Here is a 69,729-nt window from a genome sequence, read left to right as displayed (position 1 = left end):
GAAGGAGAGACAGAGAGAAAGAGAGGTCTATCCACTGGTTCATTTCCCAAATGTCTACAACAGCTGGGGCTGGGCCAGATTGATGCCAGGAGCCAGGAACTCCATCTTGGACTCCCACGTAGGTGTCAGGAGCCCAGGTACTTGGGACATCATCTACTGGGTACATTAATGGGCAGCTGGATTGGAAACAGGGAAATTGGGACTGGGTCCAGCACCTTGATATATGTGGGATGTGGGTGTCACAAGCAACGGCTTAACCTGCTGAGACACAGTGTTGGCTCCTGACCATACTTTCTTAACTCCAGGAGAAGATAGAGATTCAGAGACAAAATATCGAACATGTTTTTGAGACTCTCCAGAGCATTCTACAAAAAGAGGAGAATTCTTACCTCTGGAGGCTGGAGAAAGAGGAGAAGCAGGTTTTGAAGAGGCTGCAGGATGGTCAGGCCAGTCTGGAGAAGCAGAGCCGGGAACTCAGGAGCCAAATCCAGGGGCTGGAGGAAAAGTGTCAAAGCCAGGCCCAGAAAGTGCTGCAGGTGAGGCTGGGGGAGGTGCAGGTGGGGGGCTGGCGTGGGTGCCTGCCTTCGCTCAGCAGTGGCACACTAACGCGGGGGTGTGCATCCGTCTCAGCAGGACGGACTCTTTCATTCACAGGACCTCTTTAAGTTAATTAGAAAAGCCTCCTTCCTCTGAGTGCACGGAGTGGCCAGGCGGACCTTGGGATAATTTTACCACCATTTGCCACTGGTCCTGTGTGCACAGAACCCTGATTGTCAGCTTCTCTCCCAAAGACTCCTCCAGGGGCCAGTGAGTGATAGATAACCTTTCCTTACTCTCTGGTAGAGCTCTTGCTCCAGCGCTGTGCTGGGGCCTTCTGACACCTGCAAGGATCCTCCCGGTTAAGGTAAACAGCTGGAGCTGTTAGTTCTGTCCCCACTAATGGGATGGTTGTTCCACTGTAAGGTTGAGAGTGTAGCACGGCTGCTCCACCACCACGGGACACCTGCAGCTGCCACCTTGGTGCACGTCTTGCCAGGGGGAGCCAGGGCAAAGCTTGTGGCCCTTTCCCCAGGTGGCCCGCATGCTGATGCTGTTGTCGACACAGCTGCTTCCCATGGGTTTCATCTGGGACAGTGGGAGATGCTGAGGGCGATAAGCACCCTGTCACACTGCATGTCCTGGAGGCCAGGGCAGGAACCGTTCCCTGGAGCATCCGTCCACATCTAAGGCTGGGGTCACCCTGCTTCTTTGGAGTGAGCATGAATGGAGGACAGCACCGCGTGCCAAACCCTGACACCTGAAGATGGTGACACACTCACCGTTTGCTTTTGTGTCTTTACAGGATGTGAAGGGCACGCTGGACAGGTAAGTCCTCCTGGTTTGCAGGAGGGGTGCGGGGAGGACGTGTGCAGCTAAAGGGAACGCACTACTCCAGGTATCTCTGGCCCTGCTTCCTCTAGGAGCTGGGCTGTGAAGCTGGAAGTGCCAGAGGTCTTCTCCTTGGAGGTTCTTACGGCGTGCAATGTTTCTGAGCTTTACTTTGATGTGAAGAAGATGTTAAGGAGCTATCGAGGTGCGTGCACTCAAACGTCCCTACGTGCTGGGGGTGGAAGGGACCTAAACAGTAAACGCGCTCAGCCCTTGTCCCGAGCAGGCGCACTGCCCTAGGCCAGGTACAGCTGTGATGCTGTCCCTCGTCAGTGTGCTTGATGCTTCCATGGGTGCTGCACGCTGGTTATCTGGTAAAAAACGAGTAGCTAAGCATCCACTTTAGGTTAGAAAAGCGACTTTTGGGGTTTCTCTGGTTGTGGTTGTCTTTCTGCAGTCGATGTGACTCTGGATCCAGTTATAGCCCATCCTGAACTAACCCTGTCTGAAGATCGGAGGCAGGTGACCCAGGGGTGGCCCCAGGAGAATCTCGCCGTGTCTTCCAGGAGATTCAATGCCTTACCCTGTGTCCTGGGCTGTGAGAGCTTCGATTCAGGAAAGCATTTCTTTGAAGTGGATGTGGGAGAAGGGACGGGGTGGGATTTGGGAGTTTGTATGGAAAGTGTGCAGAGGGGAACACAGGGAGTATCTGGCAGAGACGCCTCCTCCCACCTCGTCAAGCTTCTCACGTGTCCAGTCTGGAAAGCCTTGTCCTCGGCAGATCACGTCTGTTACATAACTAGCCAGACAGTAAAAGAAGAGAGATAGTTCCTGGTGCCCCCTCCCTCAGATAAAGAAATAAATACTTAATCATTTATTTAACATGTACTTTTTTGAAATTCTGGGAAATACAGCAAATTATACTCCAAGTACTAGGGAAAACGCGTCCTGTGGCACTAAATCACCTTCCTCATGTAATCGAGTATGTCTGGTCTTGTGGTTTTTTTTGTTTTTGTTTTGTTTTGTTTTGTTTTTCTGTGTGAGTTTTCCCCACAGCATTGCAGAGTATTTTAATATGTGGTCTTATTTACCTATTTGTTTTTTGTTTAAAATTTTGTTATTTCTCTATTTGTAAGGCAGAGAAAGAGAGAGGAGAGAGAGACGAGAGAGCGAGCAGAGAGATCTTTCATCCTGCAACAACTAGAGCTGGACCAGGCCAAGTTCGGGAGCCTGGAACTACTCCGGGTCTAACACAGAGGGTGGCAGGGACCTGAGTACTTGTGCTATCAGCTGCCGCCTTCCGGGGTGAGCATTAGCAGGAAGCTGGATAGGAAGAAACCCAGGGCCCCCAATATGAGAAGCTGCGCCCATGCCCACCCCTAATACGTGGTTTTAAATCACTGTGGCAATCTCATAATTATTCCCACAAACATTCAGTTCGTTTCTTGCGATGATAACTAAGGCGCCAATGGATGTCCCTGTGTAAGTAGGTCTTTACTCCTGTTTTCTTCAGTGTGCGTTTTTGAAAGAAACTTCCTGAGTCACGGAATGGGTGCAGCCATTTAAGACTGACAATCCAGTGCTGTCCCGTCTTCCTTGTTCCCTGCTTCCTCCAGCGCCTGTCCTGCTCCCACAGCTCTGGCTGCCATCAGAGGGGAAGGGGGCGGGAGGGCCGTGTCTGAGGAGGTGAGAGTGGAGGATGCTGCGGCTGGGTGTGGGAACAGCACTGGGGACCGCGTCAGGGGACCTAAGGCAGTGACCCCGGGGCGACTCCTGGTCCATGACTCCACACTTCGCTTCCTGATGGAAGAAATGCAGGGATGATGCAAGGATGACAAAGGCAGGGAGGGCCACGAGCTGGAGGCACCAGGGATGGTGCTGCACAAACAAAGGTTGCACGTGAAGGTGGGAGGCAGCGAGGCTGGGCCTGCAGAGGTTCCAGAAGGTCTGAAAATTACTTGAAAGGCTGAGTTACAGAGAGCTGGGGGGGGGGGGGGGGAGGTGTCTTCCATCCTCTGGTTCACTCCCCAAATGACCGCAATGGCCAGAGCTGAGCTGATATGAAGCCAGGAGCTTCTTCCAGGTCTCCCACACAGGTGCAGGGACCCAAGCACTTGGGCCATCTTTTACTGCTTTCCCAGGCCATAGCAGAGAGCTGGATCGGAAGTGGAGCAGCCAGGACTTGAATCTGGAGCCCATATGGGATGTCGGCATTGCAGGAGGTGACTTTACCCGCTACGCCACAGCACTGGCCCCATAATATTGTTTTTTATTTATTATTTGTGGGGTTTGACTTAAATACAAAGGCACTTCAAACAGTGCGTGGGGAAATGGAACTAAACTATCATTACATTTTCCGTGAACTTTTTGGCCCCTTGTAGGGTCCCTGTTGTTTTAATTTACAGACGCTGCTGATGTGCAGTGTTGAGCATTGTGGTGTGCTGACTTGCCATCTGGGTGCCTTCTTTGGTGAAGAGTTTGTTCAGGTTGTTGGCCTATTTGTGAATCAGGTTGTGCGTTTTCTGCTTGTTTAATGTCAAGTGTTATTTGTCTGTCTTTGGGGAAGTCTTTCATTAGAGGTGTCTTTTGCAAATATTTTCACCCAGTGGTTTGACTTAAACACTTCTTTGTAAATTTGCAAGTCTTTTGAGATCTAAAAAAAGTACCCAAAATATGAATTGGGTATGCTTATAAATTACTCAAAAACTAAGGAACAGTAGCTACACTTTTTCAAATTTTGATTCCACGGATCTTTGCTGTGACCTTCTGGCCTTCACACCCAGGGACCACTGCAGTTAGCTGGGCGCTAGCAAGGGTCTTAAAAAGAACTGTGAAACTGTCTGTGCTTTGTTGGCTTTGGTCGTGATTCTAATGATTTTTGAATCCTGTCCGTAAAGGAATTTCTGGCTCCTGGCTCAATCCTGGCTGTTGCAGGCATTTTGAGAGTGATCCAGCAGATGGGAGCGCTCTCTCTCTCTCTCTCTCTCTCTCTCTCTCTTCCTCTCTCTTTCATTCTCACGAATAAATAATAAAAGCAAAATCAAAAAGTAGTGGAGTGATTGCCTCTCTTTTTCCTTATTGGGGTGATTTGAGAATCCTCAGAATCATCTAAGGATCATTTTACCGGCTGGTTCTGTGCTCAGAATGCCACGTTGGCTCATCATTCTCTCGACATCCCAAACAGCCCAGTGCAGGGACGAGTGCTGGCCCCTGGGCCGCGGCAGCTAGAGCAGGCGGCAGGCAGAGCAGTGACAGCTGGCTAAGTGCCCGTGGCAGAGGCACGCCCTTCCTCTTCCTGGTGACTCACACAGTCACACTCCTGCCCCGCCCTCCCTGTTGCTGTGTGACCGAGTTCTGATTGGTAGAGGGTGGGCAAAACTAACATGTACCTTTCCAGACCTTGTGTGGACCACCTGCCGCTCACGCCTGCTTCGAGACCCCGAAGGCAATCTTAGAAGCCAGCTGCAGATGTGCAAGCCAAGGATGGAAGAAGCTGCGTCCCCAAGGCACCCGTGGAGGAGCCGCTCCCCCAGGGGATCTGGAGAGAAATCTAACATCCGCTGCTTTTCTTCTGTCAGCATTCCACGTGGCGTGGAGGAAAGCCAAGAATCCTCATCTCGGTCTGAAGTAAATAGGGAAAGGCCTGTTCCATCTGAGCGCCAGAATCAGGCTGAACAGAACCAGCTGAGAGCCGCAGGGCTGCGTAGGGCGTGGTGCAGAGGCTGGCGCCGGAGACAGGGGCAGGGCCGTCGGGATGGATCCTCAGGGTGTGCCAGCTGTACCAGGGTCACAGATAAACAGATAACTCTCTGCCAACTGCAGTCACACAGGAGGGGCTCAGAAGGATGGGGAAATCATGTTCACTGTATTGACAAGGAGATAGAGAGCAGAATGTTTGCCCTGCGCCTAGCACAGTACTGAGTTCATAGCAGATGGAGAATAAATAGTTGTTGAATGAATAAGTGAGTGTTTAATCTAAGAACTTTAACATGGTTAGGCTTGCTACCAGGGGCTGGGAATTTACCCATCTGATGGTCAGCAGAAGGCAGTGGCTCAGGACAGACACAGTATGGTTGTGAGAAGTGTGTTAAGAAGTTTGAAGGTTAGTGTGCTCTGTGGTGCACGCCAGGCCCCACTGCTCCCCGATGCCTCATAACTTCCCCTCTTCACAGCTTTGCCCTCCACCCATCTTCTGCAGGCATCAGTTGTAAGATTTCCCTTTCTGTACTTTGCTATTCACAAGTCACCTTTTATTTATTTTTAATTGTTTTAAAGATTTACTTATTTATTTGAGAGGCAGAGGCAGAGAGAGGTCTTCCATCTGTTGGTTCATTCCCCAGAAGGCCGAAACAGACAGTGCTGTGCCTATCCGAAGCCAGGAGGCAGGAGCTTCCTCTGGGTCCCCTATGTGGGTGCAGGGGCCCAAGGACTTGCGCCATCTTTCAGTTTTCCCAGGCGCAGAGAGCTGGATCAGAAGTGAAGCCGGGACTCGAACAAGCTTCCATATAGGATGCCAGCATTGCAGGCAGCCGCTTTACCTGTTACACCACAGTGCCGGCCCCCACAAGTCACCTTGTAAACAGAACTTGTCCCCAGCCCTGTTGTTTTGCTTTACTCTGCCCCCCCCCCCCCCCCCCGCCAGCACGTTCCCATGCCTCCCTCGCTAACATAGTCACCTATTTTCTCTGCATTTTCTCAGGTTTTCATGTCACAAGTGTACATTCTCAGGCAGCTACACCACATGCACAATGAACTAGAAACCTGAGCAACAAGGCAGAGCTGGTCTCAGACATAACTGCCTCACATTTGTGTCACACATATTTAAAGAAATATTCTGGGGCCGGCGCTGTGGCGCAGTGGGTAAATCTGCCGCCTGCAGTGCCAGCATCCCATAGGGGCAAGTGGTTCAAGTCCTGGCTGCTCCTCTTCCAATCCAGCTCCTGCTATGGTCTGACAAAGTAATAGAAGATGACCCAAGTCCTTGGGCCCCTGCACCCGCATGGGAGACCTGGAAGAAGCTCCTGGCTCTTGGCTTCAGATCAGTGCAGCTCTGGCCATGGCAGCCAATTGGGGGGTGAACCAGCGGATGGAAGACCTCTCTCTCTCTTCCTCTCTCTGTCTCTGCCTCTCTGTACCTCTGACTTTCAAATAAATAAATAAATCTTTAAAAAAGAGAGAGAGAAAATATAAATATTGTGCTGTGTCATTATTAGGCAAACCCAGTAAGCAGTGTTTGTATAAGTCATACTTCAAGTAACCTGGATAAAAATATCGTGTTCTATTTTTACTCAGTGCTGTTAGCTCTCTCAACACCTGCGGTTATTCTATCGTAATGTTTTCCTATCTGCTGAGTGAGGGTTTGGAAAGTATGGAGCAGGTACATGTCCAAGGTTCAAGAATTCTGATTATTGCCTGGAAAGAGAAAAGTTCAGACCAGTGAAGGGTGGGGGGAGGATAAAGTAGGGAGTAGGGGGAGGATCAGTTGCCCAAACACGAGCTGGGCCAAAGTTCTCCCGGAAAGCATCTTCTGTAAAAGAAGCCTAAGATGCTGCATCCCCAGGAGACCACTGGGACCAGTGTCTCTGGGAATCCTGAGAGCAGATGGTCTGCTAAAGCCTTCCATTGCAGTCTGCTCCAGGCAGGATCTCTCCACACTTTGTGGTGCTGAGGATCAGCGCCTGTCCCTACACGGCTGGGCCGGCCAGTGCCTGCGGGACACAGGGAGGTGTGGAGGAGAAGCTCCCACTGCCAGCTGCAGGCCTTGGTGGAATCCTGGTTCTTTCCAGAGGGGGCTGCTTTTAGAGGTCTCTCTGGGAATTCCTGCTGGGTTTTCATGGGCAGTCCCCTTCCCCGTGCCCACTCTGGCTCTTGCCATCTCCCCACCACCAATTTCTGTCTTAGGGCCCTGCAGATGGGACTCGCCCCAGCACTGGGCCTGTTGTAGAGAAGTCCAAAGCCATGGGTAGCAGCTCCAGCAAAGTGGGACCAGGCCGACTGCTGTTTCTGCTTGGACGCAACATGGGTGACAAGGTGGTAACCGTTCTGTAACAGAAACAGTGTCACAGACCTCAACTCAGTTTCAGACTAAATGTGTCCTATTTAAAAATGTGAGCAAAAAACTTGTTATCTGTTTTAATGGGGGGCTTCTTATGCTTAATCTGCAGAATAGTATAGTATAAGAGAAAAATACAGTTTCTTTGGCACTTCTTAATATTTACCCTAACAGGGCCGGCGCTGTGGCACAGTGGGTTAATGCTCTGGCCTGAAGTGCCGGCATGCCATATGGGTGCCGGTTCTAGTCCCATCTGCTCCTCTTCTGATCTAGCTCTCTGCTGTGGCCTGGGGAAGCAGAAGAAGATGGCCCAAGCCCTTGGGCCCCCTGCACCCCATGGGAGACCTGGAGGAAGTTCCTGGCTTCGGATCGGCGCAGCTCCGGCCAATTGCGGGAGTGAACCAGTGGATGGAAGACCTCTGTCTCTACTTCTCTCTGTAACTCCGTCTTTCAATTAAATAAAATAAATCTTTAAAAAAAAAAATCTACCCTAACAAATACAATCAACATAGAACTCTGCTAATTTTCTATTAAAATAGAAATTTTCAATATCTTGGTGGGAAAAGATGTTTTTTTTTACACTTGTATATAACATAAAAATTTCAACCAGCTTGGGGGACCATTTTATTTCTACTCATAACTACTTAGTGGTTAATCTAAATCATATTAGTTTGGGGCTTTTAAAAGTAGGATGTCCTGATAAAAATCAACAAAATAATATCATGAATACTTCATAAATGCCCATAACCTTGGAACATATTGTAGAAAACCAATTCAAAAGGAATCAGTGTCTAATTTCAGAAATACATTAATTGTAAAATGTATTGGGACAGCCCAAATATTCTGGAATTCCAAACAGATGAGAGAATTCTGCAAAAATGGCCGTATCAACAGGTTTCATGAATTATGCTGCATGAATAAAGGATTATTATGAATGCAGCAGTCTAGTGAACATGGGTGAACGGGAAAGGCAAAATACAAAACTGAGTGTGTACTACGGCAAAATATGGAAAACGTACTTGCAGAGTCATAACAATTAGAATGTAGGAAAACATAGTTAGCGTTTGTTCTGAAGTTAAAAATCCATTCGAGTAGGTAACCATTTTTTCTAACTGAGCCGGAATCCGGGGACACAATCACTAGCAGAGGCCCCAGCTGTTGCCTTCAGCTCTGCTGTTAGCCTGCGCCAGTTAGAGGCCTCCCTCTGGTGGGCAAATCTGGGAATACACCAAAAAAAAAAATCCTCCCAATTCCTTCTCCTTGTTCCAGGTGAATTATGCGAACTCAGCTCTTGTCCTCAAGCCCTGCACCCTGGCAGTACGGTGTCGCCTCTGTTTCACTTGCAGCCCGGAAGTATCAGCTATTGTCTGTCCCTTTGGCTGTCAATCTCATTCGTGGTTTTTTTTTTTTTAAGATTTGTTTTTATCGTTATTTTTAAGGTAGTTACAGAGAGGCAGAGGCAGAGAGAGAGAGGTCTTCCAACCAATGGTTCACTCCCCAGATGGCTGCAATGGCTAGAGCTGCACTGATCCAAAGCCAGGAGCCAGGAGCTTCCTCTGGGTCTCCCACATGGATGCGGGGGCACAAGGACTTGGGCCATCTTCTACTGCTTTCCCAGGCCACAGCAGAGAGTTGGATCACAAGTGGAGCAGCCGGGACTGGAACAGGTGTCCCTATGGGATCTGGCACCACAGGAGGCAGCTTTACCCACTACACCACAGCACCAGCCCCTCATTTTTAGCTTTACCTTTTAGAAACATTCTGCATCTTGGAGTAGACTGAGTACAATGGCGCAGTGGGAAGGTCCTGGGTGGTTGGTGCAGATAGAGGAGGAAGGCAGTGGGGGAGCCGAAGGAATGTGTACAGGAGAGAAGCTGGCCCTCAGAGGATGAGGGGGAACACAATCAGCACAGCAGGGTTTTAATGGGTCCTGTGCCTTGGAGAGATGGGCTCCCCAGCATTTACGGTCTCTTTCACTCACATAGACCCCGCCTTTTAAAAAAAAAAGATTTATTTATTTGAAAGGTAGAGTTAAAGAGGCAGAGGCAGAGAGAGAGATATATCTTCCATCTGCTGGTTCACTCCCTGAATGGCCCCAATGACCAGGGCTGTGCCAGGCCAAAGTCAGGAGCCAGGAGCTTCTTCCAGGTCTCCAACGTGAGTGCAGCGGCCCAAGCACTTGGGCCATCTTCCACTGCTTTCCCAGGCCATAGCAGAGAGCTGGATCTGAAGTGGAGCAGCTGGGACTTGAACTGGCATTGCAGATGGAGGTTTAACCAGCTACGCTGCAACACCAGCACCTAGAGTCCTTCTTTTTAAATAGAACTGCACAGTGATCCTAAAGGAAATATTGGTCCCTACTGCCTGGAGGTGGGAGTAGCACTCACACCTCTACCAAGCAAACTCCACTCAGCAGTGTGGCCGACAGGACAAACCCACAAAGAGATTACATTACTAACAGTAACTCACATGTTAAGGAGGCAGGTGCTTGCCACAGAGGTAAGGAAGCCGCTTGGGATGCCTGCATTCTGTATGGGAGTGCTATGGGAGCACCTGGTTTTTGAGTCTCAGGTCCTCCTCCTGATTCCAGTTTCCCATTAATGTGCACCCTGGGAGGCTCCAGTACTTGGGCCGTCCCTGTGAGAGGCCTGGATTGCATTTCTGGTTTCCAGCTTCAGACCCGTTCAGCCCAGTGAATGGGAGATGTTTTCTCCCTCTGTCTCCCTGTTGAATAAATCAATACAAATTATTTGTAAAAATATTAGAAGTAACAAAGAGGGATCATTGAGGGCTGAGTAGCATCTGGTTCTGAGTAGCAGGAGGGGAGAAGGAGCCCCTCCCCCAGCCTGGCTGTTGTATGTGAAACAGTGGGGTTGGCGGCTTCAGGGCTGTGATCTCTGTTTCTTCCTTCAGTCTTGATACTCAAAGCAGTGATGGTTTCCTGTGCTGCCAATGTCCAGGTTTAAATTCCATCTGGAGGCCAGCGCCGTGGCTCACTAGGCTAATCCTCCGCCTAGCGGCGCTGGCACACCGGGTTCTAGTCCCGGTCGGGGCACCGATTCTGTACCGGTTGCCCCTCTTCCAGGCCAGCTCTCTGCTGTGGCCCGGGAGTGCAGTGGAGGATGGCCCAAGTGCTTGGGCCCTGCACCCCATGGGAGACCAGGAGAAGCACCTTGCTCCTGCCATCAGATCAGCGCGGTGCGCCGGTCGCGGTGGCCATTGGAGGGTGAATCAACAGCAAAAAGGAAGACCTTTCTCTCTGTCTCTCTCTCTCACTGTCCACTCTGCCTGTCAAAAAAAAAAAAAAAATTCCATCTGGAAAGGTACCGGCCTTTGGTAGGGAGTCGCTTTATATCTCGATGACCTCTCTCAAATTTGCAGTCCAAAGCTGTAATCATGAATTCTTCTCTCTTGCATAATCAATCACTCACAAGAAGTACTAAAACAAAAATCAATCAAGAAGTAACGAAAGTTCAGTGTGGGTGGGAACAAATGGTTATAAAGTGATGAACAATGATGGGTGAAAACCAAATCCACTTTGATTGTGTGCTCTGCCGCCTCCATTTCTTCCTTGTCCTGACAGCAAGCTGCCACTGCCCAGTCGGACTGCACATCCTGTTTCCATCTCTGAACTTGGTCCCCTGGAATTTCCATCTCCCAGCCTCAGCTGCAGCCCCAGCGGCAGCCACACCTCAGCTCTGGCTGTTGACACAGAAAAGACGAAGGTGTTGCCCCCTCCTAGCTCTCCATGGCTGCCGGCAACTTTGCCACTCTTTGGCTCGAAGTTGCACTACCCAGTACCACCTTGCTTGTCACCTGGCTTTCTCCCTGTGTCTCTGTCTCCACATGGCCATCTGTTATAAGGACGCCAGTGCTGGTGAGCCAGCAGGCCATCCCAGCACAGTATAACTTCATCTCAAGGAATTGCATCTGTAGCCTTCCTATTTCCAAACGAGACCACCTTGTGAGATACTGGGAGTTAGGACGTCAACATATTTTCCAGGAGTGGCGGGAACACAGGACGCAGCCATGCTGTGCACTTCTTTCCTGGGCTGATTTCAGTGTGCATCCTTTGACTGTGATAGACGATAGCCATGAATATAGTGGTTTTTCAGCAAGTTCTTATTCCCAGCCAAGAATTGAACAATAGGGAGGAGGTCGTGAGAACTACATGTTCATGACTTTGTGATATAAAATGATTTCTTAAGATAGGAAAAAGCAGGGCTGGCACTGTGGTGCAGTGGGTTAAACCATCACCTGCAATACTGGAATCTCATATAAACGCTGGTTCAAGTCTCGGCTGCTTCACTTACAATCCAGCTCCCTGCTAATGTGTATAGGGAAATAGGAGAAGATGGCCTGAGTCCTTGAGCCCCTGCACCCACATGGGAGACCCAGAAGAGACTCCTGGCTTCAGTCTGGCCCAGCACTGGCTGTTGCGGCCATATGGGGAGTGAACCAGCGCATGGAAGACCTCTCTCCCTATCTCTCCTTCTATCTGTAACTCAGCCTTTCAAATAAATAAATTTTTTAAAAATGAAAAAGCTCTAGCATAAAAGGACAGTGTGCTAGACTATATTACATTAACAACTTAGATTTATTCCAAGATATATTTAAAAGAGTAAAGAGGCAAGACACAGAGTAGGAGAAAATATTTTCAATAATTTAGTGATGCAAAGAGCTTGTGCCTGGATTTTTTTAAAAGTATTCTCATTTTTCTTTTTTTTTTTTTTTAAGATTTATTGATTTATTTGAAAATCAGAGTTACACAGAGAGAGAAGGAGAGGCAAAGAGAGAGAGAGGTCTTCCATCTGCTGGTTCACTCCCCAAATGGCTGCAATGGTCGGAGCTGTGCCAATCTGAAGCCAGGAGCCAGAAGCTTCTTCTGGGTCTCCCACATGGGTGCAGGGGTCCAAGGACTTGGACCATCTTCTACTGCTTTCCCAGGCCACAGCAGAGAGCTGGATTGGAAGTGGAGCAGCCAGGTTTCGAACTGGCACCCATGTGGGATGCTGGCACTGCAGGCCAGGGCGTTAACCTGCTGCACCACAGCACTGGCTCCCATGCCTGTATTTTAAAAAGGAAAAAAGTTATTATTTTAAATCTGCAAGAAAGCACACTCTGTTAGGAACTAAATTTTTGTCTCTCCCAAATTCATATGCTGAAACCCTAAACCATAAGTGACTGTACTTAAACACAGGACTGGGAGGGAGGAAGTTAGCATGAAATAAAGTATAAGGTGGGGAGGGCCCTAATGAAATTGGCCTCGTGCCTTTATAAGAGGAAATGAGGATGGTGTTTGGCCTAGGGGTTAAAACACCTGAAGAATGTCCTGCACTGAGTGCCTGGTTCAGTTCCCAGCTCCCACTCCTGACCCCAGCATCCTGCCACTCACACAGACTCTGAGAGCCAACAATGATGGATCAAGAACCCTGCCATTCACTTTGGAGACCTGGATTGAGTTCCCAGCACCCTGCTTTGGCCTGGCCCAGCCCCAGTGGTTGTGGGCATTTGGGAAGTAGACTAGAGGATGGGAAGTCTCTGCCTATCAAATACATAAATAAATAAAATTTTCAGATAAATTTGGGGATCATTATGTTGGTACAGGTTAAGCTGCTGCTTACAACACAGGCATTTCAAATCGGAGTGCAGGTTTGAGTTCCAGCTGCTCTTCTGCTGTCCCAGCTCCTGGTTAATGTGAATGGGAAGGCAGTGGATGATGGCCCAAGGACTTGGGCCCCTGCCACCTATATGGGAGATCTGGATGGAGTTCCTGGCTCCTGGCTTTGGCCTGGCACACTCTTGACTGTTGCAGCCATTTGAGGAGAGAACCAGCAGATGGAAGACAACTCGTTCTCTCTCCCCCTGCACTGTTGCTGTGTCTTCTAAATAAATCTTTAGAAAATTAAGTATACTTTTTTTGGTGCAAAGATAGTCCATGATCTGTGCATATTTTATGCATAATATGCATTTCCATGTACTTCTTGAAGACCCACTGCATATGTACCCTTTAATTCAGTTTCCGTGAACTTTTGAGAGCACTCACATGTAGACTCACAGCACACACTTGAAGGACAGACTGAGGTTCTGTTCAGTGTCTCCTTCCCACGCCCAGCACGTGGCCTTGTCCGTTTCACACGTTCCTGCTTCCTTCCATCAGTTGTCACCACCTCTTCTATTTCCAAACACCTTCACTGATCTCTTTCCTCCTCCTTGGTTTCTTCTAAACTTCTCTTCTTATTAAAACCAAATCATCTTCCTAAAGCATGGATGAGACACTTTTTTCTTACCTGCTTGAGAATGTGTAGGGTGTTTTTTTTTTTTTTAATATTTTATTTATTTGAAAGTCAGAGTTACAGAGAGGCAGAGAGAGAGAGAGAGAGAGAGAGCGCGTGCGAGAACACGCGCATGCTTCCACCTGCTGGTTCACTCCAATTGGCCCCAACGGGCGGAGCTGGGCCAATCCAAAGCCAAGAGCCAGGAGCTCATTCCAGGTCTCCCACGTGGGTGCAGGGGCTCAAGGACTTGGGCCATCTTCTACTGCTTTCCCAGGCCATAGCGGAGAGCTGGATCAGAAGTGGAGCAGCCGGGTCTCAAAACTGGCGTCCATGTGGGATGCCGGCACTGCAGGTGGCGGCTTTACCTGCTAAGCCACAGCGCCAGCCCCAGGGTACTCTTCATGATTACAGACTGGCCTTTTCATTTCATGTGTCCTCTGGCAGCAGCTCGATTCCCACCCAACTTCTGTCTGTAAGCAAAGCTCCTGTCCTCACTGCTCCCCCCACACAACTATTTCCTGTCTCTCTGGCTCTGTTTCCACTGGCAACCATCAGCAAGCCAGGAGCTAGCCCTCAACAGAAGTGGAATCTTCTCACATCTTGTTCTATAATTTATGGCTCCAAAACTGTGGGGGAAAATAAATTCCCTTTCTAAAGCTATCTGGTCTAAAGCTAACCAGTCTATGGTATTTTGTTGTGGTAGCCCACACAAATACACAGCTCAGGTTTTACCAATGAACAAAGATATAAAACCACAATGATGTTGCACTGAGACACATAAATATGCACAATTATTATCTGATTTAATAGTGGTGATGAGGAAAAAAGATAATTTACCTATTTCAAATGTCCAACAGTATTGCTGTCATACAATATATTTTTATATACTAGGATACTTTAAAAGGTTCATGGAAAATGAAATTAAAAGAAGTTTTTGAGCAAAACAATTTGGAATCCATGCATACAAAAGGCTTTCAAAAGGTTCATGGAAAATGTGAATTATGAAAAATCTATACATGGATTTTAAACATTTTTTATACCAAAATATTTTTCACTTCTAGTTTATTGTGAACCTTTTCAAGTACTCTCGTGTGTAGAGAGTGGATACGTGTTGTTGAAGTGCAATGCAGTGACCAGAAACGATTCGGTTAACTCACTGAGATGCATTTATGAAATAATGCTGAATGAATAAAGAACACAAGACAGGATATATGTGCATTGCTGTGGTACTACAATTCTGCGTGTATATAAATAGCCCAGTGAAAAGATAAACTGCAATGAGATACCAGAGCATGTTAAAAAAGTTTAACAGTTTCAACTAAAAGCTCTATTGGGAATGATGTGAAAAAACAGAAAAACTCTCACGTAGAGTTCACTCAGTGTTAGGTTTGTGAGGTTCATTCGCCTCTGTTTATAACTATGGTTTTACTTTTCACTTATTTTTCATTCTATTGCTCATAAATTGATACAATGACTTTCAAAAGGAGATTAGTATTTGACCCAATGATTCCACTCACAGGGATACTAACAGATGTGTGCACACACACAAGTGTACAAGACATACTCAGGGAAGTGCACAGCATTGTTTATAATAGCTCAAAAACACAAACAATTCAAATGTCCTTCAATAATGAGATACCCACATTGTGGAACACTCATAACATAGGATGTTATACAACAATGAAAATAATTACATTTACAGCAACATAAGGAATCTAAGCCTAATGTCCTAAGTGAAAGATACCACATTCAAAAATCTACATTTGCTTGATATCCATTCCCTATGTTCCAAAAACAGGCATGCCAAATTCCAGGAGAGGCTCTGTTGAGGGAAGATGAAGCGGGTTGTGATGGAAACAAGTGCGAGGCCCCCTGCTGGGCCTGCTCATGTCTGTATTCTGACTTGCATGACATTTACAACAGTGTTTACTTCCTGTTACTTCATTGAGCTTTAACATTTCTGCTTTTGTTATGATTTTGTTTATAGGTTACGCTTCCAATTAAAAGTTTAAAAAGAATTTGAGTCTTCTATAAATAATTTTTTGCCAAGAAGGGTTTTACCAATCAAGAATAAAGCCTAACGTCTCCAATGTGCTTTACAGATGTTTATAGGTTGCTTAGGTACTGTTCACTTTTTTCCTTCATTTACCGATATTGAAATAATATTTGCTGTACACTTAAGTATCAGATAGCATCCTAACTGCTTTAGAAGTAAAAAGTTGAAATCAACCCAACCCGTGAAATTTTTTTTGAGAATTTCTGCTGTCATTGACTTAACCCTATTGCCTATTGTACCCTTTCTCCCCACTGCTGAACACGCAGTAGTGCAGATGTGTTTGTCACTTCCAGCATGTTTCTAAGCCCAATTTTTTTTTTTTTTTTAAGATTTGTTTATTTGAAACAGTTACATACAGAGAGGGAGAGAAAGGGGAGGGGGGAATCGTCCATATTCTGGTTCATTCCCCAAGTGGCCTCAACGGCCAGGGCTGAGGCAGGCGAAGCCATGGACTTCATCTGGGTCTCCCACATGAGTGCAGGGGCCCAAGCATTTGGGCCATTCTCCGCTGCTTTTCCTGGGCCATTAGCAGAGAGCTGGATGGGAAGTGGAGCAGCCAGGACAGGGACCAGTGCCCTGTGGGATGCCGGCATCTCAGGCGGCGGCTTTACCTGCTAGGCCACAGTGCTGGCCCCTCCAGGCCTTGTTTTAGAGAAGTAGAACACCCCAAGGTTCTGTACAGGCAGGGCCTTGCACTCTCTCTGAACAGCCCAGAGACACATGTGCAATCCTGTGAAAACCACAGAAGCATACAGAACTGCAGAGTGAACATTTGCCGAACCTACCTCTTCTTCTTCCTTGGCACAGAACAAGAATAACTCACCTTCATCTCTGGGAGTTAGGAGTTCCCACGTGGACAGGAAAGCAGAATGAACTTCTAGAAAGTTTGGAAGAGGAAGTGACAAGTTAGTTCAAAGAGTGCAGCCATTGATTCCTAGATAATACAACACATTCCAGGTTCCTTCTTACTCTTTTGCATTGGCCATGCCTTAGTATAGATTTAAGTAAAGCACCTGTCTATGAGATACGATTGCACTGTAATAACTGATGGCAGGTGCTGTGGCATGGTGTTCAGGGAGAGTAAGCAAGACAATTTCTACAGAATTTTCCCTGCCAAAAACAAAACCTGAATGACCTCCAGTGCTTCTCAAGCTTGAAGCATCCCACAATTCTTTGAAAAGTTGAGATCTACTACTGTCCTAACATTGGAAAATAAGGGCAGTAAGGATGGACAAAAAAATCTATTTTGTTAAGCACCATTAAGCCTCAATTGAAATAGTGATTGAACAATTGAAATAGTGATACTAGTGCTTAAATAGAAAGACCAGAACAACTGAAGAGAAAGTCCAAAAATAGACAAGTATGGGGCCAGTGTTGTGGTGTAGTGGGTTAAGCCACCGCCTGGAGCCCTGGCATCTCAGATGGGCACTGGTTCATGTCCCAGTTGCTCTTCTTCTGATCCAGATCCCTGCTAATGAGCCTGGGAAAGCAGTGGAAGATGGCCCAAGCCCTTGGGACCCTACACTCATATGGGAGACCCAGAAGAAGCTCCTGGCTTTTGGTCTGGCCCAGCCCTGGCCATTGTAGCCATCTGGGGAGTGAACTAGTGGATGGAAGACTCTCTCTCTCCCCCTCAACCCATAACTCTTTCAAATAAATAAAATATATCTTAAATACACAAGAAACAAGACAGTATTTCTTATCATTGAAAATATACTTTTAAACAGTGTTGAGACAACTGAATAGTCAATTGTAAAATATAGCATACCAGGGCCAGCGCTGTGGCTTAGCCAGTAAAGCTGTTGCCTGCAGTGCCCGCATCCCATATAGGCGCTGGTTCGAGTCCCGGCTGCTCCACTTGCGATCCAGCTCTCTGCTATGGCCTGGGAAAGCAGTAGAAGATGCACACATGTAGGAGACCTGGAGCAAGTTGTGGCCAACTGGGCAGTGAACCAGTGGATGGAAGATACCTCTCTCTTTCTCTGTGTAACTCTTTCAAATAAATAAATAAATCTTAAAAAAAAAATAAAAAATACAGCATATATACCAGATAAAGTCTAAATATATCAAAGATCTAAATAGAAGACAAACAGAGCACTCAAAAGTATTCAGACAATATAAGTGAATTCATTGGATTCACAGAGCGGAAAAGACCTAAAATTTCAAAAGACATGAAAGGAAGTATTGATATAATTACATAAAAATAAAAGTATAGCCTAGCAAAATACATCTTAAGCAAATTTAAAAGACTAATGACTATGTGGGAAAAATATATTTTGCAACTCATATTACAAAGGGTTAATCTCTCCAGTGTATAGACATATACTGGGATCAGAATAAACCATTATTACTTCATACAATGTAGATTGCATTCCTGCAGAAGGAAATGAAGAGGACAATATCTGTGTCCTGTTAGGAAAGACTGCTAGTGAACAATGGTACAGGAATCTATTACCCTGCAAAAGGGTGGGGGAGAAAAGTACATGTAGTTTTTTGTTCACATTCGCATAAAGAAACACTGGAGGGGGAACTATGAATAACACAAGGAAGGAACCTTGACTTCTCAGTGTGTATTTTCATGTAGTTTTGATTTTTTAATATTTTATTTATTTGAAAGGTAGATTTACAGACAGAGGGAGGGAAAGCGAGAGAGAATCTTCCATCAGCTGGTTCACTCACCAAATGGCCAAAATGGCCAGGGCTGGGCCAGGCTGAAGCCAGGAGCTTCTTTCTGGTCTCCCACACAGGTGCAGGGAGGGGCCCAAACACTTGGGCCATCTTCTACTGCTTTCCCCGGCCATCAGCAGGGAGCTGGATTGGAGGAAGAGCAGCTGGGACTAGAACCTGTACGCACATGGGATGCCAACACCACAGGTACAGGCTTAGCTCACTACACCACAGCCCCGATCCCAGTTTTGATTTTCTTAAACACTTATTTATTTGAAAGCGAGAGTGACAGGGAGAGATTTTTTTTCCATTTGCTGGTTCACCCTTGAAATGACTGCAACAACCTGGGCTGGTCCAAGTCAAAGCCAGAAGCCTAGCATTCCATCTGAGTCTCCCAGGTGGATGTCAGGGGCCTTGCAAGCACTCAGGCCATCATCCACAGCCTTTCCAGGTGCACCAGTTGGGACTCAAATCGACACCACACTATGGGAGTCTGCAACACAGATGATAAGTATCAGACTCATTTCTTAACAATAAAAAACACAAGAAAAAGACAAACTGTCCAATGAGAAAATGACTGAGGTAAGCAGATTGTTTAAACCTGGAGAGCACAGTAGTGGTGACAGGAGCGTACGTTGGTAACCAGGTGAAGTAATTTTGCAGTGGTTGGAGTGGTAGCAGTCGCTGAGACCACACTTCGATGCCTTTGATGGAGAAGGAGCCAGCAGACAGTTGTGTGTGCTATCTTCAAGATACAGCCACACCTGGTGAAATTGAACACACATTCCGGAACAGCAGTCTCAGCCCTGAACTTGACCATTGATTGCGGTGTGTGCACCAGTTTATCCATCAGAAGTGGATAAATTCCCCTACTCTGTGTGAAGTAGCTTTTCAAGACAGAGATGCCTTGAAAGGATTTTTGAAGTCTCCAAAGAAATAAGATGCAAGAAAGTATAGAATACCATGATTTTTATTAAAAAATTAAGTAGCCCGAATCAAAAAGCAAAACTACGTACTTGTATAGACTTAAGTAAAACTAAATTCCAAGGAAGCCTGAACAGGTCCATTCAGTTTTGGGGAGAAGTGAGACAGGAATGCAAAGTGCCTGAATTGACTCTGGGACAGAGGGAACTAAGCAAAAACTATGTGAAACACTTATAAAGACAAACACTTATAGAAGCAGAATTGATCATTTAAGAACTTACAAGTGAATATGTAAAAAAGTAAGTTGTTTTAAGTAAAAATGAATAAACTCAGTTCCTCATGGACTTTTTTTTCAGTTGTCAAAAAAGAACGTTATTAAAATCTGAGAATTAAAACTGCAAAAGCTTAAAGGGGGCAATTTTGTGATACAATCCCCAGTACTTAATATGCGGCAATATAAACTTAAAATCTTTTAAGTCTTTAAAAACTTAAAATCTTGCCTGTGATGAAATAAAATCCAAATCGGCAGAGCAGAATTTCCAAGATATTATCGCACTCGGGACACTTCTGCTTCTATAAAGAGAAACTGGGTAAAGGTTTTGGGGCTTGAGCCTCAAGCGCAAGACTCAATTACAGCGAAGTTTTGCTTTGACCATGGCTGGAACCAAGCCTACAACCTGCTAAAGGCCTGGGAAAAGCAGTCCGAGTGCTTGGGCCCCTGCCCCTTAATAGGAGACCCGGATGAAGCGCCTAGCTCAGCCCTGGCCCTTGCAGCCACTTGGAGTGAACCAGCGGATGCGAATACCCGTGTCAGGCTTTGCAATAAATTAAAAAAAAAAAAAAAAAAAAAACCCACAACATCCAGCTTTGATGCTTTCTCTGGAGCCATGGGAGTTTAGGCTGAAAAGTAACAGGTGGCTCACTACCTGGGCGGGAGAGCTCCCACCTGTTGGTTCAGCGGACCTGGGATGGGCCAAGGCGGGAGCTTCATCCTCCAAGCACCTGGGCTACTTCTCCAGGCCATTAGCAGGAAGTGGGATGGAAAGCCGGGACACGAACCATTATGGGATGCCAGCCAGTTTAACCCACTATACCATAGCACCAGCCCTGGGGTGTGGGATTGCTCAGGTGACTAACAAGGTAGCCAATTGGAAGGGCTGAGGCACCCAAACTTGGTGCACCTGAACTCACCGTGGTGTCCTCATGTGTGTCTGGGGAGGCCTCCAGAGACCCAGGAACCCTCCATACCACCCTCCCAAGTGTGCATGCCAGCACGGGGACCCGACCTGCAACCTGGCGACCGTGTATACAGCTTTTAACTGAGAGATGGGGGTGGCTCTTAAAAGAGCCGTTGGGTTACTGGAAGCAGCTTCCAACCAGGACTTCACTTTTTCTTGGGTGCTGCCTTCTTGGGCTTGGCACCCGTCTTTGGCTTCGTCACCTTCGCCTTGGCCGCCTTGGGCTTCACCGCCTTGGCCTTAGCAGGGCTCTTAGCCACCTTCTTGGCCTTGACGACTTTGGGCTTCTTTGGGCTCTTGGAGGGCTTTTTGGCCGCTGCCGCCGGCTTCTTCACCTTCTTCGGAGACTTCGCGACCTTCTTAGCCACGGCCCCGGCGGCCTTTTTGGGCTTCTTGGAAGCGCTCGTCGGCTTAGCTTTTGCCGCCACCTTCCCGGCGCCGGCCTTGGCCTCGCCGGCCGCCGCCTTCTTGTTGAGCTTGAAGGAGCCCGAGGCGCCGGTGCCCTTGGTCTGCACCAGGGTGCCCTTGCTCACCAGGCTCTTGAGGCCCAGCTTGATGCGGCTGTTGTTCTTCTCCACGTCGTAGCCGGCGGCCGCCAGCGCCTTCTTGAGCGCGGCCAGCGACACCCCGCTGCGCTCGCTGGAGGTGGAGACGGCCTGCACGATGAGCTCCGACACCGAGGGGCCCGCGGGCTTCTTCTTAGAGGCGGGGGCTCCCGCCTTGACTGGCTTCTTAGCTTTCTTGGCAGCCGCCGGCTTCTCGGGGGCAGCGGAGGCAACCTGCACGGCCGGCGCCGTCTCGGCCATGGCGAACAGCGACAGCTAAAAGTCCACTGGACTGAGACCTGCAGCACAGGGAGACGCCAGCCGCCCGCGCACCGCGTATTTATAGGGCGGAGCTGCGCCGTGATTGGTGCGCGTCAGCGACCGCTGCACGCACCCTGGCGCCCCCTACGCGCCGCGGCCTCTCCCCGGGCCTCCGAGGCCGCTGCCCCTAAGCCAATGGTTTTGAGATGGGGGCGTTAGGCAGGGCTGTAGTGCCTCCCCGAGAGCAGCATCTCCTGGGGGACGAGGGGCTGCGCACGCAAGAGGGGTTTCACCTGAAACTACTAGAAAGCCTCTCTCGTCGGCGTGCGTCCGTCTCCCTAGCTTGCAGAGGGGCGACGGCCGAGTGTAGAATAGCGGAGCGGGGAGAGAGGAAAGCGAGGGTCTCCGGGTTTCCGGAGGTCTGGAACGTGTGCCCTGGCCTTGCCCGGCGGCACTGAGGGGACAGGACGACGGCGCACGCTTTCCGTGTGGTTCGGTTCTAGGATAAGGGAATCGGACCCAAGCACCAGAGTTCACCCACACCACAGGCAGCGCTCCAACTGCGCGTGCTTAGGACGGGGTAACGTCTGCTCGGCGTCTTTCATGCTGACCACGTACGCCGGGCGGCCGGGCTACGGTTCACGTTCCGTGTCAGCGCCGAACGCGATCGCCTCCTCCATCTGGGGAGTGGGGTTCGAACCGCACCGGCCGGCGGCGTGGAGCTCACACTGGGGAGACCGGGCTCCCGCGGGGTCCCTAGAAAGTGGGGGCGTCTCCAGGGCAGATCTGAGGGGAGCGTCAGCAAGCAGCGTCGCGAACCAGAGCCCATCGGACCAGTTAGAGGGAGCTTCGCGGCCCGCAGTCGCTGTTCCGGTAACCGCCTCGGGCGCCGGCGAAGTCACCCCTGCGCGCGCTGCGAGGTTTTCAAACAGGTCCGCGGTGGCCTAGGTTACCTCAGGTTTAGCTGTTTTCTAACAATGGACGGCGTTGGTCTCAGATACGCGTCGCGCTCGTCGGCTGCACCGGCCCTTTATTACCTCATGTTATTAAGGCGCTGTATTTCCAAATGGGCCACGCAATTTCTGACTAAGTATTCGGACGCGAACAACGGGAAGCTCATAACGCAAGACCGGAAGCTCTTTTATAGACAAACCCTTTTAGAAAGCTCTTTTTAGTATAATCGAGGAATTTGATCAAATTCAACACTTGGTAACGAACGCTAGGAATTGGACTCGGGACTGGTTTGTACAACAGTTTTTATTTAAAATACGTTCTCCTTTCGTGGTAAACGGTAGCTGCCAACAAAAAAAGATAAAGCTCCATGCAAATGAGGAATGGGAGATGTACATTTCTATTGGCTGCTCAGGAAGAACTCAGCGAACCAATCACAAGGCAGAACCCGCTCCGCGGGCCCTTCTTTCGAAGCGGTAACGTTCGCTGTGTTAATGTTTCAATTTGAAATGGTCAGTGTAGCTCTTGGCAAGGGGGAGTTCTTGCAGTTTGGCCACCGGCTGTCCGTAGGCTACGTCCGCCGCTTCTCTCACAAGGGAAAAGTTTTGGAATCTTTAAGACGATATCTGGGCGAGGAGAGGGAAGCGCAGAGCACATTTCAGGAGAGGGAACGTCATATTACCATCTCACGGAGAGGCAATAAAAAAAAGCCTCGCTTTTAATGTTTGAATACCAAGGAAGCAGCAAAATTTTAAAAAAAAAATTGAGCGCTATGGATACATAGTAGCCAATGAAGGGCACGTTTGTTGGACACTTTAAAGAAAAACCAATCAAAGGGCGTTGCGTCACAAGCAGGCGTTTCGTTCATCCAATCAGCACACCCTGTTTACTATAAATACTAGTAACGACGTTTCTAGACGCATTCTGTCCTGTTTTGTCTCCGTACAATGGCTCGCACGAAGCAGACAGCGCGCAAGTCGACGGGCGGCAAGGCGCCGCGCAAGCAGCTGGCCACCAAGGCGGCCCGCAAGAGCGCGCCGGCCACGGGCGGCGTGAAGAAGCCGCACCGCTACCGGCCCGGCACGGTGGCGCTGCGCGAGATCCGGCGCTACCAGAAGTCCACCGAGCTGCTGATCCGCAAGCTGCCGTTCCAGCGCCTGGTGCGCGAGATCGCGCAGGACTTCAAGACCGACCTGCGCTTCCAGAGCTCGGCCGTCATGGCGCTGCAGGAGGCGTGCGAGGCCTACCTCGTCGGCCTCTTCGAGGACACCAACCTGTGCGCCATCCACGCCAAGCGCGTCACCATCATGCCCAAGGACATCCAGCTCGCGCGCCGCATCCGCGGGGAGCGGGCCTAAGCCTCACCAGCTTAGTCTAGAACAACCCAAAGGCTCTTTTCAGAGCCACCCAATTAGCCAAGGAAAACGGCTGTGAACCAGTTAGTCCAATCTTCGACCCACTAGGGTTCAAGGCGCACTGCGGGTTTGGGCATCTAACATAAAACAAAAATGTCTGCCACTAAGGTTCTCCCTGGGGCGTGAGTCCGCATTCCTAGAGAAAGTGTTGGTCCCCAAGCACCAGTTGGTACAAACAGCACAAAAAATAACACGGTTAACAATACACGGTTTACGAGACGCTTAACTCAGTGTCGTTACTTTTGCCTTCTGACTAAGATGTTATCTGGGTTCTCTCCCACCGTAACTCTACCTGTGAAAAAAATATCTGGAGCCGTTATGGCCTCTTCCCAACAGAAAACGTAGCTCAGTCAAAAGGCGCGGTCCGGGCGGCTCAGGCCCATCCCCGCGCTCGCCTCCGGGACTTGGGGTAGGAGACTGTGACGTCACGTTTCCCGCCCGTGCGCGGTGGGCGGGGCGCGGACGAGAGCTATATAAGGCCCTGCTGTGCCACTCGCTTTCAGTTGCTGTGAGCTCTTCTACTGAGAAGACATGTCTGGTCGCGGCAAGGGCGGGAAGGGCCTGGGCAAGGGCGGCGCCAAGCGCCACCGCAAGGTGCTGCGCGACAACATCCAGGGCATCACCAAGCCCGCCATCCGCCGCCTGGCCCGGCGCGGCGGCGTCAAGCGCATCTCGGGGCTCATCTACGAGGAGACCCGCGGCGTGCTCAAGGTCTTCCTGGAGAACGTCATCCGCGACGCCGTCACCTACACGGAGCACGCCAAGCGCAAGACGGTCACGGCCATGGACGTGGTCTACGCGCTCAAGCGCCAGGGGCGCACGCTCTACGGCTTCGGCGGCTGAGCGGCCCCCGCGGTCCCTGCCGCCCCAGACCCCCACCCAAAGGCCCTTCTCAGGGCCGCCCAATTTCTCAAAGAAGGAGCTGTTCTGATGTTGGTGGCGGCGTGCGCCCAAAGCTGGCAGTTAGGGGACCGGCAGTGGGGCGGGTTAATGTGCTGCCAGGGACGCCCGCGCCGGTTTTACTTCCCGGTGTTCGGCTTCCCGCCTCCTAGCTCGTGCCTGGGGAAGCAGCGGGAGACGGGCGAAGCTCTTGGGCCTCTTCCGCGTCCTTGCTTTCTCGTGGTCTGGTCTCCCTTTCCGGCGCGGAGCGAGCCTGCGGCTGGAAGATTGTACGTAAGCAAGTGTCAGCCCATCACCCTCAGCTAGGGAGAAGGCCATGTACTTGGTAGGGGTCGGGGTAGGGGTCGACAAGTAATCGGACAGCGAAAGCGTAGGGCACCGATGAGCCGTGACCGGCTAGGGACAAGCACTACCTTCAGCCATCCCTGCTCCTGTTTGTCAATCAGGATTGAGTAGCTGATGGTCATTGAGGCGCAACGGACCGGTGAGGGATCAGGGTTGTTAGGAAAATGGCGCAGTGTTGTCTACAGTGCGATCTACACCCTGACACCATCCCAGGCTCTAGCCCCTGCCGCTAGGACTGGAAGCCAGGTGGCCCCTTGGTCCAGCCACCAGTGTCCGCTCCCCACTCATCCTAATCGGATTCGCTGCTCCCGCTCCCCCCATTCCCCCCCCCCCCCCCGGCAGTTGTGAAAGGACAAAAGGACCTGTTCCTGAACACGCGACGCTCCTCGATCCCCTCTTACTCCTTTCTCCTTCCTCGCGCCTTCCCTCCAGTCTCCTGGGTTTTCTCCAATAAACCCCTTCTCTTTCTCCGGTGCCTGGTGTGTTTTGTGGGGGCCTTACAAAGGTCACTGCTGGGAGCAGAAAGACTATAGGGGTCACCGTGCTCATGTAGAGGGGTGATGGCGGCTTGTCCTGAAGCAGCAGAAACGATGCCGAGACCAGCTCCAGCCTGTCCAGGGGCCCCAAGGTGTGAGGTGTCGCACAGGAAAAACAGACACAGCAAGGCTGATGGCGTGGCTCTGGCTCTCCAGCACCAGACTTTATTTTTATATCATAAATCACATAATGATTTTTATAATAACAAGCCTGTTGTCCACTTTTATCTAGTGACAATTTGTTTGATTTTCAAGTGCATATTCAGAGCATGGGTTACAATCACAGATAGATGTGAGACAACAGGCTGTCCACATCTAACATTTACTAGAAGCCCCAATGTTTAAAGCAGGTAGGCCCTTTTTTAAATGTATCCCCGCTTTAGCAGTTCTGTCTGTAACTCTTTAATTTATTGTACTTATTTAAGGTTCACTTAGATCTATTCCACAGTTTTGACATCCTAACCATTGCTGTATTTGTAGCACATATTGAATTAAAGCTTTAATAACATTTATCTTTATTCTGGTGGGAAGTATATACCAGGGAGCCTGTTGCCTTTTAATTCTTTTCCACAACAGCTCAACCTTGCATAAAGCATCAACCCCTTCTCTTACTCTAACATTTGATTTGATTAAAATTCTACAAAGCAATGGATTTAGGAATTATGAGACTAAGCGTTCTTCCCTAGAATTAGGAATACAGCAATCTTTAGCAGGGCCACCAGGAAGCTCCGGCTTTCTTATGCAGAGTGTAGTTCCCTGCAAACCTAAAACCACCAAGAGGACCAAAGCTGTCCTCACACCTTGCTGAGACAGACCTGCTGTGACCTTGTCAGCCAGCCTAAGTTGCCTTGGCCTCGCCAACATGGAAAGGTGGTGTGATTTTGATCCCAGAACTTTCCGGATTAGATGAAAGTTTGGTCGAACAGAGCTGTTAGGTTCCTATCTCCAGCCCGCTGGAAGAATGAGGTTCCCCTCACTGAGGTGGAGAATGCTGCATGATCTGATGTTTATGTGTCAGGATATCGATTGAGTCTGGAGATGGTCAAGGGGATGACTTGTGGTAAGCAGTGTTTTTCTTACATGTGTCTTTGTGAGGCTTGAAGTGGGAGGAAACTGATAGAATTTGGAGAGTTAAGGATACTTCCAAGAAAGCAACCAGGTGAAGGAGAAGCAGCTGGAAGCTCCCACTGGGATGAGCTTTGGCGTTGCTGCAGGCTGATGCGGCACTTACAGCAATCAAGGTATTCTCTTGAACATAAATTGTTCTGAGCTGCACGTGGTAAGCTTAGCTGGATGAGCTCAGAAAGAAAAAACCAGAGGAAGGGACTAAGGACTGATGGAGCCAAAGTACCCCAGAGTACATTCTGGGTAAGCCTTCTCATTCGTTAGTAGGTCTGTGTAAGTTTCTGCTTTGTGGATATAGATTGTTTTAGAACACCCACAAACGTGATTACAGAAATTGTAGAGTAGGTCTGCTTGGCTGACACACAGCAACCCAATTACTAACACCAGGGTGTAGGAAGAAAGTTTCTTTTCCAATGAGCAGAGCCATGTTCAATTCCCAGACACCCTGAGGAATTAAAGGTAGTGAATTTCATAAAGTAGGGGTGAGTCCTGTTGGCCTCTGGGTGGTCTATGGTGTTCCTAGTCTCCTTTTGCTTGATCAGTGACAGGGACCAACTAGTTTCTTTTGTAACGGCATACGTGGGTTCTGAGTGTCTAGACTGTGTGCATAGATTGGATATTACTTTTATCAATGCCTTCTAGTTCCCGGGAAACTCTGAATAGAAGCTGGTATTGAGATACTTCCTATAAGCTGATCTGTCTCTGATTCAGGGAGTGGCTCTGTGAGGCATCATCAAAGGGAAAACACAGGAATATAAACACATTATGAAACCTAACAAAGGTCTGCATCACAGATATTAGGGATAGGGCCTTGGCTTCAAGATTATACTTCAGCCAGTCCCACTTAATAAAACAGCATTGTTTCCGCCTCACTGAATTGCGTTAAGTGTAAACTCTTGGCAAAATCTCACTCAGTTTCAGCACTTACAGCCATTCCTCCAAAAGCTTGGGGGGTAGGGGGCTGATTTCAGGACCTCCATAAATACCCAAATCTGCAGAATCCAAAGTTCCTTATTTTAAATGGTGTAATGTTTACATATAACCCATGCATATCCTCTATTTTTTAAGTCATTTGTCCATTACAATTACAAATGGCAATGCTACAGTCAATTGCTGATACACTATGTTTAAGGAATGATCACAAGAAAAAAATACATGTGTTCACTACAGACTCAATTTTCCCCCAATTCTGGATCCACAGTTGTTGGAATTCCCTGTGCACAAAATCATGGACATGGTGGGCCGACTATCACTGCGACCATGCCCAGCGCAGCCCCTCACCTCAACTCGGGAATCTTACTCAGCTCCGTATTCAATTCTCTCCCCCAGGGTCAGAGAGCAGTGTGGACAAAGCAGGTGACAAAGAGGTTTTACTCTTGAAGCAGCCATCAATGCATTCATCAAATGTTAAAGTTGCTGAATATTCAGTTGAACAATTCCTTAGCTTGAGCACCTTCTAAACATTTTTTGTGCTTTTGTACTATTATATTTTCATAACCTAAAGATCAAACAAATTTCAAGCTTAGAGGAAAAGGAAGAATTAGCAAAGACCAGGGACAGCCAAAATGCACTGCCCAAGAATCACCTGAATGAAGCGAGTTTTCTAAGCTTCCCCACGTTTGTGCCTTGCCAGGGGCCTCGGGATTAGAGGAAATCACAGAATCCACTGGTGTACCAGGTGGCAGGCAACCTGCAAACTTAGCTCAACCATCTCAAGGGTCTGTGCAACCTGAAGGCATTCAGTAACGCCAAGTGGTCACTCTGGATGAGCTCTGGCCGCATCACGTTTGGTCAGAAAGGAAAAAGAAACTCAGACCAAACCCCTATCTTCCCCTTCACGGCTGAGGCCAGATGCCTTGGGAATTAGACACGCAGTGCTTCCAACATTTTCATTAAGTTTGTAAACACTGAAAGCTAAGAGAACGAAAGAGCTAAGGCATCTCTTCCCTGCAGTGTCCTCACCGCGAGTGTGGCATCTGAGACCACCCTCCCGAGAAACGAGGGCCCGACACGTGCGCCCAGGGACACGCAGGCGGCCGCCTGAGCCCCAGGACCTGCGTGGACGCCAATCGCCCTCGTTACGGCAACTCATTCCGTCCGCCACCGTGGGAGAACGCACGTCCAGCCAGGGAAGGAACCGACACACAACCCTACAGAAAACGGCACTGCTCTTCTCCGGAGACAAGTGGGTGGCCCTGAGAAGGGCCTTTGGGTGAAGATCTGGGGTCGCGGGGGCCGCTCAGCCGCCGAAGCCGTAGAGCGTGCGCCCCTGGCGCTTGAGCGCGTAGACCACGTCCATGGCCGTGACCGTCTTGCGCTTGGCGTGCTCCGTGTAGGTGACGGCGTCGCGGATGACGTTCTCCAGGAAGACCTTGAGCACGCCGCGGGTCTCCTCGTAGATGAGCCCCGAGATGCGCTTGACGCCGCCGCGCCGGGCCAGGCGGCGGATGGCGGGCTTGGTGATGCCCTGGATGTTGTCGCGCAGCACCTTGCGGTGGCGCTTGGCGCCGCCCTTGCCCAGGCCCTTCCCGCCCTTGCCGCGACCAGACATCCTGAGATTTCAGTCAGCGAGGGACTGCTCGGCGTTGGGGCCGGACCCTCGCAGTTATAGGCTGCGCTCGGACCGCGTTGAGAACGGAAGGCGGGGCCTCCCTCCGCCCCGCCCCTCTCCGGACCGAGACCCGGGCGCCTCGTGGTGGGGCGCGGTCCTCAGTTTCGCTTTGAAAAAACTGGTTTTCACCCCCGCCCCCTCCCCGTGCCTGTGACACTGTTTACCTCGGAAACTGATCTTTGAGAATTTTAGTGAAGCCGTATTTAACGGCAATAGCGCTTGAACGATTAAAAAATGCCACTCTGGCAAATGTGGGCGCAGAAGGGAATTATTGTTAGCTCTGTGGCCTTGCAACCTTACTTGCCTTTTCTCGAATGTAAAATCGGGGCAATGGCAAGAAAGAACTATATAAACATAGTTTATTTTTAGCTATTACTTTAATTATCTACCTGTAATCGAAAGGCCTACTGGTGAGGGCTGTTTTGGTTGAAATCACAGTGTCATAAAATGCAAGATGTTGGGATCTTTTTTTAATATATGACATATTAGAAATGATTGTCAGGTTTTTTTTTTTTTTAACCTTTCCCAAGGTGCGTTGGCAATCACATCCCTCAGCAAGCCTTGGGTGCGGTTAAGATGTCCAAACCTCCCTACAGACTCACCTCCATGGTGGTAAGTCTCCCTAAAACACTCACTCATCGTCACCTCTGGAAAAACTAGAGAGGCTACTACAGAACCTGGAAGTCATTCTTCCTCTTCGCTAAGAATTCTGGTCTTTCCACTAAGTCCAACCGAAAGCATTTCTAGTTTAGTTTGCTCTAAACTTCAGCCTGTGTTGTTGTCTGTGGTACCTAAGCAGAAATATCATATTTAACTGAATAACTTTCAACAAACTACAACTATAGGGAGGTAAAACTTTATTTCTACTCTGTTAGGGTCTCTCGTTTGACCTGAGAATTAATTTGGCATAAGGCAGAAAATCAGGACAGAGGCATACAACTTTATTTAATACAGTTTCAAGGGACAAGGGATCTCTCATAAAGAAATGAACTCCCGCCCCTCCCAAAAAAGGGCAAAAGTTAACACCTTTTATATTAAATTGCAAAGAGGAAATTGCAGGAGAGTAACTAAATTATGCAGGGAAGACCCAAGGAACAAAACATGTATTTTCACGAGGTCTGTTTGTGTGGCGATGTCTGGGTTCTGACCTCCTTCGGCATTTGTGCAGAATTCTCTTCCCTATTCCTCCCTCCTGAGGAAGATCATTTATTTCCTGCTCCAAGGAGAGCATCTTTCACATGGGGATTTTTTTCAGAAAGAAAAGGGGAGATCAGAATGGACTTCATGCCTCAGCATCTTTAGCTCAAAATCACCTTTATGCCACAATGGCGTGCTACAGAATGACATTGTCAGCATTAGGAGCTTCTGTTCCTCCAGTACCGCTGTAATCAGCCCCTAAGACACTAGTAGATGTACACTGCAGTGAAATCAAAATGCCTGCATTGCTCTCCAGTGCAAAATGCTCAGCAAGTTGTCTTTTACAAATGTGAATTTCTTCTATTCTGATTTTTTAAATGCCGCTGAAATTAAATTCCTAACCTGAGCAGAATGTATGGAACTAAATAATGCCAAGTGGTTAGGAATAGCTCATTACTGAAAAGTTTGACACCATCAGGGTAAATGATACACAGTTCAGAAACATTAGCATCGTTTTGATGCTGTATGTCTGGGAAGAGACTCATGTCCCAGTGACAACCCTATAGTGGACGTCACGTTACTCCCATTTTTCCTGATAATGGAGGGATGCATTTCTCTCAGATGACAGAGTTTTGAGAATAAGGCTGGAATCTGAACCCAAGCAAGCTGGCCTCCAAGTACTACAAGCTGCCAGTCTTACTATGGTGAGGTTAAGTGTCATGGACTCTAAGATAGTGCTATCCTTTTCTTTTCGCACATGGGGTAGTTTCGTCAAAGGCCTCAAGTAAACAAAGACTGAAAGCAGAATCCATGTTCTGCCCCTGTTGGTACAGGGGCCAAGTAGAGTCATGCTGAACCACCGACCTGTCCATGTGACCCTCAAACTGTAAACTCTTTTACTTTTTCAATGCTGTCTCATCATAGCCTGTGCCCAAAACACTTTACTCCTACAGAAAAAAATATAAAGAGAAAAGCAACACCTTATGAAAGCCAGCACAGCTATCATTAGAAAAACAAAAATACTTGACCTTCAGGGAGGTCTAGAGCTGAATGGCAAAGACCAAGTAATAGGCCTATTGCATCCACTCGTCAGCTCAAATAGAATATTACAAAAACCAGTGACAGTCACACATGAATTTTATTGAAAATGAGAGGCAAGGCAACTGCTCAGGACCAGCAACAGATCGGGACAGACACTGCTTACCAAAGTGCGGCCCCCAACGGTGTGTTACACAGCTTCTCATAGTATCCTGTCCACTAGGGCTCACAATTTCGAACCCTTAGCATGCAGTGAACAAAAAAAGAAACTCAGAATATGGTTGTAAGATAACAGTTAATAATAACAAAGCCAGTAACAGATCCAAGCTATGGTGGTAAGATAACAGTGTTGGACACATTTCGGTCAACCTGGTTCCTGGGGATTTCGGCCTACATAGTTTCACAAAATCCACCCTTAGCCGTTAGTAAGCAAAGCTAATATTTGCAGAAGCAGGAGGTTGTGCAATTAGCTTTTAGCCACTCACTGCATTTTGATTCTGATTCTACAGGCCAAGTGCATTTGTGCCTACAATAGACCCCATCTCTGAGTAACAAATGTGTCAGGCAGAGTTGTTCTCACGAATCTAAAAAAATTATGTATAAAACACGCACACAGGAAAAAAAAATCCGTTTTCATTTTTATAAAAGTACAAAAATTATTTTGTAAATCTAGGTTTTCTATTAAAATCCAGAGTACACACAAAACCATGTGCACAACTTACTCTATAGAGTGTGTATGGTTTCCTTATTGAAGTTTTCCGATTAGATCACATTTCATATGTAGGCAGAGAGAATGGTCTTGCGAGGAATCAAATGTGGAAAAGAGATGTGAAGCAGGACACTGGCATCAGTGGGCGCAATGACCTTCAGCACTCCGTGTAGTTGTTCTAAAGTTAACTTGTAGTACATGGCATGGAAGCTGTACCACAAAGGCAGTTCACTGAAAAAGGAGAATTTTATTCCAATATACTTTTCTCCTTATACTCTATTCCACACAAATTAACTTCCACCAGCACTCAACCCCCGACACAGAAAACAAAAGCAACAAAAGGAAAATGGTAACAAAATCTAAATTGAAATTCCAAAAAATTCTACAGGTACAGTCCTAGAAGACAACCGGAATTCAACCAGGCAAACTTACAACTGGACCACACACAAATACCAACACTTAACGCATTGAGAAATCCTAAAGAGCTTTTAGAAACTAATGAGCACCTGGCACATTATTTCGTGCACACTTCCAAGTGCAGTTACTGGGCGAATACTTTAAGATTTATTCCTTTTAAAGCCAGTTACACAGACAGAGGCAGAGAGAACAATGGCCGAGGCTGCACCGATCAGAAGCCAGCAGCCAGGAGCCTGCTGCAGGTCTCCCACGTGGGTGCAGGGGCCCAAGGACCTGGCCCATCCTCCACTGCTCTCCCAGACCACGGCAGAGCTGGATCGAACCAGTGCCCGTATGGATGCCGGCGCTTCAGGCAGAGACCTTTCCCGCCTCGCCACGGCGCAGGCGCAACGTCACCGTCTTTGACCTTTCCCGAGCACTGACAAAGCTAAAACCAACTCGCCCCTTAAGGCTTGCTATTACTCCACGACTGCTAACAGAAAATGTAACCACAGAAATCCTATTAATTTACTCTTCGCCCGGGTCCTACAAGGCGTGCTTTTTCTATTCAGGATTCTCTGCTGAACGAGCAAACTATCACAGCCGCTTTCCTTGGACAACTGGGTGGCTCTGAAAAGAGCCTTTGGGTTGTTCTAGACTAAGCTGGTGAGGCTTAGGCCCGCTCCCCGCGGATGCGGCGCGCGAGCTGGATGTCCTTGGGCATGATGGTGACGCGCTTGGCGTGGATGGCGCACAGGTTGGTGTCCTCGAAGAGGCCGACGAGGTAGGCCTCGCACGCCTCCTGCAGCGCCATGACGGCCGAGCTCTGGAAGCGCAGGTCGGTCTTGAAGTCCTGCGCGATCTCGCGCACCAGGCGCTGGAACGGCAGCTTGCGGATCAGCAGCTCGGTGGACTTCTGGTAGCGCCGGATCTCGCGCAGCGCCACCGTGCCGGGCCGGTAGCGGTGCGGCTTCTTCACGCCGCCTGTGGCCGGCGCGCTCTTGCGGGCCGCCTTAGTGGCCAGCTGCTTGCGCGGCGCCTTGCCGCCCGTCGACTTGCGCGCTGTCTGCTTCGTGCGGGCCATCACCACAACAGGCACACAGGATCCTCACAGAAACCTCTGAGGGAAAGGAGCCGCCATCTCTTTTTATAGAATCTGGCTAGCTAGTATTGGGCCGCGTATATTCAAATTAATGAGCGCGCCCTTCCTGGATTGGTCCATCTGCTTGTCTAGTTCCCCGGTTTCCGGAGCCTTCACGTTAGTGAACCAATCCGCTGCCCTGCCCTGCGCCGTAGTCCCGCCCCCTCCCACCCCCGGGGGCGCACGGCATTTGACGTCACATCCTTTACCCTTTCCTATCCGTAAACGTTGCCTGAAAAATCTACACGGCACATCTGATTATACAAATGTGGCAACTTATGGGTATTATATAAGCTAGACTGTTGAATTCAACACTGATTATCCTTTTAGGCAGTGCCTGAGCATTGTGGGCACGTACGAAAATGCCCTAAATAAATGCAAATATGGGAACTAATTCTTTGAAACCAAGTGATCTTAGTCATGTGTGTACATATATGTATATGCTTTTTGTGAAACGAAGTTCACGGTTACACCGTTCTGAGGTATGAAATTGTGGCCTTAGATAAAACTCCCAAAAGCCACGGCTGAGGGGGAGCTTGGAGGGCAAACTCGCGAATCCTCACGGGGCAAAGGCCCGATACCAACAGCGCTGTGTCTGCTATTGAGAACACAGCGAACAAGACAGCAGTTTTCATGAAAGCTGTGGGTGGCTCTGAAAAGAGCCTTTGTGGTTAGGTTGATCAGAAAAGCGGGAGCCAGCCGTGCAACGGACACTTCACTTGCCCTTGGCCTTGTGGTGGCTCTCGGTCTTCTTGGGCAGCAGCACGGCCTGGATGTTGGGCAGCACGCCGCCCTGCGCGATGGTGACGCGGCCCAGCAGCTTGTTGAGCTCCTCGTCGTTGCGGATGGCCAGCTGCAGGTGGCGCGGGATGATGCGCGTCTTCTTGTTGTCGCGCGCCGCGTTGCCCGCCAGCTCCAGGATCTCGGCCGTCAGGTACTCGAGCACGGCCGCCAGGTACACCGGGGCGCCGGCGCCCACGCGCTCCGCGTAGTTGCCCTTGCGCAGCAGGCGGTGGACGCGTCCCACGGGGAACTGCAGCCCGGCCCGGGAGGAGCGGGTCTTGGCCTTGGCGCGCGCCTTGCCGCCCTGCTTGCCGCGTCCAGACATTGCTTGAGATCACAACTTCAGAAAACAGCAGGAAAACCTGGAGGAGCTACAAACCTGAGAACGGCAGGAGCAGTATTTATACTTGCCGGAGGGAGCCTGCATGGGATTCTCCCATTGGCTAAGATCAGATACCCAATGAGAAAGGAGAATTTGAATCCTTCATTTGCATGCATCGCTTTCATCCCGTGTGAGCTTTATGTTAGAGCCAATCACTAATCCAGCTTCATAATCTTTTATTGGGTTTTACAAGTAATTATTGAATCAATTTCTTTTTCTCAAAATGCCATTATTAAGCAAGGAGCGGGGATGTTTGTCATTGTTTTGAGTTTTGATTATATAAGCCGATATAGAAAAATACAAGCAAAATTTTAATAGAATCAAGGGCGATAGTTCTTGTGATTAAATGTAAAGTTGAAAAGTCTGGGGCTGACCTTGTGGCGCAGCAGGTATAAGCCTCACCTGCAATGCCCGAGTCCCACATAGGCGCCGGTTCCTATCCTTCCGATCCAGCTCCCTGCTAATGACCTGGGAAAAGCAGTGGAAGATGGCCCAGGTGCTTTGACTCATGCCCTCATTTGGGAGACCTGGATGAAGTCTGGCTCCGGACTTCGACCTGGCCCACTTCTGGCCATTGTAGTCATCTGAGTAATAAACCAGCGAATGGAAGATCTCTTTCTCCCTGTCTCTACCTCTATCTCTAATTCTGACATTCAAAAATTTAAAAGCCCTTAAAAAAAAAAAAAAAAGGTTTGCAGTATGGATTTGTTCTTAGAAATTCCAGTGAAATGGTGTTTTGCAGGCCACTCATGAGAACATCGTGTTATGCTGCAAGGCTAAACCACTGAGCTTTTGGTAACAAAAGCTGATGTAGGCAGGAATACAGGATAAAACTGATCAGGTCTGTGAGCTGGACAACCACGCCTTCACCATTTCGTGACCTCATGCCCCTACCCAGCCACACCTGTGTGCCCACAGGCCAATTAGGATAATTAACCACTAAGCTTTGGAAGTGGATTAAAAGCTGTCAACAAGGTGTGTCCGGCCTTATCCTTTTCTCTGGTTTTTTGCCATTGCTGGCCCTTGCTGCCTCTGCGCCCCAAAGCGCCTGGCCTTTGGGCCACCTGCCTGCTTCCTGGCCTGCCTGTTCCTCCACATGGCTGGCTCCTGGTGCTCGGTATGAACCCGGATTTCTCTCTCTTAGGGCCCTCACTCTCCTCTGCATTTCTCTCACTGATTAAAAGCTTAAAATGTATCATGCTGCCTCATTCGTTTATGCCGGTATTCAGAATTCTTCTCTGAATATTAAGCAAGAACCCACGCGGGCTTATTAATATTGTGAATTTATTAATAAGCACACAGTGATATATAACACCCCAAATTCCGATATCACATTGGTCTTTTGGGGGGGGGGATTGTCATTTATGGTTTTTGAAAGGAACAAACTCACGACCATCTCTAAATAAGTAACTGGAAAGAAATTTCTTGGCTACGTTTTGTTTTAACTCTCAACATCACAACGAAAAAGAAAGATAGTGGTACAAATAATTATTTATTGTGATTTAATTCTTCTTTAACTACCTGAACAATTAAAACTGGGGGCAAGGACTTGATGATTATCTTCTGATCTAGGACAGCAAATCTTCCATTTCACATGTACCCTTGGTAACTAAGTCTATGAAATAAACTGACAGCAGGCAGGTCAAATTTATCAGTGGTGTGGCAGTGGGGGAAGGGGTGGGGGTGGACAGAGGGGTCATCACAGGAAAGGAAAGTAGGTATCAAATAACCTCCTGAAATCTTGGCGTTCTTTATAGAAGACAGGCTAGAGGGTGACTTAAAGATTTGGAGAATAGAAAATGATTTCTGGGAACGGTGAACAGGCCTTTGGAAAAATCGGGGAGAGCCTCTGGGAAGTCTGGGTGTGGTGTTTGTCTCCTGCATTGATCTTTCCTGCTTGCTGAGATTCAGGGGAAGGGGACTGATGACAATGAGTTTCTTTTGGAGGCCCTGTCCTCAGGATGAGAAGTTCAAAGAAAGTTTCTGCTGCCTTGCCCCATTGCTTTTTGCTGGCACAGTAATAAATTGTAGTCCAGAGAAATTAAAGGAGAACTTAAAGCAAATTGTGTTGATATACATTCCAAGAGAGGAAGGGACCAGTAGCAAGAACACATGGGAAACTTTCTTTTTGATTGGCACTTTTATTCCTAAAGTATAAGGGACATTAAGTAGTGATGTGGCCATGATGCTCATGATTGACATGTGTGATGGACATCTGGTAGTTCCATGTCATTGGACTACGTGCATGTGGCTACAAACTAGACTTTTCTACTTTGTCTGAGCTCCCATTTTTATGAGGATATTTTAACCTCAAGTTAAAGTGCAAAGTGGGCAGTCTTTGGTGGGTCTTGGAGAGTCCTGGGTGAGTCTTTGGGTTCATCCTGCCTAGCTCTCTACCTGACAATTTCCTGGTCTTAATTGCTCATGTTGATTGGCAGGAGGGGCCAGCATGGTGATAGAGCGGATTAAGCTGTGGCTTGAAACTCCACCATCCCATATCACATGTGACTGCCCTGTTTCTGATCCAGCTCCCTGCTATGAGGCCTAGGAAAGCAGCGGAAGGTAGTCCAGCTACTTGGGCCCTTGACACCCATGTTAGAGACCTGGATGGAGTTCCAGGCTCCTGGCTTCAGCCTAGCCCAGTCGAGCCGTTGTAAGCATTCGGGCAGTGAACTAGTACATGGAAGACCTCTGTCTTTCCCTGTCAGTGTTTATTTCGAATGAGTAAATCTTTAAAAAGAGAGATTAGCAAGAGAAATCTTCCTAATCTTTTTTATGACCCTTGACATAGAAGCAATAGGGCATAGATAGAAATGGGTAATTTTTTCAAGAATTTCTGAGGGCTCAAACTGAAAGTCTACTTTGTACACAAACGGGGTTGTAGAAGAAACAACAGCCGAGGTGTTAAAATATGATCTACTCCCAAATGAACCTTTCTGATCTGTGATTTGATCCAGGGAAACTAGCAAGAGAGTGAAAGTGCTCATTTCTTCTTCTTTTTTTTCCTTTGCCTTCTCTCCAGTCTTCTGACGTCTATGACTTTTTCTCTTAGTATTCAAATTTCCTTATTTTTTCAAGGAGCATTTTCACCATCTATGACAGCAAAATACATCAGTAATCACTGGCTCACTGTCTGGAAAGCTGCAAAACCTAAGGTGGAGATGTAAAACAGTATCGCAAATGCTGCTCCAAAGAGTTTATAATCTCTGAGGGCGAACTTGCATGCCTGAGGATCATAGCAGTGCTGGAGGTTTTGAGCAATAACTAACATCAGGGAGTGTGAAGGGGAAGATTAGTCCATGTAAATTAGAAGGATCAGGAGAGTTCATGAGGCAGATATGCGTCCAACATTTATTCAACATATATTTACCAAGCACCTGCTAATTGTCAGTTTTATAGGAGCACAGAATGGTGAACTAAGCAGACAAAGACTTGTATCCTCAAGACGATACTTTTCTTCTTGGGGAAGGCACACAATGAGGTAAAAACATAAAAATATTCAGTATATGTATTTTTGGTGATAAGTGCTACGGAGAAGAATTAAGCAAGGGAAAGTGATTGTTGAGAGGAAAGTGGGGAGGGAGGGACAGTGTCCCCAGGAGAATGTCACTTGGGTTCAGGCCTGCACAAGGTGAGGAAGCCAGCTCTATAGGAAGACTGAACACTTCAGCTGTGGGCCTGATGTATTCAAAGCAGGGGATCATCCAGGGAGAAAGTCAGAAGGGACAGCGATTCTGATTTTCTGGAAAAATTGTAGACCCTCTGCATAGAGCAGTGCGCAGACACAGGACTAGCTGAAGTAGAAGCTAAGGGGAAGGGCAGTGTCAAAACCCAGGCTGGAAGCAGGGAGCTATCCGAGCACAGCCTCTGGACTCTATACTCCACAGAATCATGGGTAAGAAAAAGCCTTCCACTGATCCAGGTCACCTGGAGTCGGCAAGCACTTGGCAGCCTCAGGCATCCCATTGGGGCGCCTCATTGTCAGCGAGTTCACAGCATGTGCTTTTGAAAAAGATGTGGAAGGCAAATGTGAGAAACAGATACGGGGAGGTAATTATCCCAAACAAATATGAAAGGAAATAGTTACTTCCCAATAACAACTCCAGCTCCAGAAACAGCAAAAGCAAGACAATTGACATCACTGAAAGATATAGGTTGAGGTCGGTTCTGTGGCGCAGCGGCATAAAACGCCAGCATCCCATATGGGTGCTGGTTCGAGACCTGGCTGCTCTACTTCTGACAGCTCCCTGCTATGGCCTGGGATAGCAGTAGAAGATGGCTCAAGTCTTTGGGTCTCCACACCCATGTGGGAGACCCGGAAGAAGCTCCTGGCTTCGGATCAGCACAGCTCCGGCCGTTGCACCCATCTGGGGAATGAACCAGCAGATAGAAGACCTCTCTCTCTGTCTCTACCTCTCTCTGTAACTCTGTCTTTCAAATAAATAAAATAAATACAATAATTCTTTAAAAAAATAAAGATAGGTTGACACTAATAGACTGGGAAGTTATGTGTATATGTAAATGTATCTGAATATGTATATATGTGTAAGAATGTGTGTATATGTCTGTATATGCAATATATAGAGCAACCAGTAAAAAAGAGAATTCAGAGAGTATAGATAATCAAACTGGACTCGTTTAAAGAAATTATTCAAGTAATTCCCAAAAAAGCCAGAAAACAGGGGCAGCAGGCCAGTGCTGTGGCACAGCAGGTAAAACCGCTGCCTGCAGTGCCAGCATCCCATATGGCTACTGGTTAGAGACCTAGCTGCTCCACTTCCGATCCAGCTCTCTGCTAGGCCTGGGAAAGCAGTGGAAGATGGCCCAAGTGCTTGAGCCACTGCACCCTCATGGGAGACCTGGTGGAAGCTCCTGGCTCCTGGCTTCAGATTGGCCATTGCAAAACCATTTGGGAAGTAAACCAGAGGAAGGAAGATCTCTCTCACTCTCTACTTCTGCCTCTCTGTAATTCTGCCATTCAAATAAAATAACCTTTAAAAAAAGAAAAACAAAACATAGGGGCGTTAAATGTGTGGGAAACTAATGATAGATAAAGGCTAATTAGTATATTTTGTCACCTAGATCCCTCTGGGGCATTCTCCAAGTTAAGAGTTTAGCGGTCAGTCTGATGATTGTGGGGGGAGGGGGGAAAACCTTTGCAAATTTATGTGCAGCATTTCAGCAAATAGGGTAAGGCAGAGAACTTTTCTTGTGCCTGTTGCCTCTCAGTTGTTGCCAACTCAAAATACTTCTCAAGCTAATGTGGCAAGTTTCCAGTCCTCACATTCTTAAGCCCACGAGATCAATAATTACTTTACCTGTACATGGCCTGAATACACTTAAAAGGAGACAGGCCAAGTGGATTAAAATGGAAATCCTTCTCACAAATTTAACAATGAAACAACCAAACCTCATTGCTCATTTCTCCAGCACCCAACAATCAAAAATACTTTAGGAAGTTGGCAAAATATCACGTTGCTGAGGATGTTAACAGCCTTTGAAGAAGGCGACTTGAAAACAGATGTTGGCAGACCACGCCTTCACCACGCCCCTGTGTGTGCGCCTGCCCCTGCCTGCCCCTACCTGTAGCCCACCTGCAAATCAGACTAATTAGCTAACCCCTTTGGAAGTGCATTCTAGGCCTGGAATATGGTGGGCCTGGCCCTTTGTTTCTCTTTCACACTTTTACAGGCCCTCCTTGTCCCTGTTGCCCCTCGCCTTCCAGGCACCAGGCCTTTGGGCCAGCTGAGCTCTCTGCCTTCGCGTTGCTGCTCATAACCAAATGCTCCCGGCCTGCTCTCGGCGTGGATCTGGATTTCCCTTTCTCTCTTAGAGCCCTCACTTTTCTATGCATTTCTCTAACTGAATAAAAAGCTTATAAAAAATTTACCATGTCGTCTAGTCTATTTGAGTCAATATTCAAAATTCTCTGAATTCATGGCAAGAGCCCAAAAAAACTTATTGATATGGGGAATATTAATAAGCAAATTGGTGCCAGGTACCAATTTGTTAAGAAACAAAATAATGACATGTCACTGTCCATGAATCCCTAAAGCAATCAGTGTGTAAAGTGTCAAAAATATGTTCCTGTTATCATGGCTTAGAATTTTTAAAAAAGGAAGATTGAGCCAAAAGGGAGCAATTACCTAATTCTCTACAATGAAATGCAGTCATCAATATGATCATTGGAATCCCTATGAATTTAAAAAGTTAATAGAGGGGCCAGTGCTGTGGTACAGCGAGTTAAAGCCGCAGCCTGCAGCACTGGCATTCCCTATGGGCATAGGCTCGAATATTTTCTGGGCCAGCATTATGATTAAGAAGTAGAGCCACCACCTGCAGTGCCTGCATCCCATAAGGTCAATGGTTTGAATCCCGACTGCTCCTCTTCCGATCCAGCTCTCTGCTATGACCTGGGAGAGCAGAAGATGGCCCAAGTCCTTGGGCCCTTTCACCTGCGTGGGAGACCCGGAAGAAGCTCCTGGCTTCTCAAATAAATAAACCTTAAAAAAAGTTATCAGACATGAGGCATTTTCCAGGGCAGCTACTGACGCTGCGGCCCGTATTTGCAGGTCTTGTGGGGTGAAATTGCCAGGCCAGCTTCTCTTTCACACCAGCGTTTTGCGCGCCCAGACAGGCGGTGTCGGTCACAGTGGCGCGCGGACATCGTCTGGGAACCACTCGAGAGTCGGTCTAAAGCCTGGGCACTGGCCACCCTCCACCCCCGACGCGCCCTGGCCCCTCCCCTCAGCCAGGGGCTGGCCAAGAACCAGAAAAGGCGCGGGATTCAGATCGCATCCTGACTCCAGCCAGCATCAAGGCTCCACTCTTGAGAAAAATTCGCCCCATCCAATAGGTGACCCAGGGATTTCTGAAGACTCAAGAGTTGCTTAGCTGACGTGATTAGTGGCCACGAGGGAAAACTGCAGGAATTTCACTGTCGAGGAGCTGGAGCTGTTGGGGGGTGGTTTCAAAGCTCATGCAAACCAGAGTTCACGAATTGCGCATCTCCCATCATGTCCAGACACCCCACGCTCCCGACCCCGACCACAGTGCCCTAAGGTTATTCAGCGCCGACCTGCACAGGATAAACACATGCTCTGGGGCGTCACTATCGCCAACCCTAACACCCGACCTAAACGCACCTCAACTAACAGAATCACAACACAAGGACGTCGGCCACAGCTCTGTTTGTGAAAGCGTGGGTGGCTCTGAAAAGAGCCTTTGGGGTGAGGGGCGGCGCCGACCCGGGCGCTCACTTGGAGCTGGTGTACTTGGTGACGGCCTTGGTGCCCTCGGACACGGCGTGCTTGGCCAGCTCGCCGGGCAGCAGCAGGCGCACAGCCGTCTGGATCTCGCGCGACGTGATGGTCGAGCGCTTGTTGTAGTGCGCCAGGCGTGACGCCTCGCCGGCGATGCGCTCGAAGATGTCGTTGACGAACGAGTTCATGATGCCCATGGCCTTGGACGAGATGCCGGTGTCGGGGTGCACCTGCTTGAGCACCTTGTACACGTAGATTGAATAGCTCTCCTTGCGGCTGCGCTTGCGCTTCTTGCCGTCCTTCTTCTGCGCCTTTGTTATCGCCTTCTTGGAGCCCTTTTTGGGGGCGGGAGCGGATTTGGAGGGTTCAGGCATTGCTTTTAATTTTGGCTGAGAGACTAAAACAGGCTCAGTCTACAGCTGATTAGTGATGACAGGCCTGAGTGCATATATTTATAGTCCCGTAATTCAAATGAGGGTTTGAGACTTCTTACTTCTGATTGGACAAGAAAGAAACTTTTGCTAGGGGGAGGTGTTTATGCAAATAAGGTATGCGGGTTGTCTTTTCCTATTGGGCAGAAAAGGTGAACCTATTTTGACCAATAGGATGACGTTTTGTACTAGCCCTGCGCTACTTATAAAAACACAATCTGCCAATCTATAGTTTTCTTTGCTTCAGGTTGTTAACCATCTTGTGCTGTACCATGTCTGGGCGTGGCAAGCAGGGCGGCAAGGCACGCGCCAAGGCCAAGACCCGCTCTTCCCGGGCCGGGCTGCAGTTCCCCGTGGGCCGCGTGCACCGCCTGCTCCGCAAGGGCAATTACTCGGAGCGCGTGGGCGCCGGCGCCCCGGTGTACCTGGCGGCCGTGCTCGAGTACCTGACGGCCGAGATCCTGGAGCTGGCGGGCAACGCGGCGCGCGACAACAAGAAGACGCGCATCATCCCGCGCCACCTGCAGCTGGCCATCCGCAACGACGAGGAGCTCAACAAGCTGCTGGGCCGCGTCACCATCGCGCAGGGCGGCGTGCTGCCCAACATCCAGGCCGTGCTGCTGCCCAAGAAGACCGAGAGCCACCACAAGGCCAAGGGCAAGTGAAGCCGCAGTAAAGAAGACGCAACTCTCGCTTTGAAATATCCAAAGGCTCTTTTCAGGGCCATCCACTGTTTCTCAAAAAAGCTGCTAACCCTGAGTGAAATTAGTCTTTCCCATGGCGATAGCGTGTTATAATTACCGTGCAGCCGGCGCCTCGGCTCACTAGGCTAATACTCCGCCTGGGGCGCCGGCACACCGGGTTCTAGTCCCGGTCGGGGCGCCGGATTCTGTCCCGGTTGCCCCTCTTCCAGGCCAGCTCTCTGCTGTGGCCCGGGAGTGCAGTGGAGGATGGCCCAAGTGTTTGGGCCCTGCACCCCATGGGAGACCAGGAGAAGCACCTGGCTCCAGGCTTCGGATCAGCGCGGTGCGCCGGCTGCAGCGGCCACTGGGGGGTGAACCAACGGAAGGAAGACCTTTCTCTCTGTCCACTCTGTCAAAAACAAACAAAAAAAAACCCTGCCAACAAGTTAGAGAAACGTGTATTCATTGTGACGGATGAAGGGCCACCCAGTGACAGGGTGTGTCAGCCGGGAAACATTCCCTGAGGTGCAGCTGTTTCAAATGTAAAACGTTTTGCTTTAGTCAGGGCAGCTCCGTGGCTTAGTGTTTATCTGGCGGTATTAAACGGCAGGCCTGGTAATTAGGGATTTCGGGGTCCACGCTAGGGCTTGGTTGAGGTAATCTCCCTCCACGGTTAGGTACGCTTCGGAGATGAGATGATCCAGACGTTAGAAAACGTCTACCATCCCAAACGGGCAGTGGATGAATTCGACCTATCAGGTTGTCTGAGTGGACCAATCATCGAAGTCCCTCCTTTAGCCAATGAGTTTGTCGCGCGGGTCTTTTGAAAATCCGGAAGCCAATCACAGTAGTCCTAACGATATTTAAAGGCAGCTCTGTCTCCAGTTACCACAGACGCCAAGTGTGAGTTCCACCGGAGCGAGATGGCCCGCACGAAGCAGACAGCGCGCAAGTCGACGGGCGGGAAGGCGCCGCGCAAGCAGCTGGCCACCAAGGCGGCCCGCAAGAGCGCGCCGGCCACGGGCGGCGTGAAGAAGCCGCACCGCTACCGGCCCGGCACGGTGGCGCTGCGCGAGATCCGGCGCTACCAGAAGTCCACCGAGCTGCTGATCCGCAAGCTGCCGTTCCAGCGCCTGGTGCGCGAGATCGCGCAGGACTTCAAGACCGACCTGCGCTTCCAGAGCTCGGCCGTCATGGCGCTGCAGGAGGCGTGCGAGGCCTACCTCGTCGGCCTCTTCGAGGACACCAACCTGTGTGCCATCCATGCCAAGCGCGTCACCATCATGCCCAAGGACATCCAGCTCGCGCGCCGCATCCGCGGGGAGCGGGCGTGAATCCAGCAAATTTCTCGGATTCCAAAAAGGCTCTTTTCAGAGCCACCTACAAACTCGCTGGAAAGAAGTTGTAATGATGTCTGGGTGAGAAGTGTCTCTGGGCTTGGTTTCTTGGAGTTTGTAAGGGTGAGGTGGGCTGACTATCCGTGCGCACACGGCTTCAACTTGGGTCAAGGTGCAAGGTGTCTGGCGCGTAACAAATCTCCCCAGGCTTCTACTGGGATTCTGCTCCCTGGCGGGGTTCCCGGGTCGCAACAGAGCGGGGCCGGGGAAGTCGCGCGTCAGAGATTGGGAGGGCTCCTTTTATAGATTCCGGGCATGGGGGTTAAAGGATGAGGCGGTTCTGATCCTCGTTGGTTGACCTTTAGCAAAGCACCCGCAGGGACCTTGACAAGGACTTTTCCCTGCAAGTACAGGTAGGAACTTTCCATTCCCGGAAGTGTAGGCCTTCCTTCCATGCGGATCCCAAAGCTACCACAAGGGTTCTTTGCTGTTTGTAGTGCACACTTAATTACGCGTAAGTTTGTGAAAAGTTTTGTTTGTCCAAATGTTGAATTCAATTTCTCAATTATCCGTATTTCAAGGATAAGTTTGTATCCAGTGCGTGAGTGTCGAGTTTCTAGGGTTAAACTATTTGGATACAAATTTAACTTGAACAGAAAATGGAAGCCAAGGAAATTATGGCTCATTGCTCCTGGGCGAGGATGGTAATTCTTTTTTCTCGTATTTGTTTACTCTTGGTACTTGAACTATCTCCCAGTCTATTTAAAAAAAAGACAGAGATGGAGAGACAGAGAAAGGTCTTATTTCCGTTGGATCCCTCACCAGATGGCTGCTATGGCTGGTGCTGCGCCGATCCGAAGCCAGGATCCAGGAGCTTCTTCCTGATCTCCCACGCGGGTGCAGGGACCCAAAGACTTGGGCCATCTTCTACTGCTTTCCCAGGCCATAGCAGAGAGCTGGATCGGATTGGAGCAGCTGGGACCCGAATCGGTGCCCATTTGGGATGCCGGCGCTGCCTGCTGAGAATTAACCTACTGCGCCAGGGCGCGGGCCCCCAGTCTGTTTTCAATATCGGCCTGAAGCAGGACTGGGCCAGACCCAAAGTCGGGAGCTCAATGTGGGTCTTCCCACTTGGGTGGCAGGGACCTGAAGCGAATGAGTCATCACCTGCTGCCTCCCAGAGTGCGCATGTAACCGGACGTGGAGATCAGAAGCGGAGCTGGGACTTGGAGCCCAGGCCCTCCCATGTGGGATATGGGGTCCACAGCAGCACCCAAAGCGGTGGGCAAGTAGTGAGACAAACGCCTACCTCCATTTCACATCTGTTCTCAGCTGTCTGCTCACACTCCCTGCGTCCCATCCTTGTTCCCCTGGCATTCTCTAACGGTGTATTAATGCCTTGAACTGGACTTGCCATCTTTGGCATGGATTTCACCCTTCAAGTCACCTTCTACATTTCTCTTAATATACCTGTAAGTCTGTCAACGGGAAGTAAATACAATTGATTTTCAGCCATGAGAGTACTGTGTATGAAACTATGCAATAACATGTGCCAAGTAACATTTTTTTCTGTAATACTTCTATCATATATTAAAAAGAATTCATGACTGAATTATGAGTCAAAAGTTTATGGAATATTTGTAGACATTTTCAGCAATCAGTTTGGAGAAGTATTAAATATATTACTATTTTCCAGTATTGTTTTATAAATCTAAGTGCAAAGTTTAATAGCACTAGGTGCTGGTGGTGTGATGCAGGTTAAATCACTGTTGGCATCCCTATCACAGCTCTGGGATGATGGCACAACTTCTTGGGCCTCTCCCTCTATGTGGGAGACGAGGATGGAGTTCTTGGCTCCTGGCTGTTAATGCCTGGCCCATATCTGGTTGTTGCAGCCATGTGGCGAATGAACCTGTGGGTTTAAGATCTCTCACTCTCTCTTCTCTCCCTCCCTTCCTTTTAAATTAATGTCTACAATAATATCAGTGAGGCCAGCAATGTGATATAGCTGCTAAAGCCACCTCCTGCAAAGCAAGCTTCCCACATGGGTGCTAGTTCAAGACCTGGCTGCTCCACATCCAATTCAGCTCCCTGCTAAGGTGACTGAGAAGCAGCAGCAGTCTCCCACGTGAAGCTCCTGGCTCCTGGCTTCAGCCTGGCCCAAACCTGGTGGTTGTGCCCATCTGGGGAGTGAACCAGCAGATGGACAATCTCTCTCTTTCTCTGTAACTCCTTTCATATGAGTAAAGTAAGTTTAAGAAAATAATAAAGATAAACCTCTTTAATCACACTCAAAGTAACTGAGGCTCAGCGGGTTACCAAGTATGCCATATTACCAAATAATAATAGCAATAATATCAAATTCAGTATATGTTTTGAAGGAAATCAGAATGTCTTCCCCAAATGTGCCACTTTGGTGTAAGGTTTATTTTTAGCTGAAGGCAATTGAGAATAGATGCAGGAAGGATTCTCTGTCATTTTCTTATTCAACTAAAAATAGGGATTAACTTCCTTTGTGAAGGTTGCATAAATTTCCTTTGTGTAAGACAAGGACAGCTATACCAGGAAAAGGACTAGAAATAGAGTTGGCACTGAGATGAGTCAACAGAAACAAACCTAACTAAAACAGCCTTATCGGCCATTAGTTTTGTCCATGTATTTCCTAGTTGCTTCACAATTTATCGCTCTTGAAGCCCAGGCCACCTTCTGTTTGTTAGAATGGTTTCTGAGTCTAACCACTTGATGGAGTGTTTTTTTCTTTGAACTCTTTGCATATAAAACACAGATAAAATTGACTACTTTTTTTTCCTGCTGTAAATCTGTTCTTTGTCACTTAAATTCACAAGTCCCAGGCAATGAACTTAGGGTAGAAGAAAAGTTTTCCTTCCCAACAGTTTCATAAACATTAAAAAAGTCAATTTTCTCTTCAAATAGTTTTTACATTCGAAGAATTATCTTGGGTCCAAGTCAGTCAATTATCTGAACAATTGTGATGAAATGAACAAAATTTAAAAATGAATAAAACCAAGGAAGTATGGTATTGAAGATTGTATCTAAAGGCTAGATGAAATTGGAGACATTGGATTTTAACTCTGAAAATGCAAGGAATACGTCTTATTTGGAAATAAGGCAAGGACATCCTTCATCTATGGAAATATGTTTGCTGCAGATATTTGGTGTTAGGATTGGTTGAATGTAAATCCCCTAGATTCAGACCCTGAAGGGCACCGATGGAAAACTGGAAAGAGGAGACCCCTTGACTATGGGGCTCAGCAACAGTTGGGTGGAAGCTGAAATTTCGTCCCCCATTCCAAGTCATCTCCGCTCAGGAGGCTTCTGAAATTCCTATGCAAATGTTATTCACTAGATGAAGTCACAAGTCATTCACAATATCAGTAATTGTTTTTTGTTACATAAAATATGAGAAGAAGGGGAAGGAAAAGAAGATGCCTTTATTATGGTTAGACTCAAGCCATAACACCACTGGAAATGGGCTACTATGAACTGAGACGTGCTTTAAGTACAAAATACTGTTTCAGTAAAACCCAGGGTATGAGAACCAGAAACCAAGGATAGGGTTAGATGAATTCAGGATTACACAAAGTATAATTCACTGGGGGAGAGTTACCAGCAGATGTGGTCTCTGGAGGCCAGGAGACCTATAACTCTCCAGTGAGCAGCCAGAGGTTTATATGTTAAGGTAGACAATAGTGATCCACAGCTACTTAAGTAAGTGCACCTGGACTTTCTCTTGAAAAACGAACACTTCATGCATTAGATAAAGGACATTCCAGGGTCAGGCCACTAAAACAAGCCAGAGGGGTCTTAATGACTTGTTTATGCTAAAAGGTTTGGGATGACTGTCAGGGTTACCTAAAGGGTGACAATCAAAATGTTTACAGCCAAAATGACTGTGGTCATGTCAAGCTGATTTCCTACAAATACATAGGAGACTGAAAGTAGTTGGCATGAAAAACATTTTACCTTGATTTTTAGAGTGAATAACATTTTTATTTTATATGTATTGGATTAAATAAAGCATATAATCAAAATAGATTTCACCTGTTTCTTATTTCTATGGCTTCTAAAGGTTTATGATTACATCCATGGCTTGCATTTGAGCTCAGCTCGACAATGAATAGCACCGTTCTACAGGTTAATTCACTCACCCATTGATCTGAGAATTGAGTAGTTTCAGTGTGCACTACATGAGATGCTGGACCTCAAGGAATCTAAAACCACATAGATTCCCATTAATGAGAGCAACAGAGAAAATATCTGGAAATAAATGCAATAAAAATGCTAAGATGCATTTGGAGATAAATGTAAGCTCCTTGGATAACAAAAAATACTCAAGTGGAAAAACATAATTCCTGAATAAGGAGACTCAGCAGCTCCCCAAATTAACTTAAAAAGTTTGTTATAGTCCCAATAAAACTACCAGTAAATTGTTGAGGATTATTATGTGGGACAAGCGATAAAGCAGTGAGGAGAGGCCTGTGAAAGTACATATGGAAAAAGCACCCCCCCAAAAAATAAAATAACCCAGAAAATTCTGAAAAGAAAGAGTGATTGGAGGAAATTTACCAGCTATTAAAATCCTAAATTTTTATGAGTACTTGGTATGTGTCAAGTATGCCGAGTATTAAATATAGCGTTGTGAACAGTACTTAAACCAGTATGATCCTATCCTACCTAAAGAATGGCCAAAAGACCAAAGCCACAAAAAGAGTCCAGGATTTAACACACTTGTGCATATGTCTATGATAAAGGTGCAAGGGACAGAAATGAACAAGAGTTCACGAATGTCTTGGAGAAAAGACAGGTCCAAATACGAAGCCTTAACCAGAATTCCGAGGGCTGCATTATTTCGTGCTGATGTAAGATCAGACACAGAAGCGCGGGTGGGGGGGACAGAACGTCCTCTTCCCTCCTGCTTTCACGCTCGCCCTCTCCCTCCCTCCCGTCACTCTCCGTACTACGGAGACGGGAACTCACCCTGGCGGCAGCCTTGCGGAAGCAGCGGTGCGGTCTCCAGCCCGCTGCCCGTCACTAGGTTTGCCAAAGTCTGCGTCCACAAGGACACAAAACAGGACGAAGGGTTTCGCAGAGCAAAAGCGTGCACGTGAAACAACTTGGACAACACTCATGCAAATTGAAACCTTTATTACAAGGAACATCTCCGCACCTCCAATACACATCTCCAATAACCAGTACTGTGTCCCGCAGAAACACCTGGATTCTACAAAAAAAAAAAAAAAAAGCGTACAAACACAAGTTGAGTTTTACCTAGTGATCAAACGAGGACAAAATGGCCGACGAGCCGTGGGTTTTGGTGCGCCCAAGCCCTTCGCACCTTTCTGTGGGGAAGGCCCTAAGGTCGCGGGGCGGACAGGGCGCCCGCCGCCCCCGGCCATCAGGCATCCGCGGCAGCGGGAGAGGCGCTGGCCGTCCCCTGTTGCCCCGGGGTCAGAGACGCGCCCAGCGTCCGACACCCCGGGCACCTTCCCTGCCGGCGGGGACGTCAAACCCTGGGGTAGACCGCCGCTAACCACGGAGCGAACCGCAGCCAGCAGCCAACACCGCACGGGGTGAGCGCTGCGGGCCGCGGGCGAGCGCCAACCCCCGAGCAGGGCGGGACTTTTGAATCCGTCTCCAGCCCAGTGCAGACCTCAGAGGCTGGGAGCCTGGCTCCCGGCGTCTGCGCTGGTTTTGGCAGCTCGCAGGCTCAGGGGGGGGGGCTGGCAGGGGCGCCTGAGCGCACACCGGCCAGCGGAAACACCCGCCGCGCCGCTGACGGCAGGGCAGGGCCGCGGAGGGGCGGGAGCGCCGACGGCGCAGGGCCAGCCCTGGGCCCCGCAACCCCACGCGTGGGTCTACAGCCTCGCCGGGGGAGCGGAGCGGAGCGAGGGCGGGGGCTGAGGAGGCAGCGAGCGCGAGAAGCGTCCAGCTCTTTCTGGGAGGTCCGTGGTGGCTCTGAAAAGAGCCTTTGGGGTTTGGGAAGCAGGTAGCCTACTTCTTCTTGGGGGCCGCCTTCTTGGGCTTGACGGCCTTGGGCTTAGCAGCCTTGGGCTTGACGGCCTTGGCGGCGCTCTTGGCCGCCTTCTTGGGCTTGGCCACCTTGGCCTTCTTGGGACTCTTGGCCACCTTCTTGGTGACAGCGGCGGCCGCCGGCTTCTTAGCCTTCTTCGGGGTCTTCTTGGCCGCCTTCTTCGGGGTGGCGGCGCCCGTCGCCTTCTTGGGCTTCTTGGCCGCCCCGGCGGGCTTCTTGGGCTTGGCGGCGCCCGCCTTCTTGGGCTTGGGCTTGGCCTCGCCGGCCGCCGCCTTCTTGTTGAGCTTGAAGGAGCCCGAGGCGCCGGTGCCCTTGGTCTGCACCAGGGTGCCCTTGCTCACCAGGCTCTTGAGGCCCAGCTTGATGCGGCTGTTGTTCTTCTCCACGTCGTAGCCGGCGGCCGCCAGCGCCTTCTTGAGCGCGGCCAGCGACACCCCACTGCGCTCCTTGGAGGCGGCCACGGCCTTGGTGATCAGCTCGGACACCGGGGGCCCGGACGCCTTGCGGCGCGCCCCGGAGGGCTTCTTGGCCGCCTTCTTCTTCACCTGGGTCTTCTCCGCCGGGGGCGCGGCGGCAGGAGCGGCGGGAGCGGTCTCCGACATGCTGAGGGCTAGGGCGCGGGTACAAGTGGCGCAGCACCGATGGAGCGGCGCGGGGCAGGGCCGCGGTATATATAGAGCGCAGGCGCGCGCTGATTGGTGCTCCGCGCGCCCGCCGCCTGGCAGGCTCCGAGCCGCCGCGCTGCGCCCAAGTTGTGTTTGTTCCACCTCACAAAAGGGAGAAAATATTAAAATATCCCGCACCAAATCACTCGGGTTTGGTCGGGAAATGATCCGAGAAGCCTCGGGCTTCATGCTCGCCAGTTACTTTTCCTGTAACCCCAAAGGCAACTTGTCCAGGAGTCCCCAACTCCCCCAACTCCCGAGGAAGTCCAAGGCTGTCATAGACCACTTTCTGTTTTTCTTCTAAATTACCTGTTCGCTCCTTTGCCCCTCAAAGTTCTTTTTCTCAGGGGTGATAAAGTAGATGCTTTCCTTATTTTTGGGACAAAAATGGAATCGTTTCCACCCAGATTTTGACGATAATTCTGTTTCTTCGCAAGGGAAGTAACACAGGTCCTCGGTGAATTCTGCGTGCAGACCCACAGGAACTGCGGGCCGGGCCGGGGGTCCCGGGACCCGTCCGAAGTCCTTAGGCCGGGATGGGAGGGGGCTCCTAGGCCTCGGGGGGGTCCTGGGTGGTGAGGGGTTAGAGACTTGAATCTTTGATTTAAAGACTTGGAAACTACCAAATCTCTTTTCATAGGTGGGGGCGGGGCATCCTTTTCACAGCTCCAAAAGCGAGACAGTGGGTTGTTTTTAAAAAGCTTTCAGGTCCCCCTCTGAGTTGTGCGAGGCAGGGGGTCTGGCCCTCAAGAATAGGGATAATGAGGGAAGAAGGGAGACGCCTGGAGCCTGCCAAAGGCCCCCCATAAACTTGGCAGTTAGGACATTGAGATGACATGCTTTCAAAGGAAACAAGCATCCGATGTATTTATTTATTTATTTTTATATTCTGCAATACAAGATTAAGTGCAGACCGAGAAATGTCGAGGTTATTTCCAGTAACAATACCTTACATATGTCATGGTTTAGAGGACTCCGTCGAACTAGAAATTCAGAGATGGAAATAAATCGGCTGACTTTAACAAAACACACTTTTGATTCGTGAGCCATAGATTTGAAACTCGCACATACAAATTAGATGGCAAAAACGTAAACCGAACATGTAAATTGTTATACCTGCTGTTGCCTATGAGTTTGATAGCACCACTTCTCATCCCTTTTTAAATCTGCCGTTCTATTCTAAAATTTGCTTTGCTAATTGCAGGCTTGCTACTTCATGTTTTAACTTTTGATGCCAAGTAGTTGCAATGTTTTTTCCCTTGAGAGAAAACACAAGGTAAGTTTTCTGCTGACATATTTAGTATAATTATATATTTATGTTTAGGGTCAAGGGCATTGTAACTCAGCAGAACCCCCTATTCAAATGTATGTCTACATGAAAATATGTTAAAGATGTCAGCTCTAGATTGTGGTAAAGTAAAAAATAGTGATAGAAATTGAGTTCAGTGATGAATGAAAACTGACACGTCTTTTAAACTCCGAGTGGCCCCGTGATTTCATGAAATAACACTTGTTTGACATTTAGAAACAAGGTCTACTACCACTCATGTCCTCTGGGAATTAACAGCCTAAGAGATTAGTGATGGATGAATTAGCAGCCATAGAAACCGCTTCACACTGGCTGTCCTCCTGTGTGACTTGTAGGAGTTCTAAGACATTGTTCAAGAGTACAAATGACTGAAGTGCTTTCATCCTGCTAATATGTCTTAGTAAGGGAAATAAGAACATGTCCCTGTGCTCCAAAACTATATGCAATGAGTCCCATTTCATCTGAAACTCAGCTAAGTGTTCGCATACATCAGGAAAACAGCTGTGTGAAGTGCTGGGTACCAGGTCACTGATCCTCCCTTCACTATAAATTGCTGTCTTGGTTCATGAGTGAAAAAATTTGATGGCTATGATTCAGCTCTCTAATATGATTGCTTGGATTGAATCAATTAAATCAAACCATGTCTCTTTATATGCAATTCTGAAGTCCAGACTTCAAGCCACGTAGAATAGCCAGCAACCCAGATTCTTGCCTGCAGTGTGCTAGCCACATGGTCACGGGCTGAAGACAGAAGAACTACTAACCCTTCTCCTGATTCCTTATAATTTGTACTGAGAAAAAAGAAGCAAAAATTTAAAACAAGGCCAAAAGTATTTCTTCATGTTCTTCCAGGCTGTATTAGAGAATTATCTAAAAAGTTAACTTATGGATCATCTGATACTCTAAGGCACCACTAGACAATAAATACTATGTAAATCACATACATCATTTTTTAATTTTCTGTAAGAACATTGCAAAAAAAGGAAACATAATTTTAATAGTTTTCATTTAACTAGAACAATATACCCAAAATATTATCACTTCAAAATATAATCAAAATTTTATATTGATATGTTGTATTCTTCTTTAAAGGGAAAATTTCAAAATCCGGTGTGTATTTCATGCTTATTGAACATCTCAATTCAGACCAGCACATTCCAGGTGCCCAGTGATCACATGTAGCTGCCATGCTGGACAGTACAGCTTTAGGTAGTTAACTAATTAATTGCTTCCTTTGAGTGGGCCCAGATGATGTGAATAAGATGTCCACTTGTAGATTAGTAAATAATAAGAGTTTTGTCCAGTACTGATGCAAACGAATTGTTTCTAGTGGAAAAGATAACCCTAAAAGAATACGTTAATGTTGCCTAATAGGACATTGACCATTCTATGTCTGATGTTTCAGCCTTCTTCTACCATACTTTCCTTTCCTGAGTAAACACATATTTTATTTTCCAGTATCCTCTTTTGGCCTAACTTTGTCATCCTGCTCGTTCCTTCATTTATCAGTCAAATTATTCTTTGACCTATACATGAGTTTGCTATATATTGTGTGTATGCAAGTCCTTTTTAACATTTTGAGTATTATTTGTTGACACTTGGTTGGTTAGTTTGTCCCAAGGGCTCTCAGTTAGAACCTCTAGATGACATTCTGGAAATTGGAGGATCCAAAACTTTGCACCACCAGCTTTAGAGCAACCTGAGCTCTGGTAGGTGTCCTGTGGAATCTCAGAAACAAGATTCAACAAGGTTGGGAGCAACAAAAAGCCTACTACGCTGAGCTCCAGGGGAAAATTCAGATTAAGGAAGTGGTCTTCCGATTCAAAATTCGTGGCTTTAAGACAGCCACCAATAAACAGAAGACACAGTTAAAATATTGCAAAGCAACATACCATGTATTCTTGTATTTGCAAACATCATGACTTTATAGGCTGGCTAATTTTATCTCATGCCATACTCTTCAATGTCTGGAAACCCTGGAGGACAAATTTAAACAGACAAAGCAGAATGTCAAGACACACTCAGCATGAGAGAGATTGTTGGTCAACATGCCGAAGTAAGTAGGATGCTGTTAGCTTTTGAAGGCAGCTAACCTATTATTAATAGGCCCTGTTGTGGGCCCCAGTTGGAGTTATTAACACTTTATATGTCCTGATTCATCAGATGATGAAGCTATTAAATAACACAGGACAACTTTTCTACTCTTTTTTTAATCTTTGGAGGCAAATGGCCAACAATTAGGAGTTTAAACCTTAGCCAAAATGTTTGCTGCACCATGCTTTGAGCTTCACAAGGACTGAGACCAAAGTTTCTATGTCCTTTCACCCTGAGACATCCACAAAATGCACTGAGGAAACTTATATATGACAGTAAAGCATACAGCAGGAGCTTCATAAATACATAGATGGCATCACAAAGGAACAATACATTGCACAAAAATACTTAGATAACACTTTGGAATTGCCACTGGAATTGAGTTGGTGAAAGAGGAAACCAGGTCATTTATAATCAGCTTTCTTCAAGTTTTATTTCAAATAACTTCATGCTCCTTCAGAAAGTCAAACCTACCCTCAAAAGATAATAGTTTTTCAATCATGAGAACATACACACTTTTACACCTTCCCAGGCTGGGCCTATAATGAAGGCAATTATAATGCACAAACTTATCAGACAGTAGCCTTAGTCAGAATAAGTATATATTCTTTTTAATAAAAATATTTATTTATTTATTTGAAAGTCAAAGTTACAGAAAGGGAGAGACAGGGATAGAGAGATTGTCTATCTGCTGGTTCACTCCCCAAATGGTAGCAACAGTTGGAGCTGAGCTGATCTGAAGGCAGGAGTCAGGAGTCGGGAGTTTCTTCTGGGTCTCCTACATGGGTGCAGGGGCCCAAGGACTTGGGCCATCTTCTATTGCTTTCCCAGGTCATAGCAGAGAGCTGGATCGGAAGTGGAGCAGCGAGGACTCAAACCAGTACCCATGTGGGATGCTGGCACTGCAGGCAGCAGCTTTACCTGCTACGCCACAGCACCAGCCCCTAGAATAAGTTTATATTCATATACCACAAATATTTTGGAGGAAACATGGAAGTAGTTACTTTGCTAGACTTTTTAAGAAATTTTTTTCAGTCCTAGCCCATCACTATATTGTGCATTAGTGTTCTACATGCTTCCTGAACTCTTGTTAAGCACGAGACATCAGGCAAGATTTACAAAGAAATCAAACAAAATACCTTCTTTAAAGGATTTATGGCTGGCTTAATTATCATTCAGCACAAGGAATTTGATAGGAAAGACCCAAGTCACTAAAACAATAGAAGAATAAGGAAGTAAAACTGTGAATGTGCTGATTAAACCTTTGCCTTCAAGTACTCACCAGTCCAGTCAGGAATATACAAGCAAACCGCCTAAAACAGTGTTTCTCAAAATCTTGGATTTCACAACCCCTTTCACTCTTAACAATCAGCCGGACCTCCAAAAACTTTTTGTTAACGTGGTTATGTTTATGGATATATGCTACTTTAGGAACTGAAGCTGCAGATTAAGTTAATAATTTAATAATTTAAATTATTTATGTAACAATCATTTAAACATTATAAACTAATAATATTTATCTATGATCATATATTTTTATACTGATTTTGTAGCACAGTGGGTTAAGCCTCTGCCTGGGAAGGCCCCATCAGAGCGCCTGGGATCAAGTCTCCGCTCTGCTTCCAATCCTGCATCCTTGCTAATGTGCATTCCAGGAGGCAGCAGATGAGGGCTCAAGCCCTGGGAGCCCGGCCCTCCATGGGGGAGAGCCAGGAGAGTTCCTGGCTCCTGGCTTGTGCCTGGCCCAGGTCTGGCTGTTATGGCTATTTTGGGGAGTGAACTGGTAGATGGAAGAAATTCTCTCTCTCTCTCTCTCTCTCTCTCTCTCTGTCTTTCTCACCCCCTCTTTCTTTTAGTTGCTCTACTTTTCAAATAAATTTTAAAAACTTAAAAACAAAGGAAAGGCAAGCCATTGCAGACTGGAACTTGCAAGACCCCTGTGGGCTCAGCACAGCTGGCGGGCCGTGTAGAGGGGTGGAGAGCCAGCTTTGGCACAACCAGGTTGTTTTAATTCCAAATCCTTCACTGAGAAGCTGAGTGAACTGTTCAGGTCCACAGCCTTTCCCAACTTTGATTTCCGCCCCTGTAACATGGGGATTACACCTTCCCACTAGGAACATAGTGAAGATTCCATCAGAGGACATGGTGACAGTTCCTGGAATCGGCTTGAGCACACAGTCTTTCCCTGAACCATGAGACCTTCCTGTCTTGAGAAAGCTCGGGGTGGTCATGAACTTGGAAGGGTGGGTGAGAGTAGAGCAAGTCCAACAGCTGGCTCATTCTTTCCAGTTCTGGGTGATTCCCTTAGCGGAGTCCAAAGGGTCGCAGGCCCTAGGTCAAGATGATGAGAAGAGGTGAAGCTGGACCACCAGAGAGGGGAGCAGTGGATGTTTGTGTTCCTGTGTGTAACTGTGTGTGTGCCCTGGGGAGTGACAAGTGAGCAAGTCAGCCAGGACCATCCCTCTGAGTCTTAGCTCACTTGGCTGTGCTCTGCACTCACGGCTCAGGACGGTTAAGATGACCCGTAGTTATCCTGCCTCCGGCACCTGCCACTCCACCCACTGCACTGTTTACCCCTGAGCTCAACTCCGCCTGCTTAAGTCAAACAAAACTGACGGGGACCAAATTCTCTTAAGGATTTATAGCTATGATTCAGTAAATTGCTTACATTTTGCATAGTTAAAATACGGACGCAGCACACTTTATTTGTCAAAAGACCAACTATTACTGGCTCAGACACTAGCACATCTGAATTCAAATTCAGTTTTCCCGTTTTCTGGCTGTGCAACCTTGGACGAGTTAATTAACCTCTCAATGACTCGGTATTCTCATCTATAAAGTGGCAATAATAATGCCACCTGTTTTGTAGACTGTTATAAGGACAGACTAAGGAGTTAATATTTATGTAGTTCTTAGAACAGTGTCTGGTATATTTTAAGTGCATATATATTGAATTAGTAAGTATTAATTTAAAATATTGCACCTACATTATTACGCACAAAACAGTGACACAATGTGCAGCTGCTTAAGAGTACCATTGATAATAATAATGGTGCTGGGTAACTGAACACTTCCCGAGAGCTTCAGACTTCACGCTTCTTCAAGAGAGTGCTGCAGGCTCATTGTGATTCTTCTACCCTAAACACACAAGCAAACACACAGGCACGATGAATTAAAATACCCATTGAAAGAAAGCCAAACAAGATGAGGCTTTTGTGTGTGTGTGTATGTATATATAGTGCATACATTTAAAACACTGTCGATTATTAACTACTTACTAAATAACAACTCTAGCAAGTTTTAGATCTGCATCCTCCTCACCCCTACCCCTCAGAATCGCAGGCATTCACACTATCATGCTTTTGTTCTTTGGACACTAGATGGCACTCTACGCAAGGAGCTCTTATTTTGGAAGCTTACATAGTCCTACTTTTCCAGCTCTAGGCAATTGTCAACCTCTCGCTATACACTTAGTTTTTCATCTCTTTTGGTGGCTGGAAATTGTTATCACCATCTGACACATGATTATTCTGAGGCACTGAGAATCCATGAGGCTACAGGAATTCTGTATGCAGGCAAGAACACAGGAGAAGCAAAGTTTATGTCTTGAACTCTTGCCTAAGTAGTCTATAAAAATCACGCTGCTAATTCATTCACTCTGCAAAGAATCCATCGGCAGCTTCAGTAAGTCCAGCAGTGTGCTGGCTTCAGGGACAAGAAATTACACAAGATAGGCCCTTACTGTGGGGCCGTGAGAATGAATGCCTAGGAAAAGATAGGGAATAGTGGTTGTGAAAAAGAGGTCAGGAAAGTAGGGGATTGTTGATTTTCCCTGGGGGTGGAGCATGCCTTAGAGGGAAACCCTGACAATATCAAATTAGTTCTTTTCATTTTTGAAGCAACGTGTCCATGGTGAGGAGGATGGCAGAGGAAAACATCCCTGTGTATGGGTGCTGCACACAGGTGCCAATGTCAGACTGGCTCTTAACTGCAAGGGAGCATTCACAACATGCATGATTAAATAGTCATGCCAATCCAAAGGCAGGAGCCAGGAACTTTCTCCAGGTCTCCCATGCAGGTGCAGGGCCCCAAGGACTTGGGCCATCTTCTACTGCTTTCCCAGGCCATAGCAGAGAGCTGGATCAGAAGTGGAGCAGCCGGGACTCGAACTGTTGCCCATATGGGATGCCGGCACTGCAGGTGGCGGCTTTACCTGCTATGCCACAGCACTGGCCCCAATAAATAAATCTTTAAAGAGTATCAGTAAAGTGAGCTTACTACTAATGATATTAATGTTAAATTTATTTCATCATTATGTGTCAGGAAGAGGAGTGAAGGAGTTTGTGCCTACAATATGCCCAAGATCAACACATCGCCTTGATTGTAATCGACATTCCCTTAGATGTACATGTCCCAGACAGGACCCAAAAACGGAGATTGCACTAAACTGCAGGTTGAATATGGGTGAAGCAGAAAAGGCACCCTCAGTATTATTTTTCATCTGTAAAACATAAATTAAACAATAGAAAACATCTGTTGGCAACTAATAATTTTAGTATAGGTTGACAATTGAAGGTATATTTCCCAAGAAATTGAATTTCCCAATAAATAGAATTGCTGAAGAATAACAATAAAAATAGATTTTCTTTGGCATCAAGCCTTTCCTGCCCAAAGTATTTACATTCTAGCATGTTTTTCGTGACTAGATGGCGCTCCAAATTAAAACTGCGGTGGGTGGACAGCTGTCACGCAGGCAGCCTGGCTACCTAGCCTAATGATTAACTTCACTGTACCCAGCTGACTTCAAAACTCACAGTCTTTTGCTGGGCAGAAATGATTATTATCCATAGTTGATGATGTCAGTACTGGGAAACCGTGGAATAAGTCAGGTACAGAGACTGGCTCCCAGGAACTTTGGAAGCAGTGCTATTCCAGAAGAGAAACAGATTGCATTTTACTTCTTTATTTTCTTCTTTTATTTGATTGTCGAAAGGATGGAAAGCTCGCATGGGTCAATCTGTTCACTTCCCCCAAACAATTATTAACCAGGGAAAGGATGACTTTCCTCTGAGTGTCTGCAGTTGCACTAAAAGGGAAGTGTGGGTAAAGAATGGGCAGCGATATTTGTACGTCAGCAGAGCAGAGGCCCAAGGAGGAAATGGCCAGCTTTACCGAATACTGAGAGCAGTCTCAATGAGAAGCCATTTCAGCTGGGTCTTAATTGAGACTAACGAATCAAACTTAAGAACCCCAGAGACCTGCAGAGACTGAATATGTTTTTTTCATGTTTTAAATTATTTTAGAGAGTGATATCCTCAGTTACACAGTGTCATTGGTAAGATGTGGCCTTCAGCATGGCTTTGACTGCCTTGCCCGCTAATTATGTAATTCATGTGCCTTTAAAAGTTATGCACGCACCCATCAGAAATGAAACTCCGATTATGTATAAGTGAACATGAGAAAACACTGTCGTTTTTCTCATTGATAATGAATAATAGGGCCGGAGCTGTGGCATAGCCAGTTAAGCTGCTGCCTGCAATGCCAGCAATTCCATGTATGTGGCAGTATGAATCCCAGCTGCCTAATAATGTGCCTGGGAAAACAATAGAAGGTAGCTCAAATGCTTGGACCCCTGCACACGTGGGAGACCTGGAAGAAGCTTCCAGCTTCCGGCTTTCCCCTGACCCAGCCTGGGCCATTGTTGCCATTTGGGGCATGAAACAGTGGATGGAAAATTTCTCTCTCTCTCTGTCTCTCTGTCTCTCTCTCTCTCTCTCTCTCTCTCTGTAGCTCTGCCTTTGAAATAAATAAATAATTCTTTTTAAAAAATAATGAATTAGTATATGTACTCATATAGGGACAGAGATAGAGGACATCATTCTTAAAAGTTTTTTTTTCTTTGCTTATTTTTTATTGATATACTATGAAAAACAGACAGAGATTCTCCCTCTGCTGGTTCATGCCTCAGATGCACACAACAGACAGGGCTGTGCTAGGCTGAAAGCAGAAGCCAGGAACTCTGGGTCTTCCATATGGGTGACAGGGACCCAGCTGCTTGACTGACCAGTCACCTGCTGCCTTCCCTGTTTGTGACACTTTGTTACAGCAGCTCTAGGAAACTAATGTGTTTATAGGTTCTGCATATCGGGAACAGAGCCAGGACTCGGCCCCAGACACCCAGGCACTGCAGTGTGGGATGCAGGAGTTCCGGGCAGCTTTTCATCCCCTGAGCCACACGCCCACCCTTTCCTTAAAGTCTCTGGCCCATGAAAGAGTTGAAGGGTGACAATAACAAAAGTAGTGGTGCACTGGCCGTGGACTCTGGACCAACACTCACTCTGGGGTATGTCATGGGCTCTACTGGGAGAAAGCTGGCATACTAAAGCACAATGTGTCATAGCCAAGAGACTCTGAATCCACTCAGTCTGTGATAACTCACCTTCCAGTGTTTGTATCTGCTAACAGTTGTAAGAGGTTATCCAAATAAAGTATCCCGTGGTTACTGGGGATTATTGCCCCACTTCACAGATGAACAGATGGAGATTCAGAGAAGCTGGAATAGCATCACCGTGCACTCAAGGGCTAGGAGCGAAATCCAGGCCCTTAGACTCATGGTTCAGTGATATTTATGCTATGAAAATTCAGTCTTCCCAGTTCTTTCCCCCATTTGGTTCCTAGAACACTAGCACTTAGGTTTTTATCTCTCATTATCTTTCATTTCAACACTTTTTAATGAAATGTCTACTGTGCCCAAGACACTGAGCCAGGGACTGTAAACGTATTAGTTTCCTAGAGCTGCTCTAACAGTGTCACAAACAGGGAAGCTTAAACAACCCATACCTGTTGTCTCCACTTCAAAACCAAGATATTGGCTGATTTAGTTTTGTTTATTCTAAAGGCAGAGTTTCAGAGAGAGAGAGGGAGGGAAGGAGAAAGATCTTCCATCTGCTGGTTTACTTCCCAAATGGCCGCAATGGCTGGAGCTGCGCCAATCTGAAACCTAGAGCCAGGAGCTTCTTCCCGGTCTCCCACGCAGGTGCAGGGGCCTAAGGACTTGGGCCATCTTCTATTGCTTTCCCAGGCCACAGCAGAAAGCTGGATCGGGAGTGGAGCAGCCTGGACTCAAACTGGTGCCCATATGGGATGCCGGCGCTTCAGGCCAGGGTGTTAACCTGTTGCACCACAGTGCAGGCCCCTAGATATGACTTATAATAGGTCAATATTTCATCATTTGGACTAAGTTATGGGTGACTCATTTTTATTTATATCTCTTTACCCTCCCCATTTTAAAATGTCATTTTCTTGATATCAGATTGTGCTATAGTTTTTGTTTTAATCCGCAATTATGATTTAGAAAACTCCTGGGAAGAGAAGAAATAGCCTACTCATCCATATTTCTGGCTTCTTATTGCTCACTCTTCCTTACTTATGCTATAATTTTCTTTCTTTTATTATTTATTTTGTTTCAAGACCTTCCTTTAATCAGTTTTTACAAGGTAGAACTGCTGGCCAAACATTATTTTAGTTTTCCTTCACCTGGGAGTCTTTGTTTACCCTTCATTCCTGGAGAAATTTTACCTAAAGGATACGGAATGTAGTTCTTTTCTTTCAGCAACTAAAAATGTGTGCTGTTTCAGGTTCAGGAATGTACTTGTCATGGCAGAGGCAACTGTAGCTCCGTGCTGGTTACTCTGCAGAACGTTAGGATTATCAGGAAGAAAAGGATTGGCCTCCGCCTCTGAGGAATCTAGTGGGGAAGTTAATCATTAGTGTATATTTGTAAATCAGCTTATTCTCTAACGTTGATGTGTGACATGTGCTCTGGGAATACAGGATAGAAGCCAGCAAATCTTCCTAAATGCGTGGCATTCAGCTGCATCGAGCATTCAACCCAGCACTGAACATACATTTGCTGATTCATACAATATACACATATTTACTAGTTACTGATGCCAGGTAGTAGTGCTAAATGAGATGGGGCCAGGTCCTCGTGCTCACTGTCTATGAGGTTAAAGGAAAGAGAAGAGAAAGAGTCCTTCCAGCCTAGGACTAGCATGCAAAAGAGATAGGCAGCTCTATCTGGGCAAACACCTTGCAGATAGGTTACTGGGCTTTAATTTGCAAGGCAAGAATGCTGTGTCTTTTATTTCCATTTTTAAAAAATTCATTTCAATTTCTCTCTCTCGTAGACAGGGACAGGGTTTGTGAACCAATGGCTATAATGAGCGGTATGCACAAAATGTTTTGGCAAACAGAAAATATACATATATTTGTATGTATGTATGCATTTTTTCAGTCTAGTGGAAGTTTCACTGAGATGTCTGAGATGTCAGAGCCACAAGGGTAAGAACTCCTGAGGGGCCTTGGAAATGAAACGCAGAGAAGGGAATGAGGAGCTGAGTAATTGTATTCTAGCCTTGCTGGGCCTAGACAGCCCATAATACTCAGCGGGAAAAACCACAGACCTAAAAAGCAGTAGTGTACAAGCTAAATAGATCATAACAGCGATCAGCTCAGCCGCACAACTTCTTCAAACGCGGTCTGAGAGGTTCCCCTCCTGCAGTTTCAACTCAGCAGGGATCCGGCCTGGGAATTTGCACGACTTGAGGATTCTTACTTTACCTGATTCAATGTCCGGGAACCCTGCAGGGTCTCTGGGCTCCCAGGCCTGCCCAGATGAGCAGCAGGTGCGCTCCGGTCTCCAGCAAGCGCAAGTGCACAGGTTGCCGCTGTCTGGTTGAATTCGCAGCACCTGCGAGGTTTCTCCGCTGAGCCCCGGGACAGCCCTTAATCGGGGAAAATATAATTTGTTCTGAGACTTGGCGCGGGCTCCTCTTCCACCTCCGGTTCTTCGGTCTCCCGCGTTGCTTGAGCAAGGCTGCGGGAGTGAGCCGCCGGGAGGACCCCTGGCGCTCCCCCTTCCCGGATCCAGGGCCAGGCACAGCGCACGTTCCGCTGGAAATATACTGTAAATAAAACCGCAGTAGCAGTACCGCGCCCCTTCTCTTCCGCGAATAAGCTGAACGCAAGCTCTGAAACAAGCCAGCTGGGAGGCAGCTGAGCTGGGTCAAGGTTGGACTCCAAGGGAAGGGAAATGAGAAAGGGAGGGGCCCCACCAAAGCAGAGTTGAGGGCCTAAGGACAGGGTTGGAGAATTAGCTGGCGGGAGGGCCTGGGCCAGGGGTAGAGGGTCAGAGAGATGCCTAAAAGTGCATGGGTTTTTTTTGTTGTTGTTGTGCATGAATAGATGAAAAGAGAAGAAAAAAGTTTTCCTGCTAACAATCTCGGTTCTTAGGAGTTCACCTCTTTCTCCCAAGGAAGACAAACAGAAGTGAAATGCAGCCTAAAGCTACCTTTGCTGACTGGGGCTGACTCCTCTCTGAGGATGGTACTGAAATCATTAGGACAAAAAGCCACTGATGTTTGTGAGCCCGCAGCCATTCATCTCTGGATGGTGCACAAGTCCCCCCACTTGTAAAGGGCAGTAATACATTCTTCAAGAGATAATAGCTTCTCGTATGTACATTTGCCCAACATGAACCTCATACAAGCTGTCCTTCTGCAAATTTTATTTCGTTTCTGGTCCTTCTGCTTAACTAAAGAGCACAATTTGCATATTTGAGATTGCAGTTGAGGGAAAGGCAAAGATAATATCTTGGAGCTGCAAGCTCTACGTTTACAGATGGTGGGGTCTCAGACCCCAGGCCAACTTGGGCCAACAGATTAGCTAAGTCAGCAGATACCACGGGGCTACCGAAGACTGCTGAGCACCAGACTGGTTTGAGCTGGAGGGTTCCTTTGATCAGAGCTACACTTTGGAAGGAGAGCAAGGGTGTGAGAGATGGGTTAGCTAAGGGGCTGCAAACTGAAGCCCACCGTGGAGACAGGGGCCATGCAGAGAGACATGTGGTGGGGCCATGGAGACCTGGCGCTTCCATGTCAGAAGGTCAGAAGCCCCTCCTCGACCTACTCTATGGATATGCCAGCCCAGTTGGTATACAAATGGAGACTCTAAGGAATTATAACTAATGCAATGTGTCCATGTCAAATACTTAAGAATAATTAAGCTTGCAAAGAGCTGTGCCTGTTTTTATTTTCTCAGGTTCTACAACTGTAAAGCTGTATATTTCTGCATGCATTCCTATGGATTTCTAAGGATACAGTTTGAAAACTCACCATGGGTTCCCAAATCCCCTTGAGCTAGATGGTAAAAGTAACATCTTAATTTAGAATTATATGCTAAGTGGAAAGTTTCACATGGGACTCTAGATCCCTGTCCCCCATCCCCCTTTATTTTGAAGTTTCTTTTTGCATTTATTCAGTGAGAGAAATATACAGGAGAGTGAGGGTTTTATTTAGGGGAGAAAGAAGTCTAGAAACTAAGTTGTGTCCATACCAGGGAGAGAGCAGGCCGGGAGCCACGAAGAGCAGACGTGCAGTTAGGAGCAGCCACAGGTGACAACGTAGCAGGTGTAGGAAGGCAGAGAGCAGGCAGCCAGAAGGCAGGAAGCCTGGAGGCCTGGGACAGCAGGGTGGGGGAGAGAGGCACCGTGCTCCAGGCCTTTTATTCACTGCCAAAGAGGAGTGCTTACCTGGTCTGTTCAGCAGGACAACCCCTACAACGATGACCTGGCCTCAGGTATCCAAGGAGCTGAGTTTGAAAGACTCTGGGTTAGAAGATCACCTGCAGACAGCAGTTAGAGTGTGGAAGAGAAGTTGGCCATGGGAGAAAGGAAGATGTTAGATGGTGGATGGAAGCAGATGTTGGGAAACAGCTCTGTGGAAGCATGAATAATCGAGGCAGAGGTGGACAGTTCCATGAGACGGAGTAGGGTGCTAAAAGATGTGACCCGACCTTAATCTGCATGCTAACCTCCAGGCCAAATGCCCACCCCATCCAGCTGCTTTTACACACAGCATTAGGGGCCAGAACTTTTGAAGCCTGCACCAGTGAGAAGCTGTGATGGAGGTGGCGCCATAGATTGGGAAGAAACCCAGAGTATTGCTGTGGGACCTCAGGAGGCAAAACAAGCCGAAGCCTGATGAGCCAGGAAAAGCACCCTACAGTTAGCAGGGGACAAGGACCCGTGGAGATGCATGAGCATATCAAAATCCCGGAAACCCTGCAGGGAGTCAGCCCTTCCTCCCTTCAGGGTTTCAGTGATGGAGAAGTAGCATGTCCCCTCCACCCAGATGCTATGATGGGGAAGTGAAAAGGAAGCTTTTATTGTTCTAACTTGAAAGAATGCTCCTTTTGGGGTCTGGGGACATCAGAGTCTTACATTTTGCAGATGGTGCTATGCTGTGAGCTCTAGGAGGATGGCGGCTGTGCGAGCTTCTGGAAATATGGTTCTTTGGGTCAGGGCTCCTCACGTTTGTCAGAGCCACTCGGCTATGGTGCTTACATCCCTGGGACCCACACATAGTACAGAGGTTGAAGGATGAAGACTTGGCACAGTACCAGTGGATGTGTTGCTTTTCTTTTCTTTAAAGATTTAGTTATTTATTTGAAAGGCAGAGTTACAGAGAGGTGGAGGCAGAGAGATTGAGAGAGAGAGAGAGAGAGAGAGAGAGGCCTTCCATCTGCTGGTTTACTTCTCAAGTAGCTACAAAGAGCCAGGAGCTTCTTCCAGGTCTCCCACGTGGGTGCAGGAGCCCAAGGACTTCTGCCATCTTCCACTACTTTCCCAGGTCATAGCTGGATTGGAAGTGGAGCAGCCAGGACTAGAACCAGTGCCTATGGGATAACGGCACTGCAGGCGGCGGCCTTACCTGCTATGCCATAGCGCCACCTCCAAGGGCCTTTTTCAATAGTGACTGTAAACACTATCTTCAGAAGTACCCAAGACTTGGGAAGAAGCCTGTGGTGTAACTAGGTAACCGCCCTGTACGATGGAATATTTAAGACTAGCTTCAGCCTCGGGACCTGCATGACCCTGCCTCCATGCTTTGGTCATTTGCCTGGAGACAGGGGAGGTGGGTGAGGAAAGGGCCAGAAACTCCTGATACAAATCACAAGAAACTAGGTTAGGGCCCTTAATGCCATGTGTCTAGTCTGGATGCTAACTGCGCAGTGGACTGCATTCCGTGTTTCAGCTCGGATGAGCCAGCTGCTTCCTGCTCAGAAATTCAACAAGAGACATCAAATTACTTTCACTTCCCGTGGCTGAGTTGCAGTCAGAATCGGATGAACCTGGTAACTTTGATGAGGCATCCCCTTCAGCAAGACACTCCTGGTCTCACAGTTGTGCGGGCTGGCAGTCCCAGATCAAGGTGTGATGATTTGTGCCTCCTGAGGCCAGCGAGGGAGAGTCGGCTCAGGCCCCTCTGCCGCTGCCACAACCTCGGGCGTTTGCTGCTTCTAATGAGGATTTGCCCTGCGCCTGCTCCCCACATTTTCCCTCTGCTCGAGTCATTCTCTACGTCGAAAGTTCGCCTTTGTGTTAAGGACATCAGTCCTGCTCTACTAGCAGCCACCTCCTAAGTAGCCCATCTGTACCTGATCTACTGCAAAGACCCATTCCCAAATAAGGTCACATTCGCATGTCCTTGGGATCACGACTTCAACCACTGGTTTGGGAGCCATACTTCAACCGGTAACCTTTCTGTGAGTATCCACAGACGGGAAGGGCTGAGGCTGAAGCATAGCTGAGCAAGCTCACAGCTCAACAGGGGCTTCGGCAGGCCTGGGGAGACAGCCCAGGATTCCTTCTTCGTCCTGGCCATTTCTCTGAGAACCTCCTTCAGTGTGTGTGAGGAGCTGCCGGGCCTCTGATAGGGAGGGTTGCCAAGTTGCATAGAGGAAGTTGCCAAGTGCAAGCCAAGCCTTGCACTTTCTCCATTCTGCTACCGTGCTGGAAGGCACTCAGCTCACAGCGGGTGCTGGCGCAGTGGCATTGGTTCTTATCTGTGCTGGGAGAGCGTGGGTATCCCTTTGGAGGAAAAGAAGGCAGAAACTACTGGCATGCTGACACAGAGGCCTGAATGGCACCCCGGCTACCCCATGGGGTAAGAATCAAGGCTGACAAAGTTGGTAGCCCAGAGTGGGCCTGGCATGTTCAGCTGAGCAGGGAGTTAGGAGGACAGATCCGGAGTCCAGGGCACCAGTGTGGTGTGGAAACGACTGAGAAATTCATTCTCGATGAACCCAGACATCACGGCTCACTCCAGAATCTTGACTGGACTCCACCAACACCACGACTTGGATGCTCACTTCAGCAGGCATTTTTTTTTTTTTTTTACCATGGCTGGAATTGAAGTTCTGTGGGGGAAAAAACAAACAACAGCAACAAAAGAACCCTGTTCCTATCAGGTAGGAAAGATGGGAGGATGGGTGTCAGGACTTCCTCCCTTTCTCAGATCTGAATGCTAGAGTCAGAGACCAGAAAACAGTCCTCAATCCCCTAGCGCCAATCCCCCTTCTGCAGTGAGAGCCCAGCCTGGCCATTTACTATGTCCATAGCTAGAATATAGAAGGCCTTGGACCCTCTAAACCCACCTGCCAGGAGAAATAGCCACACAACTCTGTGTGTGTGTGTGTGTTTGATATTCTTATGTATTCCCATCTGTCCCCATCTCCCACTCCCAATCCACACTTTTGGACAATCCCCTCTGGAGGCTGGTTATGTGTGTGTACATGGGGGGCCAGAGTAAGAGCATGAAGTATCCATGAATATAGCAAGGAAGCTCGGGTGCTTGGGAGAGCAGATAGACTGTCCGTATACGAGGGCTCTGTGTGTGTGTGTGTGCTGGGGAGGGAAGGCCACCTGGAGGTGACTGGGGAGGAGCTCACGGCTCTGCTCATCCAGCCGCCCTCTCCTGACCACGGCAGGTACAAGATGGGTGAGGAGCAGGAGGGTGTCTTCTTATTGTTTTAGTCGCTATGTACATCAAGGTTTCTGGTGTTTTTTTTTCCCACAGAATTTTAACACATGTTTTCCTATAGGATATGCCTCCCACAATATTGTTTATTGTTTACTTTATTGTAACTCTATTAACATTTGCTACTTAACTTGCAGTATGACTTTTTAAAAAATATTTATTTGAGAGGCAGAGTTACAGAGAGAGAGGCAGAGAGAGAGAGAGGCCTTCCATCCGCTGGTTCACTCCCCAAGTGGCCGCAACAGCCAGAGCTGCGCCAATCTGAAGTCAGGAGCCTGGAGCTTCTTCTGGGTCTCCCACGTGGGTGCAGGGGCCCAAGCACTTGGGCCATCTTCTGCTGCTTTCACAGATGCATTAGCAGAGAGCTGGCTCAGAAGACAAGCAGCCGGGACACAAATCAGCACCCATACTGGATACGGGAGCTGCAGGTGGAGCCTTAGTCCAAAACGCCACAGAGCTGGCTCCTTGAAGTGTGATTTTAAACGTTTTGTTTGAGTGTTAAATATGACCTTTATTTCACCTCACAGTGGGGAGAAGATAATGAGCCAAAGGTGATGTAGGAGCTTAACAACAACCAAATTTACAAATATTTATACCAACAAGACAATATCAATGATAGTATCCCTAGAGAGACAAGTGATTAGGGAAGATGAATTCAGTCCTTTTAGAAAGCAATTTTTTACAGGTCATAGTGACAATTACTGAAGTCTTACCACCTTGCAAGATCATGTTGGCTTGGGTGGGCATTTGGCCCAGTGGCTAAGATGCTCCTGGGGATGCTCAAATCCCACCTGTGAGTGCACCCTGGGTGAGAGTGGATGGTGGCTCAAGTGGTCTGGCCTGGAAGTAGCAGGCAATCAGGGAATAAACCAATGCATGGGTTCCCCCTCCTCTCTCTCTCTCTCTCCCCAAATCTCTCCATCTCTCTGTCTCTGTCTGTTTATCCCTGCCTCTCAAAAACATTTTAAAAATGTTGCAGAGACTGTCCTGCTTTTTTGCAGTTTAAGGGGAGGAAGAAACATTTTATCCTATCACACTGAGAGTATTTTACCAGCAGCTCAAAGAAACTTCGCTTTCCAAGTCACAGGATGGGAAATCTAGGAGTTAACACTGGGCAGTGGGGGTGGGGAGCAGACCTGCCTTAAAGGCTCAAAACGT

At 47.9% G+C, this 69,729-nt stretch overlaps 7 protein-coding genes across 7 annotated transcripts; 2 read left to right on the top strand and 5 right to left on the bottom strand.

The window, feature by feature from the left end:
* Positions 1 to 20,240: 20,240 nt before the first annotated feature.
* H1-1 (H1.1 linker histone, cluster member) lies at positions 20,241 to 21,389 on the bottom strand. Its single transcript, XM_062187357.1, has one exon. It carries the CDS (start codon positions 21,387 to 21,389, stop codon positions 20,730 to 20,732), a length of 660 nt encoding a protein of 219 aa, XP_062043341.1. The 3' UTR covers positions 20,241 to 20,729.
* A 2,897-nt stretch (positions 21,390 to 24,286) lies between these two features.
* LOC133754678 (histone H4) lies at positions 24,287 to 25,428 on the top strand. The gene has a single exon (XM_062185113.1). It carries the CDS (start codon positions 24,287 to 24,289, stop codon positions 24,596 to 24,598), a length of 312 nt encoding a protein of 103 aa, XP_062041097.1. The 3' UTR covers positions 24,599 to 25,428.
* Positions 25,429 to 28,900: 3,472 nt separating this feature from the next.
* Positions 28,901 to 33,643, bottom strand: LOC133754684 (histone H3.1-like). Its single transcript, XM_062185118.1, has 2 exons — positions 33,290 to 33,643; positions 28,901 to 29,213 (listed from the first exon to the last, which is right to left on the bottom strand). The coding sequence occupies exons 1-2, from the start codon at positions 33,634 to 33,636 to the stop codon at positions 28,901 to 28,903; spliced, it is 660 nt and encodes a 219-aa protein (XP_062041102.1). The 5' UTR covers positions 33,637 to 33,643.
* Positions 33,644 to 34,378: 735 nt separating this feature from the next.
* On the bottom strand, positions 34,379 to 34,801 carry LOC133754575 (histone H2A type 1-E). The gene has a single exon (XM_062185006.1). It carries the CDS (start codon positions 34,799 to 34,801, stop codon positions 34,409 to 34,411), a length of 393 nt encoding a protein of 130 aa, XP_062040990.1. The 3' UTR covers positions 34,379 to 34,408.
* Positions 34,802 to 42,113: 7,312 nt separating this feature from the next.
* Positions 42,114 to 42,526, bottom strand: LOC133754669 (histone H2B type 1-B). The gene has a single exon (XM_062185099.1). It carries the CDS (start codon positions 42,492 to 42,494, stop codon positions 42,114 to 42,116), a length of 381 nt encoding a protein of 126 aa, XP_062041083.1. The 5' UTR covers positions 42,495 to 42,526.
* Positions 42,527 to 42,823: 297 nt separating this feature from the next.
* LOC133754600 (histone H2A type 1-B) lies at positions 42,824 to 43,230 on the top strand. Its single transcript, XM_062185021.1, has one exon. The coding sequence runs from the start codon at positions 42,824 to 42,826 to the stop codon at positions 43,214 to 43,216; it is 393 nt and encodes a 130-aa protein (XP_062041005.1). The 3' UTR covers positions 43,217 to 43,230.
* Positions 43,231 to 49,657: 6,427 nt separating this feature from the next.
* H1-2 (H1.2 linker histone, cluster member) lies at positions 49,658 to 51,250 on the bottom strand. Its single transcript, XM_062184974.1, has one exon. The coding sequence runs from the start codon at positions 51,223 to 51,225 to the stop codon at positions 50,584 to 50,586; it is 642 nt and encodes a 213-aa protein (XP_062040958.1). The 5' UTR covers positions 51,226 to 51,250; the 3' UTR covers positions 49,658 to 50,583.
* Positions 51,251 to 69,729: the final 18,479 nt, after the last annotated feature.

Source organism: Lepus europaeus, chromosome 3 (assembly GCF_033115175.1).
Source record: "Lepus europaeus isolate LE1 chromosome 3, mLepTim1.pri, whole genome shotgun sequence".
NCBI lineage: Eukaryota > Metazoa > Chordata > Mammalia > Lagomorpha > Leporidae > Lepus > Lepus europaeus.
Note: the sequence above shows the minus strand (reverse complement) of the source record. Positions and strands in the feature narration are given on the sequence as shown.

Excerpts from the sequence above, each read along its gene's own strand:
- H1-1 (XM_062187357.1), bottom strand. The coding sequence starts at position 21,389 with ATGGCCGAGACGGCGCCGGCCGTGCAGGTTGCCTCCGCTGCCCCCGAG.
- LOC133754678 (XM_062185113.1), top strand. The coding sequence starts at position 24,287 with ATGTCTGGTCGCGGCAAGGGCGGGAAGGGCCTGGGCAAGGGCGGCGCC.
- LOC133754684 (XM_062185118.1), bottom strand. The coding sequence starts at position 33,636 with ATGGCCCGCACGAAGCAGACAGCGCGCAAGTCGACGGGCGGCAAGGCG. Across the intron at positions 29,214-33,289 it reads CTGTGCGCCATCCACGCCAA|GATGTCTGGTCGCGGCAAGG; the intron begins GCGCGTCACCAT and ends CTGAAATCTCAG.
- LOC133754575 (XM_062185006.1), bottom strand. The coding sequence starts at position 34,801 with ATGTCTGGACGCGGCAAGCAGGGCGGCAAGGCGCGCGCCAAGGCCAAG.
- LOC133754669 (XM_062185099.1), bottom strand. The coding sequence starts at position 42,494 with ATGCCTGAACCCTCCAAATCCGCTCCCGCCCCCAAAAAGGGCTCCAAG.
- LOC133754600 (XM_062185021.1), top strand. The coding sequence starts at position 42,824 with ATGTCTGGGCGTGGCAAGCAGGGCGGCAAGGCACGCGCCAAGGCCAAG.
- H1-2 (XM_062184974.1), bottom strand. The coding sequence starts at position 51,225 with ATGTCGGAGACCGCTCCCGCCGCTCCTGCCGCCGCGCCCCCGGCGGAG.